The sequence below is a fragment of the Pezoporus occidentalis genome, unplaced genomic scaffold (genome assembly GCF_034315485.1).
Source record: "Pezoporus occidentalis ecotype Australia unplaced genomic scaffold, CSIRO_AGI_Poc_V1 ctg199, whole genome shotgun sequence".
NCBI classification, from domain to species: Eukaryota; Metazoa; Chordata; class Aves; order Psittaciformes; family Psittacidae; genus Pezoporus; species Pezoporus occidentalis.
Window position 1 is genome coordinate 114279 of NW_026913844.1, and position 60173 is coordinate 174451.

The 60173-nt window shown below is 46.9% G+C and overlaps 1 protein-coding gene across 1 annotated transcript; it reads right to left on the reverse strand.

Annotated features, from left to right (window-relative positions):
• Window positions 1-5318: 5318 nt before the first annotated feature.
• BARX2 (BARX homeobox 2) lies at window positions 5319-37807 on the reverse strand. Its single transcript, XM_062617592.1, has 4 exons — window positions 37116-37807; window positions 9705-10002; window positions 7535-7619; window positions 5319-6467 (listed from the first exon to the last, which is right to left on the reverse strand). Exons 1-4 carry the CDS (start codon window positions 37300-37302, stop codon window positions 6216-6218), a joined length of 822 nt encoding a protein of 273 aa, XP_062473576.1. The 5' UTR covers window positions 37303-37807; the 3' UTR covers window positions 5319-6215.
• Window positions 37808-60173: the final 22366 nt, after the last annotated feature.

The window sequence follows — 60173 nt, forward strand, 5'->3', positions numbered from 1 at the left end:
GACTTTGGATGCCCAGAGCACCCAGGCTTGTATGTGTGCATACATGCTAAGGACAGGGATGGATGATGGAGAAGTCTCTTCTTACTGAGCTGGTGACATCAGCTGGGAGCAGGAGCCCTGTAGCATGGGGATTTATTGCTTTTAATCCACCACTTTTCAGCTCTTTGGCTTCTTATTTAGCTGGGAGATGTCTTAAAGGGTCCATATTCCCACCAGGAAAGCTCCACTGAGATCAGCTGTGTGATTTGGTCTTAAAAATCATCTTCCACCTTGCTAAAAGGTACTCAAGAGCCACAGATATCTGTATCCAGCAGTGCCAAGGAAGATGCCCTGCTGTTTTCATGACACTTTACACCTCTCTTCCCCCATTACTCCTACTATAACATCATAATGATGAGCTGATGCTGCTGCAACAACCACCCAAGCCCTGATAGGAGAAGGATGCTACTGAAATCTTTCTCCCAGCACTTTCCTTCTTCCATCAATACCAGAACCTGCCTGACTTCAAGGAGCTCTCAGACCTGTTTTAACCTTAATTCTCTGGCTGCAAGAGCATCCCCAGCACCTTGCAGCATCTCTTGTCCATAGATGTACCCCAGTCAAACCCACCCTACCTCACTAGAGGCATAGCATCAGAGTGGGGTACCACAGCTCTGGTATAAGAAAGGTTTTGCTTTAGCACTGAAGTGCTTGCTACCCTTTCCCTGCTGCACTCTGGAAACCCTTTCTCAGCCATGTAGTTCAGTGCCCTGCTGCTCAGGGGAGGGCATTAGGAGCCTTATTTGTGTAAGTTTGCTCCTTAGAAGAGAAGAGCCTGTGGTCCCTGCTTCAAACTGAGGGAAGGCAAGTTTGGAGCCCATTGCTTCTGAGCATCTACACAGGAATTAATGGCATGATGCTGCTACAACCAATGACAGAAAAATTAACCCCTGGCACCCTCCAGACTCACCTTGACATAGGAGGAGGTCTTGGCTTGGTTACCCAGAGAAGATGCAGGTTGCCCAGAGAAGCTGTGGCTGCCCCATCCCTGGCAGTGTTCAAGGCCAGTTTGGACACAGGGGCTTGGAGCAAGCTGCTCCAGTGGAAGGGGTCCCTGCCCATGGAACTGGATGAGCTTTAAGGTCCCTTCCAACCCAAACCACTCTGGGATTCCATGCTGGGCTTTGTGTGTGGTGAGAATAGGGAAGTTTAAGCTAAGGGAAAGACATTAATGGCCCTTGTATGGGAAGCATAGAATAATTGTTTTACCTACAAGGATTTGGTTCCTTTGGTTCTATGCAAACACCAGAAGCCCGAGTGTACCCATTGCTTCCTCTGCTTTTGCTGGGCCCTAGGATGCTCTAGAAGGGGGAAGGAACCTTCCTCCCAGCTGCCTGCAGGAAGGTCCAGGACCAGGATGGTTTCAGGAACCTCTCTATTACTCTCAATTGTCTGACAGAACAAGAGCTTTGGTGTTTCCAGCCGTTAGCTGACATGTCGGAACAGCCTGGAGGGGTTAACACTCTCCATTGGCAACCTCCTAGCACTACATCTCTCCCTTTTGGCACCTATGGGTCCCAGGAGCAATAAGCAGCTTCCTTCCTAGCAGTGACTGCTGTGCTAAGATGTAATGATTCCATTGTGCTGGGACAGTAGGTTTGGGGAGACTAACAGTATGAGAAGGGACTAGAATTGAGGGGAAAGCCTAGAAATCGCAGCTTACCTGGCTATGAGGGATAAAAATAGATCTGTTTCTGACAGGGATATAGATATTAGGGCTCAAATCCCTATGCTCTCTCATAAACTTCCACTCCAGGACTTCAGAGTCTGAAAGCTCAGAGATTGGAATTACAATTCCTATGCTTGCAATGTGCCACTCTCTTTAAAACAGGAAAACTACTGTGCTGCAAAGATTTAAGCCCCTAAAATCCCTCGTCTTCATTTTACAGCAAAACCCAGGGAAGAAAGAGGAGCATCCTTACAGGATGCTCATGCCCAGCATCTAAGATTCCACAGGATCTAGGCGTCACCAAAATTCTGCCTTTGCCAAGACACAGATTTAGGCTCGGATCCTGTATTGTAGCTCAAGTCTAACCCAGCTGCTCTTTATTCAGCTACATTTTAACTTACACAGGCTGAAAGGAAACAGAAAAAGCTGCCATTCACCATCCTGCATGTATAGCTAAGCCCCAGATACATCTCTCTTTACAGAATGAGGGCTTTACCTGTCAAAATATACCAAAAGTTGATTTTGCAACATTATTTTTCTCCCTAGGTTTCATTTTCATGTAGTTTGACCCAGGTAAGATTTTCACCTTTGCTTTTCCTCTCACCTCCTCCTCCTCCTCTTTGTTTCACTCATTCTCTTCTCACTGTCCTTTTCCATTTTGCTCCTGAAGAGAGGTGATGGAACTGAAAGCCCACCCAAGCACCAAATTCCTTGGTACTGGCCTGAAGTTAAACGAACACATCCTTTTTCTCTTGCAAAACAAGACCAAAGCCCATTCATCCCTGCTGGGACCTGGGGGAACTTAACCATCCTGCAGGATGAGCTCAGTGCTTTGCGAGATTACCTAAACAGTGGGTACAATAAAAGGTGGGTCCCAGCCAGAACTCCGGATATGAGCACTTTCAATCCCTGTAGGGAAGTTCGGATTTCGACATCGGGGCTTGTTCCTCGCTGTCAGAACTGGAAGCCAAACACCCCTGAACACCAGCAAGGTTCAACCCCAAGGGCACATGATGAGGCTCCTCGGATAAGTGACAAACAGTCCTAGGACAGGAGATGCCTGGGAGACAGAACAGTCAACAGCCTTTTAAAGAAGTAAAACTACCTGCAGGACCAGGCACTTGGAAAGCCCTTTGCTGTCATTCTCTCAGTAAAGATGGGGATGAGCCTTGCAATGTTCTTTCTGGGTATCAGAAGCATGAAGCAAACGCAACTCACAGCCCTGAGAGCCGGGCATCACCACAATCCCCTTTAAAAGCTAAACTCAACCAGCCAGGCTTTCTCCAGCACCTCTTAGCTCAGCTCAGCCCAAAGCAAAGGGGAATCACTCCTCAATCCTTTGAATTCCAGTGGAGGAAAATCTTAGAACAAGAGAAATCTCACCCAGAGGAGCTGTGGCTGCCCCATCCCTGGCAGTGTTCAAGGCCAGGTTGGACACAGGGTCTTGGAGCAAGCTGCTCTAGTGGAAGGTGTCCCTGCCCATGGAACTGGATGAGCTTTATGGTCCCATACAGCTCAAACCAGTGATTCCATGAAAAGGAGTGTTTGCCTACCAACAACGGCTGGGATGGCTATGTTCAATTCCACCAGAATCTGTAGATGGTTTTTCTCCAGCTGCAGATATAACCCAGCACAAACAAAAAAGTATGAAAAGATTTAGCCAAGAAATAATTCAATGGGTTTCCATCCAAACAGATGCATTCCGCATGTGCTTTCCATGAACACTCAAGAGATGATCAGGCAAGTCAGCAAAAGGAACTCAGTGGAAGCAAGTATCAGCATCTCAAGGGCTAATTTTGCACCCAAAGAACTGCATTGAAAAAGAAGACGCTAAGATTGCTACTCATCCAGAAGAGGAACAAAATCATCCTCAGTGTCTTACGGGCTCATTCAAAACTAGCCCAGGCAGCTTGAGTATTGCATTTGTACCCAGATTGACTCATAAGTGATTAGAATGGGATTAAGGAAAGAAAACAAAGTCAAATCCCTGGAACTGTTCCCACCATAAAATGGGGCTGAGTCAGGAACAATTATTTTCCTCTGGGAAGTGGGAAATGTCGTTTTGTAACACTTGCTTTACTCTTTGCTGGAAGCTCACCAACTTTGCCTTGCTGCTGCCTTAAACGTGTAGCTTGAAAAGGATTTCACATTTTCTGTTTTCTTATTTACCCATTTCAGTGGGCAGCACAGACCCAGCACTGCCCATTGCAGAGCAAGAAAATAACTCCTTTGCTCCCCTTTCTACTTCTCCTGCTGCTCCATAAATCCATCAAAGCAGACAAACCCACTGCAGAAAAGGAAACGCAAGCCCCACATGCATCACCCATTGTATGGAGCAGCCTTTGGCTGACAGAAAGGCTGTATGCTGACATCTCCCACATTTCAAATACACCTCTGGATGTATTTGGTTAATTCACCAGAATTGGAATTGCTCTCTTCACTCTCACTGAGTGCTACAGCACTTAAGACTTGTGGAAGCATTCTACTTTGAGATAACAGTGCTGATGCTGCTATCCAAGAGCAACAGAGGACGACTGTGGGTTTCACAGACCACCTCATCTAATTCCTGTACAAACAGGCTGTAGGCCTTGTCTCAATTCAATGCCATTTTCAAGTCCAATAGATACAGTTGAACTAAATCACAGTTCTGGAAAGGAAAAGAAAGACAAGACAATGAGAAAAGACCGCCACAGATAAAGGAATGTGCAACAGCATCCTGTATGGGAACCCCAGACAAGCCACCCTTGCCTCTCCCTGTGCCTATCACCAAATCCTGCTGGGTTCAAAGACAGATTTGGAAGCATTTTGATGGCAGAGGAAAGATTTTGTAGCTCACAGCCTGCCTCTTCAACACAACAGGCAAGAGGGAAACCTATCCTGCTTCCATCCTTCTATGCCAGTAAAAAGGAGCTAAATGGCACCAAATGCCTGGGATTTCCCAAGGCTCTACCAAACGAGCATTGCCCAACTCTGGTGCATTTGTTTTAGGTTTAGGTGTAAACCTGTGGATTGCACTTAAATATGTAGATGCCTCTTCAAAGTTGATTACTATGCATGAAATACACAGTGAGTGGAGCAACATCCCACCCTGGCTCTGCTGAAGTCAGCTGGAGTGTTGCCATGTCAGTATTACCTGATGCAGATGCATGTGCCACAGCAGAGCTAATCCAGAAGTGGAATTAAAGTCTTCCAAACCCCATTGAGCAAGAAACTGGGGGGGGGGGTTGTGGGGTGAGAAGAGATCCCTTCTCCCCACTCTCTGGATAAGTCATTTGAGATGTATGTGTGTGAACTGTTACCACCACCCCAAAAAAGGGATATTAAATCATCTTCGCAGAGGCACCAAGACCCACGAATGGGGTGCCCACAGCCAGAACACCAGTGCTCTCATTCTGACACGTTCATCTGCACCCAGTGACAAAGTGGCATTATCAACACCCCTCTCACCTACCTCAGCAAGGTGCTACAAGGAAGTCTGCTCAGTGCTTGCTACACAGGAGTGTTACAGAAAGTCTGATGACTCCCATTTTCTCCAGGGTTTGTTAGAACAGGCAAGCCTAGCCCACAAAAAGTCTCTGTCTAGCACTGAAAGAGAAACAACAACAACTGGTTTATTTAGATATTTCATTTTTAATTAAAAAATAAAGGTTATCTGAATACATCTCTTGCAGCCTTTGGGCAAAATGCACCCTTAACAAGACTTTATGAAACATGATGCACGTCTATTCTTGGCACACGTCTTAGACAAATGTGAACTTTCTGCAGCAACTTCTTCAATCCATCCTTCTCCCAAAGCCCTGGCAACATTTAAGTGTTCTTTAGAAAATAAACCTGACAAGAATTAGAAGTGGGCCCGAAGCAACAATCCCAGCTCCAAGCATCCCAAAGCTTTTGGAGCAGACTCAAATCCAAACCCATCCTCTCATTCGAAGTTTTTATCCTGGATCACTGCAAATCCACAGACACGGCACCCAACCGACCACGAGAGATGAAACCTGGATGCTGAACCCGGTGTGGATCTCGCTTCAGAAGCTTTGATCTTTACACTGGGCCAAAGCAAAGCGATGGGACTGAGCTCCTTCCTGAAATGGTTTGGAGCAGGGCCCATCCCAAACACAAATAAGTGCTGGTTACACAAGGAAATGGTGCTATCAGAGCTCCCCATTTCTTCACTGCCCCTGATCTGAGACCAGACCAAGCGCTCTGTCCATTTGCACTACTTTAAAAGGCAAGGATAAAGCTAAGCTATCACGCCGACCCCTCCAACACAGTCCCAGCACAGTCTTTCTCCCACCATGGCCCATGATGGCTGATTCCCAAAGGCACAAAGTGACCAATCTTTAGACTTATACACAAGGTCTACATATATATATATATTTATATATATATGTACACACACACAATTACATACATATTTAAATATATATATACATATATATATATTTGGTTTTGGTTTTTCTCTTTAATATTTCTTTTTGCTTTTCTTTTCCCCTCCTTTCTTCCCCTTTTAACTTGATGGTGTAGTCTCCTCTGAGGAGGGCTCTGGTATATGTTCTGGAGACTCCTCTGTCTCCAAAGAGACTTCTGGCTTCTCCTCTGTCAGTTTAGGCTCCTCGGGGGCTTGAGATCCCTCCAGCTCCTGACTCTGAGCCTGACTGTTCATTTTCTCTTCTGCTTCTATCTCTTCCGAGGTGGGAATGGAGTTTTTCTTTGGACGGCCTTTGGGCTTTGTTGGAGCTTCCTGTCCACCCTTCAGCACCTGGAGCAATGAGATGAACCATCAGGATCAATGTGAACTCTGCTGCTGTGAGACATCCTTCAGGGAAGGATGAAACTCGGCTTTGACCTCAAAAGTGAATCCATGGTCACCACTTCAGCCTGCATTCATGGGGCGAGTTCACCCATTTTCTCATGGAAACAGAATGAAATGCAAACGTTATCAGCAAGGACACCCAGAACCCTGGAGGTCTTTAAGTGAGTTCCTACAGGAAGCCCAAGAGCAACCCAGGCATGCAGCCCTCATCACTATGGACAGAAGATTTTATGTGGAATTTAGTTCCTTTCCTGAGTGTTCGCTTTATTCCAAGCCCAAGTCTTGGAATGAGACCTCTCTCATCTGAGCAAGAGGTGGGAGTCAGCAAGCTAGGTCTGATCCCATGTTTAATTCCCTCTCCCTTCACACCACCACCGCAGCAATAAGACACTTCCAAAGATCTGTATCCAAGCTAATCCCGGATTTAAGTGGCAGTAACTTCTGCAGCTGTCACACGCATTCAGAGATACGGTCTAGAACTGCACCTCCTCTGCCAGATCGGAATACATAAACATCTCCACTTGAGAATGTCACAGCATCATGGTTTCCACCAGGATTTATTGGACACTTGTCCTTTCTAAAAGCATTTTAACTGGAAAAGGGCCACGAAGCTGTGAAGAAGTGAAAGGCATGAAGATATGAAAAGCAAGAACTAATGATATTAGCTCTCAAAACTGCACTGGTTTCCATGGAACAGCACAATGTTTTTTGTCTGTGCACATAACCTATCCCATAAGCATTAAGATCCCAGGAATGCCAAAAGTGCAGAGGGAGATATTTTGGTTCTTCCCTCTGTTCTGTCTTCATTTCTTTCATCTCTTTGCTTTGTATCCTTCCTACTGCCTAAGGGCCCTCTAGCCCACCAGGCTGCAGGATGAATATCTGAAGAACAAAGAGCGTCTCTAAGAAAAGTGATCAAGAATAAACCAAAACTGGATCTCAACAGACACAGGTCACTGACACCGTGCTCAGCTTCCAGATCTTTCTTGAGGATGGGGGAGTGAACCACTTACCATTTTCTTCCACTTCATCCTACGGTTCTGGTACCACGTCTTCACCTGCAGCTGCGTCAGCCCCAGCGACTGGGCTAAGTCCAACCTTGGAGACAAAAGAAACACTGAAATGAGTTGACAGAGGACAAGAAGAGCTCTCAGATGCTCTGGGACAGCTGCTGGTAAACAGGTCTGTGGTGTCTGAAGCAGCTACCTAAGAATCAAGACACCCAGCATCAGTCTGCTCTTTGCATCCTATTTCTTCTTCACTACCCACGTAATACGGGTATTAATACTTTCTCATTTCTCACGGAGTAGTAGTACATCTAAATCTATTAATTCCTTCTGCATTCTGCTATTATAGGCAATTCAGGCTTATAAATGAATTATTTGCGTGCTTAGCTTAAGGCTATATGTGGCAGACAGCCCATAATCCTGATTCATCCTCCACAAATCTCCAACCTATGCAAGCTCCTCTGAGACCATTCATTATTTCTATATTAAAACCCAGGATATGAAGCAAATGCAGCTCAAAATAACTCTTTATCCTTCCCCACAGGTGATAGCTCCGTGCATCTGGCAGTTTTGCCATGGAGTTGCACAACGGATGGAGCTGGAAATCCTCAACCACGCTGGGTAAGGGCCCCATAGAGTCACGCAAGTCCTGCAGGTGGGACAGCTCCAACCCAGAGCCACGTTCCAATGTGTTCTGGACTGCGTGAGCTTCCTGGCAAGTCATTCCCAGCCTTTGGATAGGGTAAAACAAAATGTCAAGGCCAAGTTTTTCAGAATCAAACTTCAGTTTCAGGTGGGCTCTTGGGGCAACAGACTCGCCCTCCTATCCACAAACACCCACATACCTGCAGCAGCTTGCTGTCAAACTCACGCATGGATCCATGGCTCTCCCCCACTGTGGATTCACTCCAGACCTACAGGCTCGGTCTGCCCACTGCCTATGCCACTACATAACATCTGAGAGATACCCCATCGACTTCAAGACACTTAAGTGAGAAGGAGAATCTAGCAGAGGCATTACCCTGTTGTGCTGCATTCCCTTTCTGCTACTGAACCAGGTGCTTCAGTTGCTCTGCCACAGGTACAATCTTGTACCTGAGTCACAACCCATTGCTTTCCCATCACGTTTCCAGCCATGAGTTGACAGAGAGAAGCACTGCTTGACTAACTCTTCTTGCCTCAATGCACATGTCTGATCATACTTTGTGACCTGTTACCAGCTCTTGCCACACACATTAGGGTAACCAGCATTGCCTAGAAACCCGAGGAAACAAACAGAGGGGAAGTGGTACATGGACAGGAATTGCTCCTCAGCCTCAAACATGTCCAAAGCCAAGGAACAGTCATATGATAACATTAACTAACAGCCTCCAGTGCTTCATCAACAGTGTCAACCACCGGGTTATGTGAAGCTGTGAGGAGTCAGCACAGGAGCATTAGGAGCTCTGACACTCTGTGATACTGCCTGGCCAAGCCGGTGAAATTCGGTGACAGGCAGAATGAGCAGAGAATGCCATCTTCGATTTAAATACTGGGGCACTGCCATCTGTGGAGTTCAAGGCCTCCCAACCCTCTCTAGGTTTACAGACAGGTCTTTCTCCCGTCATTTCAATTTGCAGAATAGGATCCAAAGCCTTTTTAAAAAGCTAAAGCCTCTCCTCAGCTTGGTTTCTCCGCATGGTACCAAGTGGTCCCCAAGAGCTTCCCTTTTCCTTCAAAAAGACAAGGTATTTGCCTTCACAAGGGCAAGGCAGCTTTTAACTCTCTGCAACCTTGGATGTGTTTTCCAAGCTGCTGGAAAAGCCACCACCTTGTCACTGAATTGCTACCCAAATGTGGTAGACAGGCTTCACCTTTCCGTCATGAGCAGCAGGAATGGGAAAGACCAAGATCCTTCTGTTCAGTACTTTACGTGTCCCTGAGCCTGGATGCCTGCTAGCGAGCACATTTATCACCATGTGGCCTTTCCATTGAGCTAATCTATCTGTGGAAAAGTTATCTATCCCAGGAAAAGTTAAGCCTTGGAATTGAAGCTGGTCATCTACCCACTGGTCAATGACAGAGGCATCTCTGTGGAATCAGAAGGCAGAACACTAGAGTCAGTATGGGAAGAACTGAGCAGGTCCAGAGCAGCCCTTTAGCACATTCCTTTTCCTAGTGGAAGAGTCTGACCTACCTGTCAGGGGTAGAGAGATACTTCTGCTTCTGGAACTTCTTCTCCAAGCCCATCAGCTGGAGCTCGGTGAAGATGGTCCTGCTCCGGCGTGGCTTCTTCAGCCGAGGTGTGGGCTGCTCTGCCTCCGACTCGCTGCTGCCATGGGTCTCGCTGGCCGGTGCCTCGGAGCTGGCAGTGCCTGACGGGGTCTGGGCTGGCAGCACGCGGGAGCTGGTGGCAGCAGGGACGAGGTGAGGGACCACGGAGGGCTGCCGGGTGATGACGGAGATGAGAGGGTACGCCCGCAGAGAAGGGGAGCCTGGCAGGGGAGGAAGCAGAGGGGGATGAAGGCCAGTTCAGTGGCAGTGTGGTAATGGGAGCACTGGAGAGAGGAAGACCTTTCCTGCCTCTGTCCTAATGACCACAAGCAAATCAATTCCCCTCTCTGGATCTGTTCCCTCTCCCAGACTTCATAGGTCTCCTCGGGCTGGGAATCTTGATGTGCATATCTCTAGTACAGGGAAAGGAAGGCCTGTGTTTCCATTGATGGCTGGTTTTTTAGGAGCTATTTTAACACTCGCCTTTGAAGTCATCTGATTGCCACAAGAGAGTAAACTCCAAGCAAACGATGACATCTACTCCTGTTCCTGCAAGCCTGCTTCTTTCTGAACGCTAGCACTGGGTTCACTTGAGATAATCACCTATTCTCCCCTTACAGGCAACAGACAGTGGGGGTCGAGTCACAGTTCATCTCATCCTTCAGTAGGTAACTGGGTTACCCACTAACCAGATAGATGAAGCACACTCCGCTGTCTCCACTGACCATACAGGCAGATGAGAAACAGATCAGAAGCAAAGCTCTTCACTGACTCTTAGCTCCACATCCAACCAGTTGATAGCAGCCCTAAAGCCAAACCAGCCATCCTCCTCTAATCCCTGAAGGTGAGGGCCATTCTGGGGTGACAAATCTGAATGTTCCCTAACACTACAGGGAGTTCTGATTCACATCAGACCTCAATTTACAGCTCTAGACAGATTTCTGCTCAGTGCATAAGAGCACTCCCTACAACTCCGCAACCAAACTGTCTTGGGTAAGTCACTCTCTTGCTCTGTACCTCCGTTTGCCTTGTTTGTAGAATGGAAGCAGCCTTCCTCACCTACTCCACTGGAGGTAAAACGTGGATTAAAGCTGAATGTACATAAAGGATTCCGAGATCTTTAGATAAATGGTGCTGTGGAAAGGAACACCTTGCACCAGCAGGCCTGATTGGGCAACTCTTCATGTGAATGAAAATGCTCTGTAGGCCTCCATGAGTCTATTTTGGTGAGTAGTGGAAGTAAGGAGCTGTCAGCTTGGCCTGTTGATGACCTTATATATATATATATATACCTATATGAGGGTATTCTTACCCTCTTCCCCTGAGTGAAAGGTTGCGATGGCACAAATCAGGTCCCAGGCACCGAGTACATGAAGGAATCGCACAGCTTGTTGATTGTCACTTCCCTCCGCAACCATTGCAAGCTGTGCAAAATCCAGCCACCTACAAAGCAAGCTTGGAAAACTACTGCCAAAACACTTCAAATCCCAACAGACTGGGATTTAAACAAGACTGGGACTACAAAGTGGGGTTTAGGCAGACTGGGGCTTAAGCCTTGCTTTCTCCTCCACGTCTCTGCAATGTCAAATATCAAGCTGTCTCCATTGATTTTAAAACAAAGCACCAAAGAAGTTCTTGAGAGAGATCAGAATTTGCAGGTAACCTTCAGCTTGTGCAAAATCGACCTTCTCTTTCTGCAGCTCTTTTGCAGCTGTCCTGCAGCATCACCAAGGAACCTGGCAGGAATTCTGCCTTGATTTAAAACCTCAGTGGCTGCTCCAAGACCATGAATTGGGATAGAGTGCCCTGTCTTTTGCCTTACACTACTAATGCTGCCCTCACTGATATTCATGTACCCAGCTACACAAAAGGTAAAACAGATGCAGCTCCCATAGCCTATATCAACACGTCCTTTGCAGGAACCTGAAGCCACCTTTACCATAAGAGATGTTCCTAGGGGAGCAAGGAGGTTCGTCAATGGGACTTGGCTCTTCTGCTCTTGTTCACAGAGGCTAAATGAGAAGAGACCCCAGTTCCAACCTGCTCTGAATAAGGAGACTGAAAACTGATGCCCAGGCTTTATACACCTTAAAGGAGGGGATCCAATCTTCCTGTATCCCCTTATCCTCCTGTTAGGAGGTCCTGATTCAAACCATGCCATCACAGAGCTCCTGCTCCTCTGCAGGTTCATTCTCTGAGCCTTATCTCACAGCCTGAAACCTGTCCTTGCTTACGGGTGGCTTTTGGCACCAGATCACTGGTTAGTTGATGCTTTTACCCTTGTACCCCTGTACAGCTCTCCATAAACCACAAGATTACTAAGGAGTAATAAATCAGCACAGCTCAGAAGCCCCTGCAACACTCCAAGTGACCAAAATCAAAGGCATTCTTACAAGGAACTCTCTTCAAGAGAGGTCAGCAAAAGGTATTTGATATCAGAGCAATCAGAATCATAGAACCATAGAATGGTTTGGATTGAAAGGGATCTTAAAGCTCATCCAGTTACAACCTTCTGCCACAGGCAGGGACACCTTCCACTAGACCAGGTTGCTCAAATATCAGGGATATTTACTTTCCTGTATGACATAGAAGCAGCATGTGGGTCTGCCTGGAGTAGGGGGATGCTTGCTATAATGGTCCCAGAGGTTAAGATCTGCCACAATCAAACAGAGGGAATTCTCTTCAGGCTATTTTCCTAACAATTAGGTAGGATGAGGAATAAAAGAACTGCTTCCCTCCTTCCACGATGGGCAGCAAGAACGTGGCTGGTCCAGCAGAGCAGAACTGGCTGGGTGTTAGAGAAGCAGATGACATTGGAGTTGTTCAGGTCCATGCTTCCAAGTGCTGAGCACCTGAATGGGGGGATACATTTCCCAAACATTCAGCAGCTGTGAGCTGGCCAAGTGCTCAGAAAAGCTCAGCACGGGCTTATTTTTGGTGCCCACGTCAGGACACCGATTTCCTTACGGCTGTCCTACTCCTGCGCTACTAGTGGCTTGCAACGGCTGGGTTGCCTCGAGCTCCAGGTGGTGAACAGATTGGTGAGGCTGCTGACACCAAGTGTCTTGGATTTGTTTATCATTTGTGCTTGAAAGAGAAGCCTTTGCTTATGGTTTGACCCTTACAGTTGCGATGGTGCTTTTAGAAACCACTGTAAATAATGAAGGCATCTGCTGATGTTCAGCCCAGCCGTGTACAAGACTTCTCAGCTTTCTGCCCTCAGCCTGATGAGGACACAGGATGGGTAGGGCACAGGATAAGGACAGCTTTTAGAGAAAGAGAAAAAGGTTGAGGTTGTTGCTGGCCAGAAAAGGGGTAATGCTTCAGCAGTCAGTTCTCCTTGCAGGTAGAGAAAACCAGAAACAGCCTCCACAGCACCCTAGCTAGCTTCTAGACCACAAAGAAACAAGCCTAAATTCAATGTGCTCTTCTGGCTATAGTTATCCCAAAGTTCAGAGGTAGCTGAAGTTGAGCCAGCCCATTCTCTCTAGGTACACTATTAACAGGACTCCCCTTAAACCATCCATGCAGTTCTTACACTGATAAAGCCTTTGCTTCCAAACACTATGAAATCTGAGGCTAGATCTAAGTTCCACATCCCCCAGAATTCAAGTGGTATTGTAAGAATGGAATAATTTCTTAATCTTCAACAAATTAAATGCTGGCAAGCAGCTCTTGTCTGCTCAGCACTGTTGTGACACGCTCTGTCTCCCAAAATGGGAAGGAATGGAAATGGAGCTTTAGCTGAACCCAACCTTTTCCTGCATTGTGTCTGAGCACCTATTCCAATCCTGACCCACTGCTCCTTTGTGCTTGAAAACCAAAACGAAGCCCCCAAAAGACAGAAAACGAGGAATGAATGCAGCAACATGCACCAAGCACTTTACTGTTTCCACCTAAAACAATCAAGAGGCAGCACAGTCAAATGTTAGACTGAGATGAGCTCTCAGGCAGAAGCTCTTCCCTGTGAGGGTGCTGAGGCACTGGCACAGGGTGCCCAGAGAAGCTGTGGCTGCCCCATCCCTGGCAGTGTTCAAGGCCAGGTTGGACACAGGGGCTTGGAGCAAGCTGCTCTAGTGGAAGGCATCCCTACCCATGGCAAGGGGTTGGAACTGGATGAGCTTTAAGGTCCCTTCCAACTCAAACCATTCTACACTGGGACGTATCTCCTAAGGTGCCTCTGAGCACTAGACGTGATGCAGTCGGTACCACCACGACACCCGATCACCTTTTAATTAAAAAGAAATACTTCAAACACAGCTTTTCCCCTCCTTTTCCCCCTTTCCCCTCCTCCCTGGCTGACTTTCAAGCCCATCAGACAACAGACAGGAGGGAAGAGAAAAGGGAAAGCACTAATTAATTGCACTGTTTGACTGCCGGCAATGGCAGAACAATTTTCCTTCTAGGCAAATTCAGCTAATGCTGTTTTGGAAAGGAAGAAAGAGGAAGGAATGATTTATGGGTAAGCTCCTCTTGGCAGGGCAGCCCCGCTCAGAGGCAGAATGGAATCTCACTCAGAATGGGCTGCAGTGAAAGGTAAATAATGAAAGAAAATGAACTTACGACTCAGGAAGGTCTATAAATCTGTCGTCTCCTGAGTGTCAAAACAAAAGCAAACCAAGGAGTTGAGTTCATTTGGGAAAGAACTTCATTTTGCTGAAGGAGCGAGCAGCCTACTGGAAGGAGGAAGCAAGCCCTGAGCGAAGCAAAGGAGGCAAAAGCAGCAAGGAAACATCGAGAATGAGTTGAACCATACAGCTGGTTTAGGGGAGAGGGCATTACATCTACTTCATCCACCACAGATCCCCAAAAGTAGACATCTGCCAGCCAGGCCATTCCCACCAACCCAGTACAGTCAAGAAACTCAGGACCCAACTGGTTAAAGACACCAGCCAAATACCCACTGTGCCCCCCAGGACACAGGACATCCTCTCAGGTCAGTGTGGGCTCCTTTGCCTTATGGTTGCTAGAGCTAGCTCAATGCACCAGAGACCTAACATGACCCTCAGCAAGGGCTGTGCTTCTTCTGCTCAGCTTCCTCAGCCACCGCCGCATGGACCTGCCCATCAGAAACCCCACTGAGGGTAGTAAAGCAATTCCTGCTCTCAGGGTAGACCTTACCCCATGTGTTGTATTACCCAGTAACACACAAAACCCTCCCCTTAACCCACTGTGTAAGTAAAAACCCGCACTCATTTACTCATGATGCTTTCCCTAAGCTCCGCATTATGATTAACTATGAGAAGGCAGCCTGCATCAGGTTCTTCCAAGACCACTGCTGTGCTCCACCAAGTGCCTTGATAAGGACATAAAGGCAAAAGGAAGAAGAACAGCAATGGGCTGTGCATATACCAGGCAAATTCATTTCCCCTTGGGAACAAGTGCTTAGAAAAAGGTTCAAGGGAAATAACCAGCACTCCAGGAAGGGCAAATAGCCCCTTCCTAGATGGCCACTGGAGTGCTGTCATTAACAAACACTTAGATCCTAAGTTTCAACATGACCTGGGTGCCATTTATGCTCTGCAGCATGGTGCTCTGCACAGATCCAGGATGCTGTCTCCAGAATGGGAAGCAGCACAGCCCTGCCAGGCTATGATTGCACCTGAGCTAATTATGGCCTGAGGAGAGGTGGGCTAATTAGGTTGTGAACAATGTGTTGACAGCCTGACAGTTTCCAAGACATGAGTTGGTGTATTTGCACAGTGCAGTCCTTGCAACACGCTGATGCAGATGGGCTTTCAGAGCTAGCTACCCCTCTTTGTGTCCTCTTGTAATGGGCTGCAAGTCCAGGCATGGCCACAGTCTTCCTTCCCCTGCACAAGTCAACAGTCTCAAGCCCAGAGGTGATACCTAATTATGGACATCAATGCTTTTAGCATCCTTATCAAACAAAGCTTGGCCAGAGAGGGGGTGACAGATAATTCACCAGGGATCCTTCCTATCAGCAGTGCAGACATTGATTCTCTTCTCATCCTTTCCACTTGTACTGTAAAACAACCCTACAGACCCTACCCCTCCTTGAGAACTGAAATAACTGGAAAGCCTGCATGTGATCCTCAGACCCTTTAAAAGGGCCATTCTTCAGCTCTATAACCTGATCTTTCTGTGGCTATTGTGTATTAAATGGGAAAGCTGGAACTGGGAATGCTTGAGAGTTATCTTGGTTGTCATTCCTCCTCTCCAGCATCTCAGCATCCAAGAGCTCGGTCACCTAACTGAGAGTTAGTGCTGTTTTGGGAGAGGAGATTTGTCTTTGGTTTTGTTGTTTCTTTTCCTGCTAGCTCTCTTTTTCTTTGGTTGCATGTGGAAACCTTTCGTAGCTAAGCTAAAGGCTCTGCGTATGAGCAGAGGTGAAGGGTTTGAAGGCTTCCAAAAAGAACTCAAGACTAAGCTGGAATGCACACGGCCAATATTCCCATGGGAATCAGGAGTGCCTCAGTGGCTACAGGAAAGCAGAGCTTTTTTCCCCTGAAATCTAAGTGCAGAGCTGGAGCATGAGGAGACACCGGTGGTGCTCCAAAATGGTACGCAGGGAGGTTCCCTGGAGTGAAGTCTAAGTGCTCCTCAAACAAAGACTGCAGGTGCAGTTCACAATGCACCCTATTTCCCCTTCAACTGAATGAACTGTATTAGCCTGACAAAGGCTATGAGACTTGCTAAACTAAACGCAGCCCAGCTACACAGCCAAAAGACCCCTTGGTAGCAAATGGCTTCTCTCCCTTCTGGAAGAATCCAAGCCCAACCCATGTCCATGGCAAAATGCCCATCGGCTCCAGTGGAGCCAGGATTTCACCCGCATGTGTCCACAGAAGGAAAACAGAGAAGAAAGGAAAAATCAGTGCAGCTAATTTTAGCACAGCTAAAATGATCCTTTTTTGGAGCTGAAGGCCAGTTCCTCGGGAGTCCGCACCTTCTGTGATGAGCCAAGTGGAAGTGGGGGGGGGAAAGTAGGGCTCATCCATGTGTCCTATTTCACCTTCCCCAGGCACATTAGAGAACAGTCCCTGTATTGGTTCTGAGTGGGTTTCCAGCTATATCAGTTGCAAACAAACCCACTGGTGTCCATAAATGCTAATTTCAATCGAATGCAATGTATTACAGCCAAGCGCTCCTCCTCAGAGCATCTCTTACCATGCAACTGAGCCCGGTTTCCTCAGTGAGATCCAGGTTTTCCCTTCCAAGCCTGTCCCCGTTAGCGATTCATCAATGTAATGTTTCAGTCTAACTTCTCCATAATAACAGTAATGAATAAGTGTGAATGCATGAGAGGCATGCGTGCCGCAGGCCTGCACAAAAACCAACCAGAAAGATAATTAATCCTCACTTAATAATGGCATTTGATATTTATGTTGTGCTTTCTTACATGTTTAAGGCACTGTACACGCAGTCGGTAATTGGCGCTGAGCCTGAAGGAGAACTTGCTTCACTCCCTGCTCCACAGGCAGGATGTGGATGTGGCGTGATTATAACCTTATAACCACAACCCAAACGCTCACCTACAGCGCCAGTGGCTCCAGGGATGCCAGATCCCCAAAGCATGACACCAGGGTTCTTCTGGCAGGGCTGGCGATAACCACTCTAATGAACTGGGGTTGTTGAGGGCTGTACTGGTGGGGCAGGAGACAGGAATTCATGTTGAACTGGGAGTCCTGGTGGTGCCGCTACCCTGGGGCGAGTCCCTCTGCTTCCTGTTATCACAGGATACACTGCTGAGCTTCTCCTGAACTGCATGGAAAGGTGGAAGCAAGCACCTCCTTGGTGCTATGCGGTGTTCTCCTTCCCTTTCTTCCAGGCTGCCTGTCAAACAGCGGAGTGTGCCAGGACCTTGTCAGATCCTCAGTGAGGAAGAAAATTTATATATAAAGAAGATTATTACTTTTTTTTTTAGAGAAGCATTTCAAGCATTGATTTGGCCAGCACTCAAGGAATCCTTTGGGGCAAACGTAATAGCACTCCGGCTTCATCAGCGGAGGATGAATCAGAACAACACGCACCACTGCTCTATTCTGATTTATTCTGCTTCACGTATTCAAACAGCAACCTGCCTTTTGAAGGTTTTGACTCAAATCCACATTGAGCATGGCTCTGAGAATCACTGGTCCTTGAGGACAGAGGAAAAGGATTCTGCCTGGCACTCCTCATCTTGAGCAGATGATCCCTTTCAGTCCTACTCAGTGGGGAAGCAAGTGCTCTGAACCCAAGTAGATCTGTCCTAATATCTTCTATTAGGATATCTGGACCCAAGGCCATCATGACAGGAAACAGATCCAAATGGATTGGTGGTTTTGGACATGAACCTCCAGTCAAGCCCCTTACAGTATGAACTCTGAGGGAGCTCTAAGACCAGGCCACATGAGTCTTAGAGAAATAAAGATGAGCTCCATAAAGGATATCTGATGTCCTTTCTGATCTCCATAAAGGACAGTGCCCAGATGGCGCATGAAAGTTGTTGGGATACAAGCCACCAGCTCATTTACAGTACCTGTATCAAGGGATGCTCTGGCTCCACTAAGACAACTTCAACTTGAGGCTCTTGCTTTTGAACTAAGCCGTGTTAAATACTTCAGCCAAGTGTTTCCTTCATTACCAAGGATAAGACTCAATTCTAGAGCTCATTACTCACTGGATCCAGGTTTAGCAAGCAAAGTAGCCAAAAGATTACAGAATCAAACAGCTAGAATAGATTTACAGGGAGTCTCTGGTCATCTCTATTGGGGTGGAGGAAAAACGCTGCACCAAGATGACACAGCTTTTAGGGTGTTGAAGCTTAAGATGTCTTTCCTAATGATGGCCAGATGACCAGACATCCTGGGACATGGGGAAGAAACATAGGAGTCCAAATCCAATCCTCTGTCCGGATGGTATCACCGGTCAAGGACCAGGATTTGGACTTGGATAAAGAAACAGAGCTGAGAGGGTGTAGTTTTAGTGGAAGGATAAGTCACATTCTGTTCTTTACACTGCTCCCTATCTCTTGCTTGTCAGGATACGAGCCTATATGGACTTTGGACTGACATGATGACCATTCTTACATCCTTACACATTGGGTGGATGAATCTGCCTTCTCTCAGGCTTTCAGCGTCTCTGTGCAAGTTCAAATGTACAATGCCATGTGTGCATAAACCAATAGGCCCTTTACTTCCTGCTCCATTAATTATTGTCACAACAGCCATAAGCAAACACTAGCCTTGGACAGCTGACTGGCTCTGCACACAAAAGCACTCTTCAGGTTTCTCAAGCCCACCCTTGTGTGAGCTCCAGCAAAAAGCTTCCCATAAATATCACTACCTCTTCCTGCTCCCAGCCTCTAAAACACTCTGGTGAGTGACCCATGGGAAGAAAGAGAGTTCAATTGTTGCTGAACAGCAGACTGTGTAAATTTGGCCTGATGGATCTTTTGGAAAGTGCTTTTTTTTCCTCTGGGGAGAATAGTGGATCAGTGTTTAAAACACACAGACATCCCCCTCTTCTCCTCCACACAAATGAAAGGGGGACTTCACCAAGCACCAGCGTTAACCTCAAAGAGACCTGTCACATCTTTGCCAAGCCTTTGACTCCTCTAACTGTGGCTTATCATCTCAAGGGTTGCTTTATTAATAACCTTGCCCCCATCAGGACACGTTTAGCAGAGAGGTTGGTCTCTCTGAGCTGCTCTATGTGACTCTTTGATCTTGCATCTGCCCTAACAGAGAGAAAACTCATCTCTGTTTCCTCTGTGGACGAAAATAAACTCTGGGGATGGTTTGGCTGAACAGCTGCACAAACAATGCCATTTAGAAGGATGCAAATGAGACACGAGCGGGTTTTGTTCACAGCCTGTCTCCCCTTTGTGTTTGCCAATTAGATCGGTGATCGTCACCCAGCTCTTGTGGCTGGGCTGAGGAGGAGACACACAGCCAGGGAATAAAGCTAAGCATAATGCACACCACAGGAAGGTGAAACCCTATTATCATAGTCTATAGCACCTAGGAATAAGGATTTCCTCCAAACCTGACCTTTTTGGTTGAATAAGCTGACAAAGACTATGTCACAGCTTCCACCGGCACAGGGCATGGCTATTTTGAATCCCTCCACATCAAATAACAGCACACCCATGTCACCCCATGGACTGAATCTTAACCCAAACAGAATGAATCAAGGAGAGCCAAGCTTTCACTTTTTGGATGGGGAAAACTAAAAAGAAGTCATAGAATCCCAGACTGGTTTGGGTTGGAAAGGACCTTAAAGATAATCCAGTTCATGCCCCTGCTACAGGCAGGGAGGCCTTTAACTAGAGCAGGTTGCTCCAAGGCCCATTCAACAGTGCAAGGGATGGGGCAGCCACAGCTTCTCTGGGCACTACAGCAAAAATACAGCTGAGTTTCCACTTTATAGACAGCTTTCATTGCAAACTGTTCTGTAACATTGCAAAAAAATCACTGCTGGCCACATCATTCCCAAATCAGCTTCCTTGACGTCATATAATGTAGACATTATACAAAGTTAGTCACGAGCTGAAGATGTTGCAAGAACCCCCAGTCATATGGCTTCATCACTGCCTCTACCTGCAGCTGTGACTATCCAGGATGGACACAGGGAGGCGGGATGCTCCCACCAGTCTCCAGGCAAACTGATATTCCACTCACTTCAGCATCTGCACTTCATTAGCCAAGCTAATGAGGACAAGGAAAGCTGCATTCACTGCCACAGACATCATGGAAAGATCATGTCAGATGACAGCACTATATCGCAGAGTACAGCCGGTGGGTGAAGATACAAGCAGAGCAGATAAGGCAGATATGGGGTTGGTGTGCAGTAAGCAACAAGCAGAACAGCCAACAGCTGGAGAAGGACCTAGAGGACTCCAAACAATAGCCAACCCCCCCCCTACACCCAAACCTGCAGAGCCCCCAGCATCAAAACCAGTCTGATGTACAGTAGCTGAGACCCAGCCCATTCGTTTCAGGGTGGGTGGTGGTTGGTTCCTTTTCAGCTGAAGCATGAAACAAGTTTCACTCCTATTGAAACTCATCTCGCCTCAAAGAGCAAGCTCAAAAATGTCTCAAGGATGGGCACTCTCAAACTGGTCACACCCTGAATAAGCAGCTCCATGAGAAAAACCTTCGAGCTGCAAAGCACTTCAGGGGCATGCAACCACTTCTGGGTCAGGAAAGGGGTGACAAGGGTTCCCCAGCTGCCAGGCTGCCTTCTAGGGCACTGGTAGAAGGATGAGCCAGAAATTCCAGTTGGTGAGCTCTAGCTGTCCCAGTCTCCGATGAATACGAGCCCTCGCTCACATCAGACATTGGTGTGCTGGGGTTTTTTTGTTCCTGATAGGAAGTCAGCCAAGGAGACACTATTTGCACATCTCCAGACAAATAGAGATTAGACTTAGGGTGGAAATAGGCTCTAATTCATCTAATTAATCATCACAAGGGACTGAATTAGGTTTCCACAGTGCTCAAATTGTGAATGAATGCCATTATGGGCAGAAATGGAAGGACATGTTCCCAACAGCTCCAAGCCAGAGCCATAAACATGCCCCTACAAATGATTTAGGGATCCAGATGGGAGACTCTCCCTCACCCTGAGGTTTGGAGAGCTTTGAGGCAAAGCTTGGGTGATCCCTCATCTCTGGCTCCCATCAGCACACCTATTTACCTCCGATTCTCCTTGCGCACCCGTCACTGAGGAATGCAGCATTGCCATGTTCCACAAGTACCTCTCGGGCTTAAGCATCTCATTTAAATACCAGTCAGGAAAGTCAATAAGCAAAACACAATGCAGCCCTTTCTTCCCTCCACACAGGTGTGGGTGTGCAGTTAGACACAACTCCAGGCTGATGGGAATGTTGTCTCATTCCCACCACCTTTATTTATCCTCACTCGCTCCATCAAGGACCAAGAGAAGAATGTTCTCTTCACTTAGATATAGACCTGGAGGGGGAAGAGGAAATTAGGCATAGTGTTTCCAACCCTGTCACTGCTTGAACATAGGATCCCAGCCACGTTCTTGAATCTCATTGTCCTGCTTTCCCCAAGGGCAAGGTGAGGATGGTAATACTGACCACACGAGGTGGTTGTATGGCCTGGGAGGTACTCAAAGCGAAGCCATAAAGGGAGACAGAGGTGTGACCATCTCACAGGTGGCTGAAGACATTTCCTATTAACAGACTGCACAAGCTCTGCATTGAGAGCTCTCCTCTGTGTCACTGGATTACGAAATTCCTTAAGGTGCCATTAATATATATGTTAATATTGAAGCCGCGTGTGTATCCTGTTGTTGTGTAACTGGCAGTGTTGCCACAGGAACTCCTCCGGTAATAGGCACGTATGCAGCATGTGGCTTTTCAGACCAAAATAACTCCTTTCAGCCTTCCTGTTTGGTTGTTTGAGGGGTTTGTTCGTGTGTTTTAAAGTTCCAAACCAAGAGTCTCTGCCAAAGATCAGCTGTGGCTGCCACTTTTTACATCAGGGTGATCAAACCACATACAGAAAGCATTTCAATTCAAACGTTATTTAACAAATCCTGCTCGTTTTTGCTCTCCCTTGGGTGACACGATCTAAGGTGAGGTGTGCCTGCCTGTGGCAAGGGATTGGAAGTGGATGATCTAAAGGTCCTTTCCAATCCAAACCATTCTATGGTTCTATGGTCAATGCCATGCCTACAGCTGTCTCTGTTTCCACCCCAGAAGATCTCCTGGAAGCCAGATCCAAAGTCTTTCAGTTCATGCAGAGCTTTAGAAAGACTTGGACACTGCAACCCACTTCACTGTCTTGAAATAGATTTTCTCCAATTCATACCAGAGTGCTTTTTCCTCTTTCCTTAATAAAGCTATTCTATAGAAATGAAAACCTTGAAGTTAGACGGATGCAATGCTGAACACATACAGATAGAGAGCTGGTTTAACAAAAAGATGACTTCTACATCTAGTTCCTGTATTCAGACCAGCACAAACACTACCCCACCACCTTCTTTCCACATATAACATGACATAAATGAGGAAAAAAAGTACAACTGAAACTAAAGCAACATCAGGAACTTGTAATACAAAAATTGCTTCAAAATAACTAGAGATTTCAAATTATTTTACTCCTTTACTAAAGTCATCAACTAAAGACAGAGCGAGTTTAAGGCATTTGAATAGCTTGCCCCTTCCAAATTTATCAGGTTTCCGACTGACAACACATTCTGACTCCTGTCCAAGCGGGAGGGAACAAAATAAGAATCTAAAGAAAAAAGAAACATCATGTACTTAAGTAAGAAGAATTAAATAAATTAATCCAAGTTAGTTGTCTCTGCACACATTGCAGAGAGGCAAAAAAAAGGCATCGTTCTAAGTCTTTTCTCCTCTCTGCAGGTCACCTTTCATTCAACTGTTGAGAATGAACCATCCTCCCACCAAGACAATAACATCTCATTTCCAGTACTGCTTGGGTGAGGAGCCCGCATAAAAAGAAATGGCCTCTCCAAGACGACACATCATCCATCTTCAGCATGTAAAACACAGTCATTAATCACAGCAGCAACCTACTTATTACAGGTATTCAAGCACTGGCAATACAAATGCTTATAAAACAGGGGCTCCTTTCATAATTCCCTGCCCTTGCCTCTCAATAGTTTAGGGGATTAACCCTTTTACAACAAGGGATGGGCAAACTGGTTTTGCCTAATTCCAAACCAACTCGACGTCATGGGTTCGAAAGTTCGACTTGAACTCAAACCTTATCAGATGCAGCTTGTGCCCATGGGAGGCAGCTCAGGTGGGGAGAAAAGGGAAGGAAGACGGTGAAGGAGCACCTTAAAAACCCCAGCAGGCAAGAGCGGAATGAAAGAAGCCCAGTAAAGAGTCAAAGGATGGATAAAAATTGCTAGTGAAGGAGCTGAAACCCCTATGAAGTAATAAACACAGCTTTATCTTAACACCTATCTTAATGCTTAATGTTGGGAAGTCTCTTCCCTCCTACAGACCTCTCTGGTGGGGAAAAACATACACGTTTGATTTGTGTTTCATTAAACCTCCACAGTTAAACAGACACCATCCCCACTGACCATATTACTTTGGGTCTCTCTTGCCTTTCTTAGCAAAGGATTTTACACCACTTCACACAGGTGTGCGATGAACCACTGTTTCCCTTTAAATAATGGGAAAGACGAGCATGTAACTGGCTCCACATCACACAGCGAGTTAAGGGCAAAGCCAAAGCACCAAGTGGCCGCTGCAAAGCTCTCAGCTCTTCCAAGGGCTCTGCAGAAGCATAAGCTCCGTTCAGCTATCCCGCTTCCCACCAGCGGCGTGTCCCAAGCTGCCGGCTAAATGAATGCTCAGCAGAAAAAGTTCAGATATATGCAGTCTGATGCAATTCCTTTTCTTTTCCTACACACCCAAAACTTCTATTGACTTTAAGGAGTAAATAAGAACTGGAGACAGGGGGGTAAATCAAGAGGTATTGAGAAAAGCAGTAGTTGGACATAACCTGCAGCAGGCAAAACCACACGAGCCTCACTATTTACTGTGTGTTGTAGTAAGCGAGCCACCTGAACGAAGGAAATTCTTGTGGAGGGAAGGAAAGGAGTATTTGGATTTTCTCACAGTGTGCAAACTGCCCCCAGTTTAACCAGAGGCAATAACTTTTCAAACACTTAAATTCACTTTGTCATCAACTGGACAAGCGTTTCCAGCATCGGCATCGATTACTGGAGGCACATGACCCACGACTGGCTTTGGGGAGAACAAACATTTTGAGAAGACAAATTAAGAGAGTCCACCACATTTTAAAGCTGCCTTAAGAGTCTACCACATTTTCCTAAAGGAAATGGTTTTTCTTCAAGCAAAAATGCCATCAAGGCCCTGGGATGAATGAAAGCATTTTCAGTATCTTTCACTGTCCAAAATGATTTGCTATCCTGTAATTTACTGCAGGAAAATAGCATTCTTATTGCACTGGCGTTTGCTCACAAATAAATACAATCACCAGGTAAAACCATTATCACTGGGTTTGCTTTCTGAAAGGTAACACCGAAGTTAAGATCACTGGTGAGTTAATGTGAGTCAAACACATCACGCCTAGGCTGGCCTCAGCAGTCGGTATCTCTGAGGAGGCAAGAGTAATGCTCAGGTTTTAAATAGCTGTCAACTGGTTTTAATGCATTTTCACAAGTTGCAACATGACTGTTTGTGCTAATATTAAGAAGGGAGAAATAAAGCATCACAGAAATCAGTTTTTTCAAACACATTCAAGCCACAGACAGTCATCTATTGCTATCACGTTGTCTGCATTGCTTTCATGGCAGCGCCTTTGCTTCCTGATGGGGAAGAAAGCAGGCAGTGGGTTTGTGACACAGAAGTCCTATACCAATATTTATCATGGTTGCATCCCTTTCTCCCGATTCACACTGATGGGTACCACTTTTACCCTTCTCTGAAGGACAGATAGTTCTATTTCATTGCTGCAATCTCTTTCGAAAGTGTTAGTGGAAGCTATGAATTGATCCTGCTATTCACAGAGACACGTGGAAAACAGAAAATGATAGCAAAAAAAAAAAAAAAAAGGCAAAACCACCATGAAAACTGTGACAGCACAAGAGAAAAGGAAACAATTTGCCAAACAGAGTTTGCCAGGCTGAAAAGGAAGCCCGCTTAGGCAGCTAACCAGCTCTGGAGACACTCCAACACTCCTGTGTTAACTGTGCACGCAGTCGAATGGATCCCGTTTTCTGTCCCTTCTGTGCTCTGCCGATACCCAACATTTCTATCCACCACAAAGACCTTTCACAGTGCCAGAGCTGTGCCGTGCCCTCAGTTGAAACGAGGATCAGGCCCCATCTTTCATTTTAAACACAGCTGCTTATGAAGGCAGAAAAGAAACCAGACCAATTCCAAGCCCTGTGCAAGTCCTTTCAACGCCTGCCGTTGACTGGGAGATCGTCTGTCTGCGGGGACGAATTTAGTTCCCTCCGAGAGGGGGACAGGAATGACCCCAGTTAACAGCTATTCCCTGCTGCGTGCACAGCTCACCATGCCCCAGGCTTCTGACACATCTTTAGGGATAGCACTCGGGATGGGATGCGGTGCTAAAACCTCCTGAGACAGCCTACAAACGCAAGCCAGGAAACCCTAGACCTGCCAATCCCGAGCTGCTCCCAGGAGCAGGAGATGCCTTCGAAAGGGACGGCGAGGAGAAATTCTGAGGACAGAATGAAAAGGCTCAATCTTGAATTTCTAACAAAAAAAAAATAAAGACATAAATTGTCTTAAATCAGGCTTGTGAATCCCAATTTAAAAGCTGATGTCCCCGAGGTTCTGAAAACACCACTATATATTGTTAACCTTGAACGGAGCCATAAATCCCTCTTTTTATCCCAGAGGTTATTTCTTTTCAGCTAATATTTTGGGTGCTGTCCATTGTTCAGCTGAGACAAAGATGAATATCCATAACCATTAGAGTTTTGAGATGAGCTGATGCAAAAGTTGGAGTGTTTTTTGAGCTGGTACTTACATATATAAGCTCTCTAAATCCTCACAATTAGATGAAACAGCACCGGGGTTTCTACAATCTCTTCTCAGTCATCTTTCTCATGCAATTTCTGGCCAGCTAGGCTCTGATAGACAGAAATACATCTATGGTATCAATTGCTGCGACATCTCTTCACAACAGACAGGTGCTGGAGGATTTAGGCACCACACTAAGAGGTCTCCGGCTCCCGGCCACAAGGAAAAGGGGTTTTCAATAGAGCTGCACAAATAAAACACTCTCCATCTGGGATTTCGTAAATGCTTTTGGTTTAATGTAATTTAAGTGCTAAACTACCTTATAATAATGTGCTTTTAAATGTTTACAGTTAAGGAATAATTGAATTTGACTCATTCTGGCCCTGATCCAGCTACGATTTAATTGACTTCAGTGGGAGTTGGATTGGGCTCTAAGTAATTTTAACTCAAATAATCCATCAATTGTTCCTCACCCACTTCATCAAACTCCTTCCCATCACTTATGATTGCCCTGTAATTTATTGCAACAAGGTGAAACCAACCCTTCTAACTTCTGGCACGGCCTCCTGTCCCTCAGTGGGGACTTTTACTACTCTCCAGCAACCTAAAATGTAAGCAGAAAGCTAAAGAGCACAACGAAGAGCAGGCGGCAGAGATCCAAACTGCCGAGCACCGGCCTCTGCTGTCACAGGGAACTTCAAATATCAGCTCCTCCACTCTTTAGTCACCGCAGGAACAAAATGAACTGTTAGCAAAGCTGTCAAGAGGAGGTTTGGAACAAAACAGACAGAAGGGTGAAGCAAAATGTATGCACAAACTCACGCAAATGTTTTGTGGGCAAAAAAAAACCCACCCCAGCCCATTTGCTTCAGACTTGTCACCATTATATTGTTTCAATGATTACGTTCCCCATTTCTATTTCAGGGGGACTTTTCATGTTTTTCCCTTTTTGAGGTGTCTGAATCAATGCAAGGCAGGGAAACAGGCCTTCCTAAAGGTATAGGATGTTATGCACTTACACATACGTGTTATGTACGCCATGCAAGTAGATGTTTTCCATCAGAAAGTACCACCACTGCTGATTTTGCTTCTAAGATAAAAGCTTAATCTGACACAGAACACCCTATTTAAGTAACCACAAACATATCACACACGTTTCTCTGTCTTCTGAAAGAAAGGAGATGCTTTTATTAAGGCTTTAGCCCTTCCTTGTGCTTACACAAGAGTGTTTTGGTTTTGAATGTACAGACGTAGGCAGCTGTACACTAGATGTGGCAATAGGTACCTGTAAACTCAAAGCTACAGGGACCTGTTCTTGCTCCAACATTAGTCCTAAAGATGCCAATTAAAATTTAATTCAGTTTTGGATTTAAATCCCAGTTAAAAGTAGCCATTAACTGATCTCTAACGTGCGAAAGAATCACTAGTAGAAATACCCAAAGCCAAGTGCTGAGCCAAGCGCTTGATGACTATGTAGAAAACTCTCATTTTGAAGAAAAGCCACAAAATGAGTAGCAAGATTATCCGAGTTACAGGGCAAATACAAAAGCTTCCAATCCAAATCCTCCTTTGCATGAGTAGTCCTGTTGAAGTTAGCCAACTAGCGACATGAATCAAACCCCCTGGCACGCTAAAGAATGTACAAGATAAGACCTGAATACGCCCATCCAAACACATTTTAAGGTCATAGTAAGGCTGTTGCTCTGAATCTCACAGAAAATAAAAACCCAATTTGCAAATTTTCTGTTGTCACATTTGCAAAGGAATTTTATTTTTCTTATAGAGGATGCTCTGGAAAACTGGTTTTGTCCTTCCTTAAAAAAAAAAAAACAAAAAAAAACATCATATATGCGAGGCTGCTCTTGTAGAAAATGTCTTGGTTTTACTCAAAGTTATTTCTTCTTACTGAACTATATATTTATGCTCTGCAGTAGTGCATAGACTCAGACTGGTTTGGACTGGAAGGGAACTTAAAGCTCATCCAGTTCCAATCCCCTGCCACTAGAGCAGCTTGCTCCAAGCCTCGTCCACCTCACAAACTCTCATCAGGAGGCCAAGAGCAGGATCAAGCCTTTAGCATTCTTATGGCACAGATCCTATCACCATCACCCAGACCCCGCTGGACTTGTCCCCTCTGGGGTCAGGATATGTCCAGAGAAGCAGCAAGTATAGAACTTCATCTGCAACACCAGGATGCGCTATGTGCAGTTGGAGGAGGTTTGAATACCAACCAAGGGGGGAATCCTTGAGTTCTTCACCCTTCCCTTGAGTTGTTTCAATGGATCTCAGTGCCAAGTATCCAAACACCTGTCCGAAATATTTGCAACTGGCAACTTGGTGTTCTGGCCAAGAGAAATGAGGGAGAAGATGTCAAGAATAACTCAAAATTTAAGGCTGCTGAGAGGAAAATAGAAAATATTAGGTATTTAGAGTGGTAGCCAGGTCCTAACACCAATTTTCTCTATATTTTTAAAGACATCATTAGAATATAGCTTCGGGAATTCCACATCACTCAAAAAAGGGCTATAAGCCTCTCAGCTAGATTCTCCCAGAGTGCTAGGAACACAAGAAACAACAGATAACCTGGGGAGGAGAAACCCATCTCCAGCCCTTGCCTGGATGGTAGTATTGATACGACCTCACGATGTACTGCTGCTAAGCTACTCTACCTCTTGCCTTTGCCTCACCCACACGACCCACCAGCCACAGGATGGCACAAAACCATGAGCAATGCAAAGAGGAGATACTGCGATCAGTGTGAGTGGACCCTGTTGCACCCACCAGCACGAGACATAACGTGGTCTGTCTCATCTGGGCAAGGCTACACTGTGCTCCAAGTGTCCACAAGTAAAAGGACATCTACTGCTCAGCTCCCATTAGCTTGTTCTTGTGATCCTGTTCTGTTATGGGCTCTGTCTTGACTTACACAAACACAGCCGAGACCACAAAGCAGGTCCTAAGCTTTCCAAGGACCTTATTTCCCACCAAATGAAGCTCATGGCAACGTGTTCTAGCTTCTGCAGCCCAGCTGGAGCAAGTCTGTAATAGAACTGATGGAAGTGCTCGCTTGTAACATCCTCTCATCGAAAACAAGGCAAAAAGAGGGAAATTTTGCAATACAAAGTAACTTCACTGCTTTGCAAATGTCTCAGAAGAAGGGAAGTGGTGTAAGTTTTGGTTCAGCCTAGAGATGTTTTCAATGTTTTATTCTAGATCAAGTATTTTCTCTGATCTGATTCCCCCCCTCAACATTTTAAGCTTTCAGCTTACCAAGATATATCTTAACCATTTTGCTCCACTCTGAACTGAAAAGGACAAGGGATTGTTATTTTTAATAGCTACCCTCAAACACCCATTTTCCTGACTACCCCTGGTATTTTCACTTCAGTCTGACGAAACTTAGTGTGCAAATGCAAAGCCCCACTTTCCAGTTCTTCCAACCTGGACTGCACAGTCACCTCAAACTGGAGAATCATGGAATCCCAGACTGGTTTGGGTGTGAAGGGACCTTAAAGCTCACCCAGTTCCAACCCCCTGCCATGGGCAGGGACACCTTCCATTAGAGCAGCTTGCTCCATGCCCCTATGTCCAACGTGGCCTTGAACACTGCCAGGGATGGGGCATCAAGGTATCAAGGGAATGAGCATAAGAAATCAATGATGAGAATCAAGAAATCCAGATGATCTGAGCAACAGCACAGCCTCTCTCCCACCCAAGTCAGTGCTAGCAATGGAGTAAGGACCACCTCTAGCCAGTGCATAGAGGAAGCCATCTACAGAGATCGGTACCCGATGTCAAGACCGATTCTTGATCAGCTCTGCTGTCTATTATGTGCAGTTGCATGTAAACCTTCCTTCCACACAGGCTGGCGCTGAGGGCATCGAAGTGACTTAAAGTCAGGTATTTCTTTCCCTCCTGCTGCTTACAACACTCCTATCAGCATTAAATCCTTTCTGAAGGTGGATCTCCGCTCCGACCGCCGCGCTGCCAGAACATGATACACCGAGCTGTCCTTCACCATGCTCCTCCACTGGGAAAGAATCGGAATGCTCAACGTGGGTAAACAAGACAAAACAAAAAGACTCCTTAGCTACTGCTCCATTCCCTGCTTCACTTCTTTTCCCCCCCAATGGAGACTCTTGCCCTTGCTCATACCCAGCTTGTGCTGAAGGCAGCAATGCTGGGGGACATTTATTCACCTTTTGATGTTGGTCTTTTCCTGCGTTTTGCAGCAGCAAGCTGAATAAAAGGCATAAAATCAGTAATCCCAACACCCTGAAAGCTGTGGCATTGTGCAATCACCTCCACGAGGATACCTGTTACACATCCACAGCCTTTAAACCTAAACCGGTGTGGAGATGGATCCACCTGAGCTTCAGTGCGAGCCGTGAGGCTTGAGGAAAATCAGGTGGAGGTGCTGGTTTTCCCAGTGGAATCCCAAATTCATTAATACCTCCTATGAGAGCATTCCTCCACAACGCTTATTCACACCTAACCACAACCACAATGCTGATTACTTCCCTCAGCAGGTTTTGGTGTGATTTTCCCTTTTGTCAGGTTTCATTTGTCCCTTTCATTCATTTCTTTTAGGCACTATGAACTGTACCGAGATCCAGACAGCAAAATTCAGTCTGGATTCCAAATGTTTTGCCATCTAGCACCGAAACCATTTCAAAGCCAGATTTCCCTGCTCAGTCTAAGCGAGACCTGGTTTCAAATCCAGATTCCGAGCTGCTTTTGCTTCTGAAATACCACCTCTAACACTGAATATAATCTGACAGGGAGAAATGACAGACGCTTCCTGAGTATCTAGTTATTATTCCCCAGCCTATTATTATCTCTCATATGCCACTTTTTTGGCATTTCTGAACTATGTTTTCTGCTAAAGACATCAAAATATGTAAAAACCAAGGCAGATGTCCAGAAAAATGCCTAATCTTCAGCAGTTACAGATGAATTCCATGATTCAATGAACCCATTTTCAAAGCCTATAGCATTGGGTCAGTTTGCCTCAGTTGATAAACTGGTCTTCAGCATGATTGCTATGGGAAGACTGTTACTTGTAGGGCTAAAATGGGTGGGTTTTGGAGTTAGAGCTTTGAGAAAACTCCAGAATTCCCTGAGGTCGCAGCTACAGGAGCAGGGAGAAAGTAGGGATAGCAAAGCCTGACTTTTCCAGGTTCCCAGAGGAGCACGCCGAGACACCAGTGTAAATATGACTGCATCTTCTAGGATGTGTATGCAGCAACACCATCTCTGCATTATCTTATGCTTACCAAGAATACCTGATAGCTCCCCAAATATTGCAGCAGGGACATCTACAGATGCAACACCTCATATTTTTTAAGGATTAATAGATATCCTTTGCCATTTTGCTTTTAGTTTTTGCTATTAGACACTAGAATTACTCTGTTCTTTGGAAGCTAAACCCAATAAATGCAGGCAGCTTCCAAAAGATATTTCTTCTCTTCCTATGTTTGCACAAATAGCCAGAAAAACCCCAACCAGCATTGCAACAATGTGGATTTCCACACAGACGCGTTCAGCTTTGCAACTGAAGTTAGCACCCATCATTCCTGGGCCCACTTCCCTCAATAAATCCAACTTGGGACACAGGTCCCAGGTGATACCTCATGAGCCATCAAAATCCAGCTCCTGCCATTTCAGGCACACGTTTAAGGCATTTGGGGGTCCCGAGCACCCAACTTCACACACCACAAGAGCAAAACTCTTTCCAACACCTTGGAATTTTGGCTGGAATGTCATCCTTACATCTGCAGTGAATTAGGGGTTGGCAGTTCCTCCCCAGCTGAAGATGCAGGGCTACGGCACACTCAGGTCCAAGTTAGCTTGGCAGAAGGTCTACCCATAACTTAGCATTAGCTTTATTTCATGGGATTAACCCAGCTGTTATGTTTCGGATAACATACTTTGAATGGATGGCATCTCATTTTTCCCCACGCTGGGGACATACGCTACATGGATTCCCTTTTCCTTTCCCACAGTGCCCTGCTTTCCCCCAGGAACTCTGTAACAGGATCCATTCAATTTAAAGGAGAAAGGTTCAGCAAGCATTTGAGCAGAAGAAATAATGTCCTAGAGCAAATTCAACCCTTGCCTGGATCAAGGCTTGGTGAAGAGAATCAGAAGGAAACTCGTGGTGGGGTCACACCTGAAGACGGAGCTGGTTTAAGACACAATAAATGTACCTTCTCACCGTGTGCTGCCTAGGAAGGCTGGTAAGACTGAGCAGGGACCAGGCTATCAAAGCTCCCACTTGAGCACACAAACAAGGATTCCCAGCGGGTCCCACTGGTTGCAAGAATTGCTTAGTGTAATCCAGACAATAGCAAAGATACCTGGAAAACACCAGCTAGATAAAACGACTTTGGGATAAGCAGCTCCCAATTTCATCTTCAGATAAAACAACAGCAGAGGGGCAAGTTCTGACCCATTTTATACGAGATACCTGCCTACATTAAAACAACCCCCAAACAATAAAACCCCAACAACAACCCCAACCAACAACCCCAATAATCATTTCAAGGAAGCAAATCATTATTATGAGTGTTCCCTAATTGTTCCCCAGACAGAGCAATAATAGTCAATGTTCAAACAAGCTGAGAAAACGAAGGCGATGTCCACTTCCAGAACGCGTGGCACTTGTAAATACACCCAGAGCAGTGCAATCCCCTTTAACACAACTTCCCTCACAAGAGAGGGAATTCAAGCAGCTCATCTCTGAGAATGGTGGATTTAAGGCAACTTTCCACCTCCAAAACTACTTTCATGCAAGGCCTTCTTCTAGTACCGTGACTGCGGCAGGTGAAAGAGAAAGCACCGTCCGACTGCAGATACGCGCTAGTAAAAACCTTGGTGTACAGCAGAAATTAACCTGTCCTCATTGGGATTTACATGAGAAATCATTCGGATACTTTCCAGTTTAAGTGGGTTTTTTATGAGCTCTGGAGTAATTCCTGGTAGAAATGAACACACTGCATAGACACTGAATAACCTGCCCTGCTTTGCTAAAATAAACCGAACTCTGGCAGCTCGCTCTTGGAAGAGGCAATGCAATTCGTTTTAATCCAGCCAGCTCAAGTCATTTGGATAGTTCCGAAAGGACGTCCATGACCAATAGTGTTAATCATTCATAGACAACATCACACACTGTGCTATTGCTGGGGATGGAGCACAACTTCCCCCCCCCAGCTTTTCCTTTGCAAGCAATTGGAGTTATTTTGATACTATGGAGCATTTCTAGTTCGACCTCGGAGCATTGTACCATGACAAGTGCTTCTTTCTGCTGCCCAGAACTGCAAATACGGCAACAAATACGGCAATTGCATTTGGAACATATTGCTAAGCCGGGATTTAAAGCCAGGAAACAAAGCAGAATGGGTATAGACTCACCCACCCATGTTGGTACAGGTAAAATTGAAAAGACATCTGTTTTCTCTACATATTGTCTTATATAGAAGGCTTATATATATATATATGTTGTCTGCATATTATCTGCTATAAGAGTCATATACTGTCTTAGATAAAGACAATTTGAGAAATGATTTCTACAGGACTCTGCTCAGTCGAAAGCAACCTTCGGAAACCACTGTAACAAATCAAGCAGAGGATAAACTAACACTGCAGTGATTTACCTCTCGCATCAGCTGAGAGCCCAGTGAAAATATAAACATCATGAAACCAAGCAAATGATGGTTTCACTAAGCCATCCCATTCAGAAAGTCAGGGAGTTATTAAACATCATCTGAAGAAATTTCTGGTTTCATAGATGGATTTTTTCAGTCGCACTGGCTCTGCATTTCGTTACAGGTTCAGTCTGAGCTCCTTGTTTATTTGGTTCGAGAAATGCCACAACAGATCCTCAATACACCAAATTTTAAGCTAACGAGGGATCCTTTTTATATGGAATTGCATTTGAACTTCCAGAACAAACACACTCTGTTTCGGTTGGGGCAGGTTCTAAGCTATTCACAATGGCAATCCCTGCAGTGAGACAGGCGAGCTTTACATTAGACCTCCAAATGCTCCCGAGCACTAAAACATCAGCCTTAGCCCTCACGATGCCCAGGGAAAGTCCCAAATGCCCCTTGCAGCCCCTCTCCCCTCTACCTGACAAATCCCTTTCGCCCCAGCTCAGCTGCACGCACTTAAATGATCATGGCCAAAAGAAGAAACGTTTTCCATTTGGTCAGCCGTGGTTTCCAGCTCACTTAACAAAGGATGTTGTCAAACACACACACACGCTGCACAGCTACAACATCTCCCATCTTTCAGCTCCAAATGAAGGCATATCAGGCTTCTCCAACTTCACCCCAGATGAAAGAACTATTAACTCTGCAGCCCGTGAAAGCGCCGACAAAGTTCGCCTCCCAACCGGCTGCCGCAGAGGAGCTCAGCTGAAACAACCACTTACTCATCCCTCTTCCAAACACCCCCCAAGTCCCAGCTACAACCACCCCGACGAGGCAAATATCTGTGATTTAGGTGAAGATTTAGGTTTAGACTTAGTTTTGCAGACTGCAAACAGACTCTTAAGCGCTCACTCGCTTCCCGATGAACTCAAGAGACAAAGGGAACGCTGGCAAGTTACAGGCTACAGTGCTGGGATTCTGCAGCCTTCAGTCCTTCGGGGGGGTTGGGTTGGGTTTGGGGGGGTTGCTTTATTTAAACAGATTCGTATTGGGTACGATTCTACGATGGTTCAAATTCTCACACATTCAGTTCTCTTTTGTGGCAGTGTCCATTCTGTAGAGAGCGACAGAATTTCCTCTGTTATAATAAAATAAATCCCACGACCTAATACATACAGCACTTTAACTGCACCCCTACATCTCAGAAAGCTTACAATTTGGAAGCCTTTTGTGGCAGCTTCTTCTACTGTTTTAATCCCACAAAGCAAACCTCTCTTCATACTTCACTTCGCAAGCTTATACAGTTAATTCCATTAGAAGCAGATATTCCCAATCCACCCCATCACCAGGACAGGCTGGATCTTGGGCTAGAAACACAACCTTGAGGGCAAATCCATTAGAGATCCCAGGCACAAAGAGAAATAAGGCTGCAATTGAACAGTGATCACAAAAGTCTTGCTAGCATCACTCAGAAACTGCTGCTGAATCACTGCAGGATTATTAATGGTTATTTAATGAGTATCTAGATGACTCTTGCAAAGACAATGCTATATTTGCTGTACTTGCTATATATATATACTTGCTATACTTGACACAGAAGTATGCATTAAAAACAATTCTTCCCCCCCCCTCCAAAGGGGTGGTGAGAGAAAAAGCAGCTGCTGGGAGCTACCCCAGCCATCAGAAGTATTAAATATTAGCCTAAAGGTGACACTCAAAAGGCAGGTTTTGATGCGAAGTTAGTCCCATGTGTTTCTGGATGGTGGGAAATATTCGGGCTAATATTCCTTTTGGGTGCGAAGGGGAATATTCCCTCTAATGCTTTCTTTTCCTGTATATAGGAGGAGATGGAAACCTCATCTCCTCGGCAGATGGAAGCCACGGCACCGACTCCAGCGCAAGCAGAATCGGGCCCTCCGTGCCTATCTCCAGACTGAACCCATCTGGGACCTTCAAGCCCATTTTGGCCAAGCACTGAATTTCCCCCTCTATGCTCTGAAAACTTCCCTTGTCAGCAATACCTTAGTTAACAGCCAGATCTTCTTGTATAAACCCATGCCAGCCATTAGGCAGAGGAGGCGAGGAATGGCGATCGGAAGAAAGCCATGTTGAAGGAGGATCACACCACTGGGGTCATTTCTTCCCATCAGGGCTCTTAATTCTGATCCAGCCTCCTAATCCCTTCCAGATCTTTAATCATTAGTATTTATATTGAGTTTGGAGGAAGACTTAAGGCCGAGGGTTTACTCAACTTGCCCAACTCTTAGGATACACCAGCAGTGAGCTCTTTATTAGCACAGCTCCACTAAGACCCCAAAAGTTACTTTTTCTTTATATTCAGCCATAAAAACCCCAACCCTAAGCTGAAACACAGGCCTTGAATTTGAAGCACAGCTTAACACAAATGCAAAATGAACTTTCCCAGGAAAGGGAAAGAGGAAAACCAGGATTTTATGGCCTTGAAATAGAGACTATTTTCTCAGGAATTATCCCTTTACAAATATTATTTTCAGGAGGTAAGATTTTTGTTGGAGAGTGTATTTTATACTGCAATTTCATCACCGGATTCTCTGAAGACATCAGGTGGCACCACTGGAAGTATGGGAAGCATATAAACCTGGGAAACTGCCTCCTTCACCAAAAAGAGGGATTTGTTGCTGGTTTAAGACCTGGAGCGCATTAGAACAAGGGTACTCATTTTGGTGTGCTTTATCTGCACAGGACGGAGCTATCTATGTGTGTTTAGTTGCGGTGCCTGTGTCTGCAACATCATGACGAGTATTTCCACATCTTTACCACTAGAAATAGCCTAACTTCTTTCAAGGGAAGCAAGGATTTAGGGTAGAAAAAGAGGGTTTAGGGTACAAAAACCTGTCCCAAGAGGGATTTGCTCTCCTTTGTCTGATTTTACTATTCATTGCTTTGTCCGAGCAGCAGTGAAAAAGCAGCACAAGGTCACTGCCGCTTCCGAAGGGACCCGAGCTCCTCTCAACCCCCTCCCATTCGCACTGACTCCCTCGTGAAGCCCACCAGCGCATGCTGCGATGAGCCCGCAAGGCTCCCTCTTCCCTACAAAAGGGGGAAACCCCTCCGGGGATGGAAACCTGGGCAGGGGTTGGTTTTGGGGGAGCCCCTTCAGTGCCGAGGAAGAGGATGGGTTTGGCTGGTAGATAGAGACCTCCGCAGCCTGGGCACAGGGCAGCGGTCTTACCGGCGCAGGAGTGCAGCGGCTTGGGCCGGACGAGGAGGGACGGGCAGACGGAGTAGAGGGAAAGTTTCTCGAAGTAGTCGCAGGTCTCCTTGGAGAGGATCTCATCGATCATAAAGGTCTTGTAGCGCCTCCTGCCTGCCCTATGCCGGCCGGGAGCGGCGAGCCGGGGCTGCGGCTGGCAGTGCATGGCGGGGCCGGCCCCGGGGCTGCGGGGCGCTGCGGGACTCGCGGCCGCCGGCGCATCGGCCGCCTTCTCCTTCTTGTTCTTCTTCTTCTTCCTCCTCCTCTTCCTCCTCCTCCTCCTCGCTGGGCTCCGCTCCGCTCGGCTCCCCCGCTATATAAACCCTGCGATAAGCATCTCTCCGCGGCCCTTTTTAGGACGCCCCGGCTGTCAATCACGGCTCCCCGAGTGTCAATCACGGCGCCCGCGGCTCCCCGGCCAGCACCATTGTTACCCTGCGCCGGGCGGGGAGGATCCGCCGGGCCGCTCCCTCCCTGCGCTCTATTTTAAGACACCGGGGTGCGTGTGCGCGGTTCTCGCTCCCGTCTTTTTCTCCCTCTGGAATTGCTCCAGATTGGGGCTGGCTTTTCCTTTTTTTTCCCCTCCTTTCTTCTCTCCCCACCCCCAGGCCTGTTCATTTAAGGGATTAAAAGTGCACATCCCGCATGAAATCCAGAGCGCCTCATCCCAGCTCCCCCCCCCCCATCGGCATCAAACCTATTCCCCAGTCACAGCATGCTGCGGAGAGGCAGAGGAATAAATAAAACCCTATTTATAGGGGCCTTGCTGAAGCAGAGGCTGCTTTCTTCAGAACGGGGTCCCGGGATAAGATGATTTCCTGGTGCATCGCTGCTCATCTGAGCCGGATTTTTGCAGGGATAAGAGCTGAGGATGGACCCCACCGGTCCCCACTCCACCGAGGCCGAGCCACAAGTGCCATTTCCCTGCAGCTATTCCCCCCACCGATGCGGAGAATTCGGAGTGGTTTAGGGCAGGAATCACCAGGACACACTACAGGGGGAAGGCAGATGGGGATGAACCGGAGCTGCGGGGTTTGCCACAAGCCACAGCCGGCTTGCAGCGACTTGCGGCCGCAGGCGGGTGCATAGAGGCTCGTTACAGAGCTGTGCCACCCCTCAAACCAACCATTTGCAGCCTTCCCGCAAGGATTTCAGTGCAAAATGCTCCCAGCAACCCTTTAGTTTTCATGCTTTGGTGATCCCAATGGCAGCACACTTATCTTCCTATTAGAAAACCCTGCTTATACAGAAGGAAGCGACCATCTCAAGCACATTAAAGATTTACTTTCATTTTGTTGATCAGTATCTTTTCTAAAAGCCCTTTAAAACCGCATAAACCTACACCTGTAATCTCCTGTTTTACTATTTCACTATTTCTTTTTCAATTGCAAGAATCAGTCGGCTTGAAATTCAGAGATTTATTTGCTGATTTGGGCAAATTTGAGCCTGAAAACCCAGAAGGCACACACACAGGGGCCACACGCTCTCACAACTGCAACGCAGACGCAAAGAAATACCCTTCCCTTTGATCTTATTTCCTTAAAACCTTGTTATATGGCTTTAAAATACATTAGATATTAAACCAAAGGTAAACCAAAGCGTTTTGTTCCTTTAAACCATTGGAAGGGCATTCTCATTTAAAACAAATGGCTGGGAAATGGGTTTGTCTTTTCCCATCGAGAAAGTAACGTGATCGGACAGACAGGAATTAAACCCGAATGAGAAGAACAATGAAGGAGCTCAGAGACTTTCCCCCCCCATGTGATAGAACTCTTTTAAACTAAAGTGTTGCTGTAATTCCTAAACAGCCATTTAACAGGTTTGCTGACTTCATTATGAACGCGGCTTTATGAAGACTCAATTCAGACATGAAACATTCCAGGAGCCCACCTTCTTTGCCTCTTTTCCCAAGATTTGTTTCCTTTAAGGAGCTAAACTAATTCCTAACGCCATTAACTCCAGCAATTAGCCCTTGAAGATCATCGGGCCAAAGCAGCTTTCTGAAGCACCGTCCTGAGCGCGGCACTGATTTATATCCCAACGCAGCAGCAAGAGGCATTTTGCTCCACCGTGGCTCCTCAATGCCTGGGGAGCTGCAGCCCCCTCTCTCCCCACACCAGATTCATCCTGCATTCACTGACAAGACTCAACAGAGGAACGTTTCCTATATGGAGAGTGCTGGAAATCAAAGCCTTCCATGAGCCCGATAAGATCCAGCCCTGAAATCAAGAGGGGAAGAAAAGCATCGGCTCGCCTACAACCGAGAGCAAGAGAGAAACCTCTGTTTGGCTTTAAACATTCCTTTGCCACGTCTGAAGGGCTGGATATGCAGAGATGTGGGGCTGGCACCCTCTGCTCGTGCTCTAGAAACACCAATGTCCTTGCTAGACCCCATCCACAAACCACGAGGTGGGATGAACACCCCCGGGCCCCATTGGCAAACCATGGGGTGGGATGAGCACCCCGTGACGTGGCTCTAGGAACTCGATTTCTTGTATTAGCTAAAAGTAGAGAAGTCAAAGTGTGACCCGAGCAATACAGTGTTGCATGCAACACACGCTGGCTGTCAATCAAAAGAGGGGGGCTTTGGTCAGGAATAATCAGGGGTTTTGTTTCCAAAATTAATGAGGTGGCTGGAAGAGCAAACATCTGCCAAGGGGACTCAAACCCTGAGCAGCTGCTGGAGCCCCCCGTGTAGGGCTTCTCCCTAAGGTTTCTCCTGCGGTTGGGAAACGGGGCCGGACAGGAGGGTGGGAAGCAAAAGGCATGTTTGGGAAGGTCTGGAGGGCAGGAGGAGTGACGCAGGTCGCATGCGTGAGCCCAGCACCCGCACTGCACAAGCGACAGCAGAGCACTCCACAAGCCCTTTTCCAAAGGGGAATTAAGCCAAGGACGGGATCCAACAATCCCAGTTCTTGTGCGGGTAAAAGCACGGGCAGAATTGAGGAGGAAAACACCAAAAGGAAAGCGCTGAGCTGGTCGGTCAGCAGCGGGTTGTTCATGATGTAGAGGGAGTTCAACCCTCCACCAGAGCACTGAAAAGAGATCCTCCAGGAGGGAAACCATATCCCATTGGGAAAGGGAACAGCAGGAGACTTGAACTTGGGTTTGGGAAGACAATTAGCTTTAATTCAGAGAGGATCTGTGCTACCAGGCACTGCTTGTGCTGTAATGGAGCCCTACTGGTGCTGAGCACCTCTCCTTCAAGTAGACTTGTTTAGTCCCACCACAGTCATTAGCATGAGATGGTGATTAAGGCCAGAGCAATTAAGCTGCTGCTGCATTACTACATTTGTTATTTAGGTAGAACCTAAGTAGCTGGCTCTGCTCAGGGAGGAGTTGCTGGTTGTGATTACTTGCGCCTGTATTTGTGCATTGCCTGGCACACTGGCACCCTGTGCCTAAGGAGAGCAGCTCTGCCCAGTGGGATTGCAGCTCTCTAATTCCACATCCAAACACTAAAATGCAAAAGAACGAGGCTTTCCTGCCCATTCTGTAATCAAAGAGTGCCATAGCCTTAAAGTGCATGGGTTCTGGTTCTTAATTCCTTTTGCAAGCCCCTGCCATTACAATGCTTAATCACTAGAAAAGCCCCTTTTCCAGTGAAATCCAACCACCTTTGAAAACAGACCCATAGATCCTGCTAAACAGCAACACTGATCCTAAGTGTACCCCTTTTTTCAGCAGGATCTCATGCTTGATACCTGATCCACAATAGAAAAGCCCAATGTACGACTGCACATAGGGAGGCACAGTTTGGGGCAGTGTTTAAGTAATCCAGAGGCTCTGTCGTCTCGGCATCAAAGTCCCTCCGAGTGAAAGAGCTCCCCATCCATCTCACATAAGTAAAGATGTTTCTAGTATCCGCTTGATGCCAGAGAAAACGGGTTTGGGCTGCTTTTAAAGACCAGGAAAGGTGTAAAATCTCCCCACACATAAGCCCATGAGCCCCTGACAGAAAAGCTCTTGGAGGCAGGTAGACACCCCTGCATCATAGAATGGTTTGGGTTGGAAGGGGCCTTCAAAGCTGTTCTACTCCAACCCCCTGCAATGGGCAGAGACATGCTCAAATAGACCAGGTTGCCCAGACCCACATCCAGCCTGGCCTTGAATGTTGTATCCACCAGCTCTCCTCACATCCAGCCTGAATCTCCCTCTTTTAGTTCAAAACCGACATTCCTTGTCCTCTCAGGACCTTTGCAGATGGGAAGATGGTACCACTGGCACCAAAGTGTGTGATGCAACGGGAATGGCAGAGCAGAGAGGGAAGTGCTTGTGCTCACACACCCCACCGGCCTCAGGGAGGCTCCCACTATTCCCCCTACGCCACTAGGATGCTGCACATTGTGTGGTCCAAGCCCACCCTGGCTTTGTCCCTCAATGGCAGCCACAGCACTAAGTGGCCCTTGGCATGGTGAGAAGAAACAAAGGCTTCAGTTACTTCAATAAAACTATACTGAAAGCTGAACTATCAACTGGGACACCTTTGTTTCGTTCCTTGCTCTGCCACAAGCCCTAAACATGACCTTCTTTGCTTAGAGCCACCTTTGAATTAGTTCAGATGCTCTGCTTTAAAGCACTAGCAGAGCTCATCCATGCTGATAGCAGGCTCCAAATGCCAGAAAGCTCATCACAGAGATAGTAAAGCCCTTCAGAAAGATAAAGGGAAGGTTTCAGATATACATAAAGAGAAACTGAGGCAGACTCTCCCCCTCTGTTAACCCTCACGACAGAGGGCAGATGTCCCTGAGCACCATGCACCCTCTGCAGGCAGACTGCATGATCTAAATCCCAGTATCCTCCTCATTTCCCCTCTCCCCCAGCAGCACCGGGGGATGCAAAAGCATCTTGGTGTATTCCCAGTTACCCCTTTGCAGGGCACACAGCACCTCAACACCTTCTGTCCTAGGCTCTGTTGCTACCAAACCCAACCCAGATGCACCATTGGCACTGCTGGTTGGGGTGGTTTCCATGAGCATTGCCTCACCGTTATGGAGAGCACCAAAGGGCCCAGATGGAATAAATCATTATGCATTCTGAGACAGACTCACCGGCAGAACTGGAGGCATTCAGAGTGATATTTATGGGGTGGCTCTGATTTTCTGGGTGGTGGAAAGATACCACGTACACCTGAGCTGATGCCAAGGAACATATGGCATCTCTCAGCAAGTGGGGATCTGTTTCTTCATGCTATAGCTCAGAGGCTAGAACGTGGACTTGTGAACTAGGGAGAAGGAGTTTGGGAGCAGCAATGAGAAAGGAAGATGAGAAGATGCAGGACAACATCACAGAAGGCAACTGATCTGCTGCTGCCCTAAGCACAGTTTGGGCAAGACAAGATGTGCCTGGTCCCCTGCTGTGCATCCCAAATACTAATGGGATATGAGTGTTTTCCCCATGCATCCATTTCTCCAGGGAATTCCACACTGCACAACCCTCTCTTCTTCATCCTGTCCACACTGCTGTCCTCTCCAGGATGCTAACGGACACCAAGTTAGCTACTGTAATACGGCCAAGGTACCAAAACTCTCATTTAACCCACTTTCCTAGAGGGACTGGAACCAACAGGAAAGGGAAATACCTGATCTCATGAGAACAAGAGCATCTGGGACTGAAGCATCTTAAAGGTCTCTCTATTTTGGGCTTTTTTTGGCCATTTCCAAAGCTGACACCGCTTCTCTCTAATCCACACCCCAGCCTCATCTGGATGAGGATCAATGTGTGGATCCTCACTGCTGCATTCAGCTTTGCCTAAAGCCAGTTATATTTCACACCAGGCTTGCTAAATCTCTGCCAGGCTGGATGGTAGCATATTAGAGAAGGGAAAAAATCACACTATTCCCAGCTCCCATCAAGGAGGACAGGATGCTTTGGGCTCTGTGAGTGATGCTTTATTCGCCATTCACAAGGATTATATCTGTTTGGCTTCTTCTTTTCCTACAAGAAAGCTTACCTGAGAGCAGGGAAAAGCTCCCAAACCAATAGAGCAGTCTCCATAGAGACACCAGCAAAACACCATGATCATGTGAGCTGCACACAAGCAGCCTATTCATACTGGAATGGGTGGTGTTCCAGGACATGAAGTCATCTTGACAATCTGCCACTATCTCAGCCTGCAAGAAGCCCAGAGGGAGTTCTCGATGCCATCCAGTACTGAGTTTTAGACATGGTTTCTAGATGGCCCTTCAGCAGGCTGAGCTCCCAAACCCAAAGCTCCAGATGGATCTGAGCACAGCCATTCAAAGGAAACCATGCCCCCCATCCCCAGGGACAGCCCAGATGTCCTACATAAACTGCTCATGCTTCGCCTCCCAAGCAGGCTGCAGAGAGTCAGGAATTGCCTGCACCAAGCCCAGTTATCACAATACACCCAAAGAGCCCAAGTCTTCCCCTTCACTTCGCTTAACTGGAGCACTCCTGGGTCCTCAGGAGTTCACAGGACTCCCACTGCCTAACACTAAGGGAAAAGCAGAGTTATTGCCAAGAAGCAAAGCCTGATCGTGCCTATAGATTCACTCCTGCTAAACAAGAAAAGAGCAAAGCCTCAGCTACAATGAAAACCACCTTCCAGAGGCCCTGGCCAAAATGACTCTTCTGAAGCAGGCTGCAAAGGGCTTGCTGCATGCATGAAGCCAGCCAAGGCAGGGTTTGGTGCTTCAAACACAGAGGAGAGCCTATTCCAAGCTCTTAATCCTGCTACTAATCACTGCACTGCACTCATGATGCGCAGTGTCCTTCTGCATGAAGTTCTACAACATCTGCACCAAGTTTCTACCTGTGGAATAGCTCAGGAATGGATTTCATGGTCAGAGCTGACCAACAATGCCATTCCCAGAAGGATGTGTTGCAGCAGTCAGGCATTATCAACATCAGCTAGGAACCAGCACACCGCTCATAGGATTCGGGAGCACTGGGCTGCCTGCAGGACACTCACATCCATCAGCCCCAGCTCAGTCAAAGCTATTTCTACCACCAAATCCCTCAAGAGAAGCTTTGGAGGGAAAGATCTGGCCCTGAAGAATGACCTGTCTGTACAAGTGCCATTCTGGAAGCAAATCTATCACCCTTAGGATTGCTTAACAACAGCCAAAGCACGCACAGGATCCTGCTATCAATCAGGCTGTGCCACTGCCCACCTCCACAAGAACTGGCTCTGCCTCACTGCCCTTCTGGTTGCTGCAACATGCCTTCAGACCCAGCTTCTTGGATGATCCCAGCTCCATAGAGGGGCAATTGTCATTCAATTGCCATTCAGTATCATCAGGGCATTAAAACACACATAGCTGCTAAGCCCCTGGTGCCAATGGTTAAGCCACAGAGCTTTCGCTGTGTTAGCAATGTAAGAGGAGGAACAGGACATCAAAACCCCAGTACATATGGCCAATCCCATTGCATTTAAGGAGCACCTTGACTCAGATATCCTGCTCTCCTGCATGTGATCTCAGCTTTATGCTTGACCCTGAGCTCTTTGTCTTTTCCCCGTGACCCATTTCCTTGCCTTCTCTCTCAAGAAAGCTCTTAACAGTGTTTTTCCAACAGCATTCCAAAACACTTCATCCCTACAGCCAGGGCTCTCACCACTTCTGGGAACCTCAAGCCTAACATTACCTGCTACCTGACCATATGTGCAGTGCCTTTCACTCAGGGCTTAGCTCAGGCTGCACAGATCATGAGCTTCATTTGCTTGCACCTATCTTAAAGGCTTCCTAAGAGAAATAGAGTTGCACTGTCCAGCATACTGTAGGCAGCAAGAACAACCATTGAAAAAGGCCTTTAACACAGGAAAGAAAACTCCAGACACAATAATAAAGCTTGCTCCTACTATTACCCCATATTACCCCTCTGTTATAGGCTCTTTCCTTATTAGCTTACCAGAGCAGAGACGCTATCTTCTTTCCTGTTTGAAGATCCCATAGTTTACTCTGGAAGCTCATTTTCTCCCTTTTATCACAAAGGAAGGGTGCCCACACCCCTGCATTTCCACCTGCAAGCACTAATGAGGGCTCATTGGCCTAAGTGCTTCTGCACTATAAAAAGGGGACAGGATAACCTCAGGAAGTCTTGGTGTGGTTGGTGGCTGTGATGTGGTATTAGGTCAGTGTTAAGCTCAGAAATTGAAAGTAAAATGTTCTGTTGCTAAAATAAGTGAGGTTGAAGTTAAATATGTTTGTATAATCAATATTAGATTAATAATCTATATAGCTGGTAGTTTATAATTGTATAATATTAGCCTATGGTGATGCTATAAGCAAATCAGATTGGATAGTAAGGACATCTTGCTAGAAGAGCAATCCAGGACTTCTAAAGCCTCACTCTCCTACATGGAAATTCCCTTTCATCATCGGCTGCAGATCTTCACTGTAGGTAAGCAAGCTGTTTATGGGCATAGGTCAGGAGCACTCTGAGACTCCTTAGTCTTTGCTCTTCTGTGCATCCTCTTTCATGCTTTTTATATCAAAGGAAATGATTGTTTTCCGTAGTTGGAGCTCTAAAGCCTAGAAAAACATGAAATGCCTAAGAAAATAGAAGCATTAAAGTAGATATATGCATTAGCAAATGGAAGAAGTGTTAAGGCTTATAGAAAATCTGCTGTTCGGGTAACAGAAAGAAAGTATTCAGCTGTAGCTGGGGAATAAATCAACATCTGAAATTTCTCATAGTATGAAAGGCTCCTTTTTACCTTCTTACAACCATTGGGGCTGACAATACATGGTACTAACGCTGCTGGCTGGGTAGCTTGATGGTGAACTAGCAGATGTTCCTGTTGTGGTGTAATGCCTGAACGTGGCCATTTGATGTGTAGCTAACTCCAAACTCAATGGGACACCAACCCCAATAAGCAGAGCTAGCCTTGTTGATCTGGGAAGAGGAAAGCAAGTTATCATGTGCATGAACCAGCTTGTAACAGGGTTTGGACCATTCTGGTGTGACCCTCTCCTATCTTAGCTTTGCCTGTAAGCACAGCAGCTTGTGGATGCTGTAATGCAGCAAGGTTAGGGAGCTAAGGGCACTTGGGCATTAGAAACATAAAAGGAGGTGTGAGAGCTAAGAAGCACATGGAACTCTGAGTAGGAAGGGAGATTCTTTTGGCTAATCCAAGTCATCTGTTGCATGCTACCTTCACTTCAGTCTTTCACTTCCTGTTAGCTGCCAAGTTTCTGTGGATTTAAGTGGGAAAGCTCCCAGGGATTGTGAACAGGATCCACTTTAACAGATGAACCCTGTTCCATTGCATGCAATGGGACCGCTGATACTAGATAAAGATCTGTCTTGTGACCCAGGTGAGGCAAAGCTTAATAATTACCAGGTAATCAGGTCTTTGGTCCACCTGCTCTCTTGGTTGAATCATGATAAGTTACTGGTTCAAAATCAAGACCTGCTCTGAGCTTAGAGCAGTGAAAAGTTGCTCCTTTAAACTTCCAATGTATTTTTCTATATATAGCCAAGGCACAACAATGGCAACACCAGTCAGGCAAAGGACAGTGACTTAAGATGCTGTGATAAGCCACAAGTGATTGTTGAGAAAGGCAAAGAGCAGATTAGAGTTTTCTGGTCCTAATTATTTTTAAGCAGAACCGGTATGGCCACATTGCTATGAGATGCTCCTGTGTACAGGTGTACAAACAACCCTGCTGTGTTCCACAGGGCTCTACTGCTATGAGGCACTGCTTCCAGTGCCCAGTTCTTTGCTTTGTATGCATGCAGCCTGGATCACAAGCTGGGATAAACCAGGCTGGTTCTGCTTGCTTTAGACAACTCACATTAGGAGGTACAGGTCTCTTGGGCAAAGGTGCATGTTGTCAGCTGGTGCTTTGCCTCCTCTGCAGGGGATTTGGAGGTCCTGGTGACTAAGAGTGGGTAAAGGTGGAGTGTTCCTGGGCTGGTGGTGTTCATGGATGTTGCCCCATTGCGCTTTACAAACCAGTGCATGCTCTCAGCTCACAAATGAGCACTTGGAACTGTTCTAAATAGAAGAGGATCACAGTGTTATCAAAAGGCAGGCTGATCAGAAATCCTGGACTCATCCTGACCTTACAGAACTTGAATGGCAGGTCAGAGGAACAGCACTCTGTCTTCTATGGGATTTCCAGAACCTTGCTTCCCACTGGATACAGAGGCACTGTATTAGAGGTAGGTAGAGATGCCTACCTCTGTGGTAGGGATAGGTAGAGGTATGGCAGCACAGCTAGCTTTTCAATGGCCTTACCAATATCCACCAGGGGAGAACCCCTGTTCTGGATATCCTGCTGCTGAATCTTCCTAATACTGTGGTGTTGGGTGCTGACAGTCTGAGGTGCCGATGAACTGGCCATTAAAAGGCTACGTTTGAGAAGGCTGTCAGACACAGGGTGCTGTGTGTGGTTACAACAGATAGCACCATAAACCCCAGAGAGGGGTAAAGAGACAGGAGAACAACTGCCCCTTAGGTCTGCTCCAGCCTCAGAGGCCATCCGGCCCATGGTCAAACATCCAGACAGGGATGCTCTGTTCTCCGACCCAATTGCCTCTCCCCGCTGCAAGCGCTGGGTCACAGACACATGGGATATTAGTGTTAAAAGCCAAGCACCAGAGCTCTTCCATAAAAGTCCAGCAGACAGCCACGTTAACCCCTGTAATCCCTTCCTGTGGGGGACACGACGCCACAGGGATTTATTAATGAAACCCTGTGATCCGGTGGCCACTGTTTCCTTGTAACGTGTATAATGAGGGCTCACTCATTAGCAAATGTTTCCATTACATTTAAGGCTGTGAGGCTCTCTGAAGGCTTGTCCTCCCCCAAAAAGAGGTACAGGATTTGTTGTGGTTTGAGGTTTGGGGTGAAGGCAGGGGATGGAGAAGTAAACCTGGAGATGGATCTGTTGCTAATGTGAACAATTCAAGCCTTGCTGCGCCCTGGGAAGCCACGGTACTATCTACAAGCAGCTCTGTAGCAGGAGATGGATGTGATTCCTGCTCTGGCACTTCTCAGCCCTGTGATCCCTACCTTTGTTGTTGCTGTTCCCTACTTAGTGCTCTGGAGAGCTGCATGTGCAGCTGAAGAGAAGCAGGGCCTGCATCTTGATGAGTGCCTCTGAAACGTAGCCTCACCGAGCAGCCTCTTCAGGTGGGCAACACCGAGAGCTGAAGTGTTTCTGGCTTCATTGCAAGGTCTCTGCTGACACTTAAAGTACCAGCTACTAGAAATAGAACCACTTTTGTCAGATGAACTCTGAATGCTGACAAACTAAGGCACCAAAAGACCGGGCAAGGGAAAGCCCAGGATGCTTCTTGCAAGCAGCAGCTGTAATAATAGGAACATCATGAGGACCTGGTGTCTCCTCAGAGATGTGATTGTTAGATCATTGGGCTTTGGTAAAACGGATCTAATGGAATATGAAATCTGCTCTGCGTGTTACCAAGAGCTCTTTGCAGCAGCTGCTCAAGAGCAAGAGGGAAAGGACTAACCGAATCCAAAGCCTTTAGGAAGTGCCAGTTGTGCTGGAGCAGCTGTTGGGAGATGGAGCTACAGTTCCCTCTTCTGGCAAAACCTGCAGCTGCAGGTCCTTTCAGAAACGGGATTTAAGGGTATTTAAATCATACATTCATTTAATCCAGGCCTGGGTTAGGGCTCCATGTGAATAAAGCTCAAAGGATGCCAGACAAACCACAAAGTCGGGGGGGGGGGGGGATAAAAGCCTTTATGGAGATAAAATATAGCTGAAGAAATTAAACTGGATGGCCAACTTGACACAAGGAGTCATGGAATCATAGAATCCCGGAGTGGTGGAAGGGACCTTAAAGCTCCTCCAGCTCCAACCCCTGCCACAGGCAGGGACCCCTTCCACTAGGGCAGCTTGCTCCAAACCCCTGTGTCCAACCTGGCCTTGAGCACTGCCAGGGATGGGGCAGCCACAGCTTCTCTGGGCAACCCCTATGATGCTCTTAGTGCTGCAGTGATTTAATGACCTTGTACCATGACCTCAAAGCTTTACTACAGGGGCAAGAGGAAGGGAAGCCTCTTGTAGGGACTCTTTAGTTGCCAGAGCCTGGAAAGAGATGGGATTGGACATTTGGATCTCGGGCTGAAGGGTTACTGTGGTGTGTCCCTGTGTTATTCCCTGCTCACTGGGAGCTCTTGCCTGCCTGGAATGGGCTCAGCAGCAAGGCCTGAAGGAATCCCTCAGCTAAGACATGAATCAGATGTTCCCCCCTCTTCCCTCTGCAGCCAGACAGTGACCGAGCTGTTCCCGTTGAGCACATGGAAAAGGCGACCTTATCGAATCAAAAATCACTGGGAAAACCAGCCCATCCCATCTGGCTGCTCCCGAGCGAGCTGCAGCACTGGCTGAGGCAGCCTGAACCCCCATCCTTCCCCATGCATTCCTGGGCCATTTCTAATCATAACTGTGAATGGCATCCCGCAGCGCCTTTCTGGGATCAGGTTCCCCTCTAGAAAGGCCCAGTCCTGTGTGTGGAGGCAGCAGAGGTCCAAGCAGCACAGCCTGGCCTTTCACTGGGGGACCACTAGTTAAGTTTTTAATAGACATTGAGCTTCTTTAATAGCTTCATGGGGTTTTCCAAGTGTAGCTTCTCACAGGTGCGTTTTTAAAGGAAGCCAGCGAAAGGCAAGGCTAAAAGCACCTCTTCCTTGTCCTCTCTTCTGAGCTGCTCTGCAGTAACAAGTAGCATGCCAGCAATTATGGAGAGCAAAAAATAGCCTTCTTTTTCAGAAGGCCACTTGACTTTTTTCCCTTCTCGGAGCCGGTGTGTTCACACAGTTCCACACGGATCCCCGTGCCAGCGAGTAACTCGGCACATGGCCCTGTCTGCTCTCTTTATTATCATGCATTCCTGTCTGCCCCTCTACTCAGAGATGCTTTTAAAGGACCCATCATCAAAATAGCTAAGTGCTGCCACAGGATCTGGTTACTAATCTCCAGGAGTTGGAATAACCTCCCCATCCAGCCTCATGAAGCAGGAGGCTGAAAAGCACCTGAAAGATGAAGCTTTCTTGCGCTTGGCTGCGAGCGCTTGAGGCATGATGCAATACAGAACCATTGTTCTGTCAGCAACGATGGTGTTGGTTTACACTGCACGAGACCGTGAGTCATTAAAACTGTGCTGAACTATGTCCAAGGAGCGGCTTACGTTGGCCTGTGTAATTCATCACTTGCTTCAGTGGTTGGCTTTGAGTGTGTTAGCAGAGAATGCGAGTGCCTTACGAGTAGCAGTGGAATCGCTCTCGCAGCATCCACAGGTCACACGGCATTTTCTTTCCATGTGGGGAATAGGAGGCATAACGAAGGCTGAGATTTGTCTAGGGAAATAAGAGTGATTTTTCAGGGCAGCACTCCAAATGCAACCAGATGTCCTGTGTCGTAGTCTTTCTCTGCAGGGTCTCCATCTAGACTGTGTTCCCCTGTCTCCTGGCAAGCCAAGGACAGGTTCAGCAGCTGGACCACATGAAATCATAGCCAATGTCTGCATCCTTCTGCTTAAAGGTGTTAAAACTCTCATGGTAGTGGTGTTAGATATAGACTTTGTTGCCTACCATATAAACCAGGGAAACAGAAGATGAAGGAATATGCTTGGGATGAGTCTTTTAGCTTTGTTATAGAAACCAGCTTGCCTAATTCTGGGTCTCTCTTCTGTTCCCAAGTCACTACCAGCCTTATGCTCCGTTTTGCATATCCTTATTCCCAGATAACTCTTCATCACAGGCAGGACCAGGCTCATGCATCACCCCCATGTGTCCCAGAAAGACAGCCCTTGCTCCAAGTCACTCCACAGAGTTCCTCAGCTCAGTCTCATTTCCATCAGACTGAGTTTTCCTAAGCCCACTGTGAAACTGTGGGTGGGCAGGGGCTGACTTCCAGTTTGTGTGGACTGGGTCAGTTTGTAGTGGTACATTTGCAGCTAAAAGCTACGCCATTGGAGCCAACTGTATTGTAACTGAAATCTCTCCTGTTCCACTGCTATAACTGGTTTTAGACAAATGGGTATATTATCTCATCTTAATAACTGCCATCCACTTTCTCCCATGGGCAGAAGTATAACCTGCATAATCTGACCCCCAGCCTTCTCTTCCCATTATTCAAGTCATGCTCCCTACCAAGCAAGAGAATCACAGAATCCCAGCCTGGTTTGGGTTGGAAGGGACCTTAAAGCTCATCCAGTTCCAACCCCTGCCACAGGCAGGGACCCCTTCCACTAGAGCAGCTTGCTCCAAGCCCCTGTGTCCAACCTGGCCTTGAACACTGCCAGGGATGGGGCAGCCACAGCTTCTCTGGGCAATAGCAGCACATTCACGGAGTTAAAGCATGTACCATAAAGCTATCCAGGCACCTCAATGCGGAGGTCCTTGATCTGGTTAGTCATTTGGGGGGGAAACAGCAGCTTCAGAAAGGCACCCATAAAGCCTTCATTTGGTGGCATCCTGAAACAGAGAACTGATCCATCTGCCGAGACGTGCCTCTGCAAAAGAGCGGTTTTACATCTAAGCTGGATGCGTTCAGCTGTCCAGCTTCGACCCCTATTCTGGCTGGCCTTTAGCAAAGGTCCTTCTGCTCTGCTGAGGGCACCCAAGGTGCAAGGTAAAAGCAGGGTTGCAAACCATCGGTGTCCCCCCCAAGTCCTGCAGCCCTGCCTTTCCTAGAGAAGCCCATCGGATGAGAGCAGAGCCTCGGCCCAGCACACGAGCATCCCCTCTTCCTGCTGCACAGCAGCCAAGAGCAGCAGCTCAAACCGAGGAAATGAGGGAGCAAAACGTCCCAAAGCTTTGCTGAAGCATTCAGCCTGAACTTCTGTACCATAATGGGCAAAATCGTGGGTGCATGTACCCCCTTCTGCCTCTCATTTGTCTGCCTCACTCTGCTCTTACCATTGGAGCTGGTTTTCCTTTAGAAAGCAATAGTCACTTTTAATAGGATGAGCACCCCTTGAGCTGGTTGCTGAATAAAACCCACCCCTTTAACCAATGTTTTCCAATCTAATGTTATTCAGTCTCTGCAGACAGGGTAGCACTTTTCCTACCCCAGCAGCACCTAGGTTAGCCTGCACACACCTTGGTAACACTGCCTGCCTGCTTCACACCACATGGTTTGCATAGGGTCTTGGATGGGCCTGAGTTAATGTTCTTCCTCCCTCTTTTCTCCCATAATTGTATCCTTACATCTTTTACTTGAAAACCACTGAAAAAGAAACCAATCTCAGCCTAGTTCATGCTGCGAAGGACAAAGGAAGGCCTCTAATGGTGCTGAGGGCATACATTGTCATCCCTGGCAGTGTTCAAAGCCAGGCTGGATGGGGCTTGGAGCAACTTGCTCTAGTGGAAGGTTAGAACCAGATGAGCTTTAAGGTTCCTTCCAACTTAAACCATTCCAGGATTCAGTACTATAATACATAAAATAACCCCGTGCAAACCTTAGCAAATCAATGTCTTAAACCCCAGCCCGAGGAGGCAGAGGGAGAGCTGGCGTTATCCCAACCACGGGGAAACAGAATGGGTTATACAGCATTCCTACAGGAGGGACCAAGAGCTGGAGCTGGATGCTGAGTACCGAACGGCAGGGGGAGGTATCAGGCCAGCCATGAGGATGAGCAGGCGAAATTCCTTGCTCTGTACAGTCTCAGGTTCCTTTGGGGCTCCCGCTCCCAAATTCCACTGTGGATATGCCCTCGGAGTAGCTGTGCATAAAGAAGGAAGTGGTTTTCCAGGCGATATACAGAGAGAAGCCTTTGTGTCCTGGTCAAGTGCACAGCTGTGCACATCTGTGAGCCCTTGAAAGGACACGGTTACTGGAGGAACGTGTAAAAGGCTTTGGCTTTTGGGTGTCCTTCTGAATGCTGCTGATCTCATCGCCATCACTCAGGTCTGAAGGAGAAAGAGCGATGCCACATGCAGCCCTCCCAGTGCACGGATGCTCTCAACAACCAGAGGTTCTGAAGAACACATCTGGAATCGCTTCCAGCAGCCTCTGGAAGTTGTCATGAGCTCCAATGAGACACAGTTGTTTAATTATTGTGGGTCCATATCCTTCGCCACTGTGAAGCTGTCAGTGGCCATCCAACCTCCTCTCTGCGCATCATCCCTGCATGTTGCTTGTCACATGTAACACTTGCAGTGGTTCAGGAAGCACCAGCTTTATCTTCAGCCCTGGCCTGATGGCATCAAGCACAAGAAAACAACTCTGGAAAGTTTGCTGTTGCGTCAAGAGGATGGAAATACAAAGGAAAATGTCTCAAATAGAGAGCCTAGAACAATAGCCCTGTAATCTTCATAGATTATCTCAGCACCAGGCACAAATGCAGCTCTCATTCTACAGCTTCAATCCATTCTTTCCTGAGAAGTCCATCAATAAATCTCTTCACAGCAGCTCTAAGGTAACACGATGAGATACCCTAGAAGAGGAAAGGGGCAGCACCATGCCCAGGACACACTGCCACTTTACTGTTACGTTGTCAGTATACCTCATGCTCTCTTAGCAACGTAGAAGAGATGGTCTTTTCATGCAAGGTGATCCTTTTTGTTCCCCTCTCTCTTTCCCAGCATCTTTGCTTGCTCCTGGAAGCGAAGGAGTTAAGCAGGCTGCATTTTACTCCTAGCACAAAGGGGGAGAAGCTAAGGATTCTTGCTCTTTATCCCAGGGCTGAACTTCCTCTGCAATCGTTTGCATCTTCCCTTTCCGCCTCCAGCAATGCCTCGGAGGTCAGTGTCTTGACCCAGGATGGATGGGATTAAAACCGATGCCTGTTAGGAGCGGGATGGTGCTCCCTGCGCTAACAGGAAGCAGGGAAACGTGAGGAAAAATGCACTAAAAAATAACAGAAACCCAATCATAATGTTGGAAAGTTCTGGGGGAAGGAGGGAACACGAATGTACGTGGGATACAAAAGGGCAGAGTGCTCCAGGGGCACAAATGAGCCGTAGAGGAAATGGAAAGGAATGCCAGAGAAATCATTAAAGCAGGACCAGATTCCACAGGAGACATCTACGGGCTCGGCTCATGCTGCAAGGAACAGCCAGATGGCTGCGTATCCCAGAGAGATGCTGCTGGGAAAGGAAATGGAGAGGGAAAGAGAGGGATAGCAGGGTCACTTACACATGACTCTGCCATTCCCAGGGAAAGAGGAAAAGGAAACGTACATTAAGCGAGGGCTTCACGGCCCCAGCGCAGGCACAGGAGGCAGAAGCAGCCAAAGAATGGGTTTGAACCTCGTGTGCTCCCATGTTTTTCTTGCCCTCTTCCCTTCTCCTTCTCCCCCACCATTCCAGCCCCCTCTTTTCCTCCCTCTCTCCGTTCTGTTTTCAGAGGCCCAGAGCAAGGAGTGGGTTATAGCACCCTGAGCCGTGTATCACGGTCTCACATCCTTTCCTCTTTTGGGGCTCCTTCTCAAGGTCATGGTCAAGCAAAGGGGAAGCTGTAAGAAATGAATTTCAAAGCAGGAGGGTTTTGCTGTTGTTGGTTGGGTTTTTACTGGGCTTTTTAGGCTCTGATAAGCCCCTTTCCATGGAATACTGTTCTATTACCTGTGCAGGCACTGAGTCCTCAAATACCAATGGGAAATGGGGGAGCTGTGTTATATAGAAAGTGGCTATCTAAAACTTTGCTCATTAAATCAACACTGAGTCTTTTCCCTTTGTAAAGCCAAGGGCATTGCTGGGAAAACCAGTACCAGAAGCCATTACTCAGGCCATATTCCCAGTGGGGCTGTAAAGGGCTGACACAAAAGGAACACAGAAACATAGGAGATGTTAGCTGTGAGCTCTCTAGCAGAGGGAGACACAAGATGTAGGTTGTATTGTCCTTCCACCACCCTGAGAGGTTAATATATCAGGTTGATTTATCCAGTCCTTAAACCACACATATATATATATTCAGGAAAGGGAACAAAGGTCTGGTTTTCCTTTTTTCCTGTTTTTCTGTGCCTTCTTTACGTTGAATAAGGTATTCTTTCTTCTCAGCTTTTTAGCATCACTATTTGTACTTTATTTTCCCTTTCCCACACATCTGCCTTTAGAAGGGGATGGAAGCCTGCTGGTAGGGAGATGCTGGTAGTACTTCTGTGCCTGGGTGGCTGAATGGCAGGGTGCAGTGCTTGGAGAAGTCAGCATTTTTAGGGTTGTTTGCTTCTGTCCTTGCTATGAATCTGGTTTAGAACCTGCTGCCTAAGCAGGGAGAATAGACTGGAGCAGGAGGAGGACAAGAGATTGCTGTAACACCTTGTTCAAGTGTTTCTTTATACCGAGACTGCTAATAATCACACAATCATAGAATCCCAGCCTGGTTTGGGTTGGAAGGGACGAGCTTCTTCCTTACATCTAACCTGAACTTCCCCTGTTTCAGTTTGAACCCACCACCCCTTGCCCTGTCACTACAGGCCCTGATGAAGGTTCACCAGGGACTGGTGTTGCAGATGGTTTTACCATCACTCCAATCCCACGAGCAGAAGCTGAATACTAAGAGGAGGAATACACAGTTTCATGGATAAAATAGTAAAGCAGATACTGCAGATTTTGTACCCTGTCTTTAGTAAGCCCCTGTGTGATAACTCACCTGTAGAAAACCAATTTGCTTTTCTGTCTTGCCTTTCTGGATGCTCTTTTGGTATCTCTCATGACCCACAGAGCATCTACACAGTGGGACTGCTGCGCCTCTGAACACCACCACAGTGGGAAAGTCAGTGGTGTGGGCTGAATCCTGGAACCCAAGTCTTTATATTTGTGATCCCTGTATCATTCCCACTCAGCAGACAGGCACCTCTAAGAGCAGGAGGCCTGTTGTAGTGACTGGCTCAGCTTCCAGAGCCCCCAGAGCAATAGCTTTAATAGTCTTTCAGCCAGGAAGATGGGCACCAGGCCAGTGTCACTTTGCCTCTGTAGCAGCATCCTTTGGCTGATGGGTGAGCAGAGGCCAAAAAAGCCACACCACAGAAAGGAGAAGCATTCTCCTGAGTCAAAGCAGCACACAAAACGTTTGCTGGGCTGCAGCAGTAACTGAGACAAATGCACTTGTATCTGCCACAGCATTTGGAGTATTCCATACTCTACGACAGCTCACGGTATACAGGCTGCTCAATGGAATTTGCCTCAACTTCCTCCCCAGCCCTGCTTCTGGAGCCAGAAATCCCTCCCTGCCTCATCAGAGTCTAAAAGGTTTTACCTACATCTTGGTTGGGGCTGTCCTTGACTTGTTTAATGAGGTGCAGAGTATTTTTATTGCCACCGTGTGCTTTGCAGAAGCATCCAGCACTCCCAGTGGCAGCCCTGCAGTACCAGCTGCTGTATGAGCCCAGGGAAATGGGAACAGACTTTCCTCAAGGAAGTTTATCTGCTCAGACTTGCTGAACTCTCCTTGTGACCCATACACAGCTAGTGCCTTCCTTCATACATCTGCTTACATCTTCATCCTCTTGAGATGAAGCCACTTCATACAAGATTAAGCTCCCAGAAAGCATCCTGCTGGAAATCAGACCTACATCTTTTCTCATGGCAAACAGGGAAAGGTTTAGGACCATGACAAGTGGTGGAAACTTCCCAAGGGATAAGGGCAGTTCATTGGGAGGAACTTTCCAGATGCTCTTTCACGCTTCTCATAATGGTGGCGTTCGGATGTTACGCTTCAGTCTAAACTGGACGCAGCGATGCAAAACCAAACCAACCCGAAACCCCAACCCAAAACACCCCAGAGCAGCTTGCTAACGTTCATTAGTTCGTCTCAGGCTCTCAGGTACATGGGATTCCCTTTTATTCTCTTGCTCCTTCCAGGAAATTTTATCCAAGCAGATCTGAAGAACACATACCCTTTTTTTCCCCTGGGTTTCTGGATGGCCAGCAGCAGCTTTGCTCAGGTAACTCTGTGCCCAGGACTCCTGAACACCTCCTTTGGATAGGGAAAGCTCATCGCTCCAGCACCTGCACAGCAAAACTCCAAACCCCAAGAAATTTGGGAGCTATCAAGCATGCAGCTCACAGTCAATCTGCACATGCAGAGTGACTCCATGGGGTACTACATAGAGTGCCTGAACAGAAACATGCAGTCCCACACCTCTCCAGCAAGACAAACACTGTCCCTGTGACAATGAGCTTGATGGAAGACTATACCTGCAGAAATCAAGCACGTTTTAGCTGTGCAGCAGCTCACAGACATGTCATTCTAAGGCTGGGATCCTTCAGCTTTTCTTAGAGGGTGGGGATTGGAACTAGGTGATCTTTCAGGCCCCTTCCAACCCAAACCGTTCTATGCTTCTGTATTGTTTGATGCTGGGACATCAAACAGCAGTTTAAAACATGCTGCATTGGTTCCAGTTTACTCTATAGCAGCTGCTCTGGTTCCCTCCTAGATCCTGCTGTGGGCACTCACCACTGTGCAGAGCATCATACACTGCCCATGCCAGCAACCTGCCCTAGTGGAAGGTGTCCCTGCCCGTGGCAGGGGGTTGGAACTGGATGATGTTAAGGTCCTTTCCAACCCAAACCAGCCTGGGATTCTCTGAATCCATGATTCTCTGGTTCTGTGTTAGTCATCTTTGCTTGGCACAGGCCTCAGAGAGCTTTCTTAGTGTTTCTCTCCTTCCACTTTCAGGCATTGCAGAGCCTTCACACAAACTCCCACAGTAAGTGGGCTCAGCTCCGAGATAAATACATCCAGGTACAGCAAAAAAGCCTTTATAAAGCACTTTGTGCTTATTCATGGGAAGCACCAAGAGGACAGAGGTCTCTCCATTCCTCCTCTCTCATCAGGAAATAAATTCTTGTACTGAGGATTAAAGAACCATGGCAAGGAGCAGCAACGGGAACAGGGCTCCCCCTGACACGAGTAAGGAAATACCAGTAATTGAACAGCTCATATTTTGACACATTGAGTTATTAAAGTTTGAGCACTGATGAAATCTCTCTAGACATAGCACTGCTTCCCCAGCGCCAGGATAAACAGCAGAGCTTAGGCAGCCTCATTCTAACACAGATACGTGGCCATGAAGCCTACAGTGCTGCTGGTGGAGAGAATGCTTAGCCTAAAAAAGCAGGTGGCTCTGAAGGTAACAGCACCACAATGGCTGCACACATGCTGATGGCATGTGTGACCAGGGCTTAAGGATCATGGAACTGAAGCTCTTTCCATTTGCTCCTGTCTTCACTGAAAGCTGAGGAACCTCCTTCGGTTTCTGCACCCTGCTGCATTTCCAGCTCTTTTCTGTTCCAACAGGGACTGATGGGGCACTCCCACAAGCCACATTTGGTGCTGCGCATCCCTACCTAACATACCCTTGGATCTTGGCTTGCAATCTGAAATATGCCATGGATCCCACGTGAAATGTAGTATTTCCAATGCAACTCAACCGGTTTTACCCTGCAAATAGCTGGGAGCATCACTGTTAATAACTTAGAATCCCTTGCACGTACGTACCATCTTTCACTCAAGAGTCTCAAAGCACTTAGGAAGAAGCAATTCATTAACCCTGTAACATCCCACTGCTGTACTTACAGCATCTCTATAAGGACTAATTGCATCATCAGTGGCTCTGGTTCCAGTACCTTCACCAAACTGCAGCAGATCAGCCACAGCAGCCTGTAGTGCAATGCAACAGACAGCAGCAGCCTTAGAAAGATCCTAAAAAGCTCTGGATGAGGCTCCGGTGAGGGAGAATGCATGTAGGGAATTCATCACTGGTGTTACAGGATTTCTGCTCATCTAGAATAGTTTAATGCTGATCTAGAATAGATATATTAATCACCAGGATGATTTTGTCCATCACATTCACGTTAGGTTAAAAGCACCGCATGGAAGCCTTGATCCGCACAATTCCCATAGCAAGAGGCAAGTCAAGGGTTTCAACTTCCAAGCACAAAGTTTATGGAGCAGTTAGGCCACCAAGAAGGCCTAATGATGGCTTGGGATGTCTTTAAAATACCCTCCAGGCTTTCAGGTTCACAAAGAAATAGCTCCAAGGAGCATGTAAAGTGCTAAGAGCTCAGGTATTTATTACATTGCGTTTGCATTCCAGAGCCCAGGGCATTAAGTGAACAACAGCCACTCTCTCACAGGCACAAAGGGGCCCTTCACGTCAAAGTGTTTCTCAGGCACCCTCACCAAGCAGGTTTGGGGATACTTCATGTTTCATTCTCAGTTTGGATGAAGAGCTGCCTCCCATCTCTTCCTTGTGTGGCACTAGCTTCTTTCCTACCCTTTGATACCTCCTTTCCAGTAACAGCTGTCCCATCTTCCCATACACTTGTGACATTCTGTTCCCAGAGGATGGAAAAGGGGATTTGTTCCTTTAGAGAGCTTTGCTCGTCACACAATGCTTTAAGGCATCTGCCTAGGTTTCTATAATCTGCCACCTTAAAGATGGAACAACAAGAACCACCAGGGCAAGACTTGCCCTGTTCTCCAGCAGCTCCCAAAGCAAGGCAGTGCTCTTCAGCAACATGTAAATGGGAAGTCTTCAGCAGGCACTGGGTTAAAAGGACTTGCAGGGCATCACGGAGCTCAGAAACACAGGCATAGAGCCCCGTAGCCAGACAGTATTGGTAAGGCCTAATTCTTCCTCTTTTCTTTCCTTTACGTGTGCATTAAAGTGCATTTCTAATGTGCTAGTGTGTAAGAAGTGGCTGTACTTCCCACCTTCCTGCTTGCTCTTCTCTTTCCAAGCCCATAGACCATCAGGCTGGGTCTGTACCCAGCACAGGAAGGAAATGCCACAGCAGTGCTTGAAATGCTAAACTTTGGGATGTCCTACCCAAGATTTTCCCAGCAATGGAAGATTATTGATACCGAGTTACTTTCTATTGTCAGGCAAAACCCACACAGCAGTAAGAGGCCGAAATCTTAGCAGGTATAATTTAGCATAGTTTTTATTGAACCCAGAAACCATAGACCAACTTAGACCCGTCAAAGCTGGGATAGCAAGACTCAAAGGAAGTATTCATCAGGGACTGCAGTGATAGGACAGGGGGTGATGGGTTTAAACTGAGTTCAGGTTAGATCTAAGGCAGAAGTTCTTCCCTGTGAGGGTGGTGAGGCGCTGGCACAGGGTGCTCAGAGCTTGGAGCAAGCT

What these genes read in the sequence shown, in the direction of transcription:
- BARX2 (XM_062617592.1), bottom strand. Translation starts at nt 37,302, where the DNA reads ATGCACTGCCAGCCGCAGCCCCGGCTCGCCGCTCCCGGCCGGCATAGG. An exon ending in GCCGCTGCACTCCTGCGCCG is followed by an intron (nt 10,003 to 37,115) that starts GTAAGACCGCTG and finishes CTCCCCTGCCAG; the next exon opens with GCTCCCCTTCTCTGCGGGCG. An exon ending in TATCTCTCTACCCCTGACAG is followed by an intron (nt 7,620 to 9,704) that starts GTAGGTCAGACT and finishes TTTGTCTCCAAG; the next exon opens with GTTGGACTTAGCCCAGTCGC.